The following is a 72,089-nucleotide window of genomic DNA, read 5'->3' on the forward strand; positions in this document are numbered from 1 at the left end:
TAAGACATTAAAAAAAAAAAAAAAATCCAAAGGACTGAGATCACAGCTCAAGTCAGTTTAGTATAGAAATCTTTCACTGAGGTAACTGAATACAATAATAGAAATCGTGGATGGTGTTTCTGTTTGTTTTATACCCTGATTTTTAGCTTGTATGACTTCATCTTTTTGCTCAATAAGGTGCGTGTGGACAGAGGCAGGGTACTTTTGGTGTGCCTTGAGAACTACCTCATTCCCCCATTTTTTTCTCCTTTCTCATCCTTCTCACTACCTCATGTGGCCACCATCTTCCTTGGGACCGCTGCGGGTAGGACATCTTCCCAGGGAGCCATCAGCACTGATTCCATTGACAGTCTGTGGGATGTGGTGTGTGGCAGCAAACACTGGGTCATTTTCAGAATCCTTGAAAATATAACCTGAACCTGTCACCTAGCAGATAAAGGAGATTACTGAGGCAGGCTAACCAACCCTATATCTGTTTTAACACCCCCCAACAGCCCAGGCTAGATTTGAACACAGAAGCAGACTTTTACAAAGGCCTTGTGGAGTACCCTTGATCTCATCTGTTATACTTCAGTGACCATTGTCATTTCTTGGTCATAATGTCAAGGAAAGATATAATTAGATTTATATTTATGTGCTTTTGCAATATAGAGGGTTATTTTCTGTTTATGCTATTACTGCTTTGGGAGTACAAACAAAACTGATGAGCACATTATTATACCTTTATGAGGGCAAGTTATTCAATGCATGCACGCTGGTGACACTTTCAGTACTGTGCTCACGATGCTTATTCTGATCAGAATGGTTTAAATAATACATGAACTCATGCATATACATATGCAGCTCTTCTCTTTCATTAGGTGCCTTGGTAAATTCTCTCAGCTAGTTTCTCCTAAGTACTCACATGTTTTCACAGTGAAAGTCCTTTTTATTTTTCACAGACAGGTTACAAAATCTTGCTGAGATATCATTTTAAATTTGTTTGGCTGTGCAACCTAGTTTAACAAGGCAGATTTGCAGCCTTGCTTTTCCCTATTCTTCCTGGGGGAAAATAAAAAGAAAGAAAAAATAGTTTATGTGAAGTTTCTTAATGTATGAAGAAAAAACATATGAGAGGAGAAGTGGAAAATTGGATTTGGTAATTAGGATTTGTGTTGGACTGCACTGCTCCCAGTTCAGTCCCCTAGAGTTTCTCAATGACCTTGGGCAAGTCATGCTAATCTTCCCAAGCCTCTGTAAAGTGGGTAACAGTTCCTTGTTTTCTTTCCACTATGTCTTTGTCTGTTTCACTCAGGTACAGATTCTTTTTCAGAGTCTTTACATCCATGGTTTCAAACATATTCAGGAATTTTTATACAAACCAAGTTCTGGTAAGGAAAATACTTTCAATTTTATATATTGGTGCTCCAATTCAGGATAATCGTTTTTTAAACAAATATGTTGAAAAATGCATATTTAGAAAGTAAGCTCCCTTCTTCCAGTGATTTTGGATAGAAAAATTCTGTGCTGAGAGCAGGATGGTATCCGTGCTTTAAATAAAGCTGGCACGAGGAATGAATCCATCTCTTTACATCTGCTCTAGCTCTGTTTCTCAGGAGAGCACCTGCTCTCAGTGTCTGCAGTGCTTCCACACTGAACTTAAGTACATGGCTCTGCACTGTGAGAATTTCTCTGTCCTTCCTCCCATCCACTGCCTGATCCTTCTGCTGGAATCAAATCCAAGTGTCTGAAACAAACCAAACACTGCCCCCCACCCCAGCCAAATCAAATTACCATAATTAAATAGAATTTTAAACTATGAATCATATACGAGGACAGGACCTAACCAACCAGAACCCTGGGGCCTGCTAATGGGCTACTGCTGTTCACCACCTGGTGTGAGTGCCCAGCTTCCCCATTTCGAGGTGGTCCAGGCTCATCACTTCCACATATGCTGTTCTGGTCTCAAAAGTCCTCTGGGGTCTGCAGCTGCACGTGGGGGTCATTCACAAAAAGGTTGAAACAAAGCTGGGCTGTTTCTCTGCATTTTGCAATAACCAGCTTGCGCTGCTACTCCTCATCCACAGGTGAGAACAGCACAGGGCACAACATGGGCCTGTGTCCATGGAAGTGTCCCTGGTTCATTAGCTCTGATTGCTACATGGATTACACCCAACCCCCACCTAGTCCTGGCCCCGTCCACCTGGCCAGAGTGGCTTGCAATCACTAATCACCCTGCTCTGAAGAGAAGCGGATGGAGCAGCTCATCTGGGCACGAGTTGCTCATCATGTTTTTAGTGTCTTTTTGTAGTTGTTCCTGTGTCATAAGCCGTGCTTTTCCTCAAGAATTTGCGGCTTCAAAGGTGCAGTGGCTTATGCAAAAAGGGGGACTTATCCCGTGACTAAGGAATTTCTAATCTCTTTGCTGTCACTGCTCACCCTGTTGGAAATTGTACAAAATCTGAAGGAAAAGGTTTAAAACAGATCTATCTTGCAGCTTCCTTGCAAAGTCCATGAGGTTTTCATGCCTTTAAGAGCATCACTGGCACAGAGACTTTGGTTATAAAAATTTCTGTACCCAATATGTGCTCAAGATCCTGTTACACTGATGTACCCCAGGAATAAAATGCAATTCTGTAACCCCTTCTATCAAGATGGTCTGTGAATCCGTGAATACCTTAGGGCTTTGCGTGATGCTCAGAGTGACCCAATGTCTGGCCATTGCGGGGTTCAGTGAATTCAGAAGGGCTGTAGACCAGGAAATGTTCCCTTGGGTGATTTTATATATATATATATATATATATTTTTTTTTTTTTTTTTTTTTTTTTTTTTTTTTAAAATCATGTGTGTTGTCCTGGTGAGGTTCACACAATTATTTACCTGCATGTTAAAGCACTCCAAAGAGCCTTCAATAAAGAATTTCTTGTTTCCAGAAACAGTAAAGGAGCTGGAGAGGAAACAGGAGGAGTTTGTCTGGCATTGTTATGCTAAGCACAGGGAGCCTGCTCTAGCTGTGAGAATTTCAGAGTGGCTTTTGTTCAGGACAACCTGGCAGGGAGAGAGACAAAACTGATCAAAGAAAAAAGGCAGGCAGTTGTTTGTATGGAACTTCTCTTTCTTATCCTTGTTGGCTGTGGGTCTGCTTGGGCCACTATTGAAGCTGACAGCAAGGCTTGAGGAGCAAAAGACCCTAAACAAGAGTAACTGTCTCATACCCTTTTATCTTTGTAACTATTTAGAAAGAGTCTTAAGTAGACGATCATCCTGTGCTATTTTCTAGCTACCTTCCTGCCCTGCCTTTCTGTGCAGGTAATGTTCAGGAAGCTTGTAATGTAACAGGCTCTGCCATCCAGTCTGTAGTTGCTTCATGTCATCCTCTTCAGGCTTTTTTATGTTATAAACATTTCTTTCTAATACCTCAAAGAGAAATACTCTAGTAATTATAGCAGCAATTTCCTTCCTTAGCTTTACTGTTTCTTCTCTCCTGTGCAGATTATTTCATTTAAGCTGATATCCTGAGCAATTATAGTACAGCATCATTTGAGACGTAATCACCTCTGGCTACCTCTTCAGGATCCTTTGGATATAAATGTGTTGATGTCTAAGCATCCCAGTGAAAACATTCCAGTGAGAAAAAAACAATATGAAACCAAATATTTCCCAGAAAACTTGGTCAGGAATAGAGCAGAACAAGTGTTCCCTGTTATGGGAGGGAAGGAATATCAAAAGAAGATATTGCATTGATTTTACGGTCAGAAAGAATAACTGTGATCATCTATTCCCACTGCCTGCAAAACACAGGCCAAGAATTCGGCTGAAGCCAGCACTACTGGCTGTAATGAGCCATATCCAAAACCCTGTGCAGTCACTGGGAAAAATGCTGTTGGCTTTAGTGAGAGCTTTGGATGATGATCAGTGTGAGCAGAAGCCCAGCAGTGCAGCACAGCTGTGGGGAAATCCCTGGAACCTACAGGGCAGTGATGATTTGCCAGTAAACAGGGAGCACCCGTGGCTTCCTGGAGGCAGGACATTGCCTCTCCCAGAATTTCTTCCCTGTCTCTGTGACTGTTCTCACTGGGATGGGAAGGAAACTGGGGGGAAATGGCCAGGGAGTTAACACTTTACCCTGCCTTCCTGCTCCCTCTGGAGCCTCTGGGGCTACTCTCAGCAGCAGTTCCTGTCTCTGCTGAACACCTGCACAGAATAACTTCTCTGTTCCCTGTCGTGTATGATATAACAAAGATAGCTGGAGTCTGGTGTTCTCATCTAATGTTTGGTAAAAAAGAGAGAGTATTTATTTCTTGGTTAGGAATATCTTAAAAGTTGAGAATTTAGAGATGCTTGTATGTGGGTGTAGGTCATTTGCCAAAAAAAAAAAAAAAATCAACGGCAACAAATTGCTCTATCAGGAATGTATTAGATCTATCTGGCTAGTCTTGGGGAAAAATGCAAACAATCTAAAATAAAAAAGTACTCAGAAGTGTTCCTCTGGGGCTCCTTTGAGACTTCAAAGTGCAGTAATTCAGAAATACTGCATTTTGTGACAAAATTGCAGTTTGCATTTTAACAGTGGCAAAACTCAGCATAAATGTATAATCAATGTTTCCCAGTCCTAAAAAAAAAAAAAAAAAAAAAAAAAAAAAAAAAAAAAAAAAAAAGGCAGAATCAGATTCTGAAGGAGATGGTACAACAGGATAATTCCCACTGGTGATGAAAAAACCTCTCTGTACCACAGTTACGACTGCTCTGGTGTGCATGCTCCCAACACTACTCTTTGCAGAAGCAGGGAAGCTAAGTGGAAGCCTGCAGGATTTGGTATTTTGCATAAAAATATTCATTTTCAGACCACAGTTTAATTCTTTCCCCGGTGGCTAATAACTAAAAGTGCTGGCTTGGGTGATATAGAGGCCACTGAGTCCTGCTGCTGTCCCTGATGAATAAACTCATCCAGCCAGGCTGCCAGCTGAGCTCTTCCGCTGAGGCAGCAGCTGCTGCAGTGGTCACTGACAGGCAAAAGCTCTCACTTAGAGAGAGCCCTCACAAGAACATCCTCCCTGCACTGGCCTGGAGCTGTGACAAGGCTCCCTTACAAACAAGCTAAATAAAAGCCTCCTCTCTCCCATCCCCTCCAGTCTCCTCATAGATAAGTGAGAAATATTTAAGAATACTTTTTTTTTTTTTTTTTTTTAACTCTTTTGATTTATGAACTTTCGCCGTAAGACTGTCAAGCAAGTCGACCAAGGCAGAATTTAAAGTCTGAACTTCCCATTGATGAAATTACCTCAAGGACACTCACATCTGAAAATTCTCCATTGCTGGGCAGCAGGACAGCCTGAATACAAGTGTCTAGTACCAATTTAAATGCCTTCAGCATCCTGATTTTCAAATGCCTCTTTTTTCCAGGCAAAAGAGGATGGACCAGATCAGGCCACATATTAAATCTGCTTCTCCTTAGATATACAGCTTGTCTACAGCTGATTGCTTCAATTAACATGCAGCCTCTTGCAGCAGCAAGAGAAAAGACAGGACAGCCCTTTTTGGGTAGAAGGAGTGCCTGCTGCTCTTAGAAGCAGCTTTGTGAGCTCTCACTGGCATTTGGGGGCAGGTTTACTTCTTTCTGATGAGTTTTGAACAAACACCAGTGTGGGGTTATTAGCAGCATCCCTATTAGGTTTCTTACAGTCTTGTTAAACATGCAGGAAAGTGATGCCAGGAAACATTAAGAGGTGTACAGAGGAAAGTTAGTGAAGTATGCTTGGAGGCCCATCCAGATTTTGTCAACAATCATTTCTCTTCTCCAGAGATCATGTTTTTTTGTTTGTCCTGGGCAAGAGCGAGACAATTATTGATACTGCTTGAGCTCTTCGCAACTTTTTCAGTTAGCTGTGGTCAAAATGTCCCAGCACCTGGGACCTTACAGTATTATCTTAGGAGCAGCATTACAGTACAGAGGTGGAGAACTGAAGGTGCTTAAGAGAGTTATTGGAGATCCAATGACAAAAAAAAGTCCCAATAGAAAATGAATTAACATCTCATCTTTAAAATATTTTTTGACATTGCAGGCTTCCCTCTAAGACTCCTCATCCAATCATTTCACTTCTGCTCCCCTGGTGTTAAATTGTCACAGTGTCCAATTCGCGCTGACCTGCGCGACCGCAGGCTAGCTCAGTCTCACTGTGGCAACGTGGTAAGGTCGGAGCGACGGGCTAAGCGCGCCGCTTCCTCTCTGTGGGAACTTGGATCCCACCGTCAGCGACGGGCACGTAGATGACATAAGCGACCTCGGCAACTAATGAAAGGCGGACTCTCCCGAGCAGGATGTAACGTAGGTTTATGAGGCAGAGGAAGCGCGGGGCTCTGCACGCTGCACCTGCTGCCCAGGAGAGACCCTGAGGCCAGGCGTGCGGCAGTTTTTAAGGGGGGGGTGGAAACGGGGGGTGGCGACAACCTGTCAGCCAGTCACAGGAATCGGAGGGTTAACCGGGGGTGTAAACCATGGAACTGGGGACCAACCACAAAATGATGGGAGGGGGTCTCCCGGGCCCCAGCCTATCACTCGACACCCCTCCCGGAGTTTTCTAGAAGCCAGGGAAGGGTCTCCGAGTGACAGACAGGTGACCACGAGGAGAGAAGGGGGGGGGTTGACAGCGACAGGTGCAGGGAAGGGATGAATGACAGAAAACGTCTGGTTTTACAGTAGACAAAACAAACAATGCAGAAGGGAAAACCAATGCAGAACACAGGGGTATACAGTGAACTCAACCATTATAAAAATAACTTAAAAATCTTACAAAAATAACTTAATAACTTAATAGAAACAATTCTCACACCACCACATCTCCCCCTTTTTTGTTTTTTCAAGAGGAGTGGGACTGGAACGGAGGAGGGAGGTCAGTGATGCTGCGTTTGGTACCCCAGTCCATACTCTTCTTCATCCGGATCTTCTCCATCATCTTCTGGGGCCTCTTTCAGCACCTCCTCTAACTTCAGTCCTTCCTCCTCAGAGCTCTCCTCAGTTGGCATGATGACATGGTTGACTGAGGGGGAGTGTGTGGTGGCAGAAATTAAACTAAACAATATCTTTTTAAGTAAACTGAACGCAAGCATAATTAACAACAAAATAAACAAACACAGCAACACAGTCTTTATGATGGATGAAGCCCAGCCGGAGATTCCCCAGTTAGTAAAGAGTCCGCTCAGCCAGTCGTCTGTCAGCATCTCTCGCATCTGTCGGATGGCAGTGTGGACGTCCTCGGCTTTCGATGACAAGTTTGCCAGGGTGGCCCACACGTTTGCTTTTGGTTGTGGGACCAGCCATCCGACGACTGAGAGACACAGGCTGAGCGATATCAGGGCTCCGAGGGGTAGGTGGAATTTCCTCGGAGCGGGGAATCCAGTCTGGGTGGTTGCCATGTTAAAACTAAAAAACACTAAACACAAAGTTATTCAGGGTAGGAACAGTAGGGGAAAGGAAACTCCGCCCAAGGATGTTGCCCTTGTTTCCTCTTCCGCCTCCACGCTGCATCTGCCACCTGCGGACTGATGACTGTTTTGGATCCTGAGCCCTTAGGGACGTAGGGCTTCACCCACTTGGATGGAATCCACCTTGGTCCCGTGGGGGTGGACACGCAAGCGTATCCACGTCCCAACGTGACCAGGTCATGTGGCCCTTCCGTCCTTCCGGACTCAGGATCCCTGACCATGACCGGGGGCCTTTCTCGGATGGAGAACAAGGAGCTCGTCCCGAAGTGCCTTATGATTGGTGGATTGAGACCTTCAAAGGAACAATTAAGAAAGTTGATGGTGAAAAGTGCCCTGGCCAGTCTGACCACTGGTGTTTCTGCTTTGAGGACCCGCTGCTGTTGATGTAAAACTCTCTTGATGGTACCATGGGTCCTCTCGACCATGGCTTGACCTGTGGGGGAGTGGGGGATGCCGGTCTTGTGCTCCACCCCCCATTGCTGCAGGAAGCTGCAGAGCTCCCTGGACTTGTACGCCGGGCCGTTGTCAGTTTTGAGTTCCTTCGGGATGCCCAGGAAGGAGAAAGCGTGGATGAGGTGTTTAATGGCATCCCCTGCCTTCTCCCCTGTGTGGGCAGAAGCGAACACAGCTCCAGAGAATGTGTCAATAGACACATGTATATACTTTTGGCGGCCGAATTCAGGGAAATGAGTGACATCGGTTTGCCACACCTCACAGCTTCTCAGCCCCCGGGGGTTAACCCCCGCATGCAAGGTTGGCACTGCATGCTGGGAGCAGGACGGACACGCGGCCACAATTCCCTTGGCCTGTTCCCGTGTTAGGTGGAAACGGCGAACAAGGCCAGGTGCATTTTGATGGAACAGTTGATGGCTGAGTTTTGCCTGCTCAAAGATGTTCGGCAGGGGGGCCATCTCGGCAGGGGCAGCGAGGGCATCTGCCTTCCTGTTTCCCTCCACGATGAACCCCGGCAATTCAGTGTGTGACCTAGTGTGCATCACAAAAAATGGTTGCTCTCGGTGGGAAACTAACTTGACTAATTTCGAGAGCAATTCATACAATGTAATGTTGGACACCTCTTGAAGGATGGCCTGTTCTGCTCTGGACACCACCCCTGCTACATATGCGGAGTCTGTAACCAAATTGAAAGGTTCGGGAAACCTCTCAAAGGCCCTAACGACTGCGGCCAACTCAGCAACCTGAGGTGATCCTTCCACCTCAGCTACATCAGCCTCCCACTGCTGAGTTTGAGGGTCCTTCCAAGTCAAAACTGACTTGTGGGACCTTCCGGACGCGTCAGTAAAAATGGTTAAGGCTTTGAGTGGCCTTCTGCTGCGAACCTCTTTTAATAATAATACAAATTGGACGTCCTGATTAAAAATTTTGTGGGCAGGCCGATGAATTGAAATTTGCCCAGTAAAGGAATCCAGAGTGAACTGTAAAGCTTCATTCTCTTGAAGCAGGTGTTCCAACATTGACTTTGAAATTTGGCCCGATCTCAACCCGTTTGGGATGTGAATACACACAAAGTCACATCCGGCCAATTCTCTGATCCAGAACCTTGCTTTCCGGATCAGCTCAGCCACCAACTCCTGCGGCCGGGTCATCCTTTTGGACCTCTGATGGCTCAGGAAGACCCACTCTATGATGGAGAGTGGATCTTTCCCGTCTCGGTCCTTTTTCGGGATGTCTTTCCACTGAAAGATCATCCCGTGGAGGTGCGGCAACTTTCCCAGTATGATAAATTTGAAAGGCAGCTCAGGGTCAAATCGATGAGCTTGCCTTGAGGACATAGTGTCCTGTATCCTTTCCAGAGCCTTTTTCGCTTCTGGGGTAAGGGCCCTAGGAGAACTGAGCTCCTCTCCCCCTTTCAATAAATTGAAAAGGGGGGCTAGGTCTTCGGTGGTCAAACCCAGCCAGGGCCTTACCCAATTCAAAGCCCCACACAGCTGGTGGACATCCGCGAGGGAACTTACCTTTGTTTTGATGGCCAATTTCTGCGGAACAATGGTCCGCTTGCCGATTTCCAGCCCGAGGTACTTCCAGGGTGGCATCCATTGAACTTTCTCCTCCTGCAGCTCGAAACCTGCAGCAATCAATGCATTGATTGTCAGGTCAAGTGCATGTGTGAGCACATCGTCAGTCGGGGCGCACACCAGGACATCATCCATATAATGATGGATGATGGCCTGTCCCGCAGCTGCGCGGACAGGGGACAACAAGGAGGCAACATACCACTGGCAGATGACTGGGCTGTTTTTCATCCCCTGAGGGAGTACCCGCCAGTGATAGCGCTTCCTTGGGGCTTCCCGGTTGATGGTGGGAACCGAGAATGCAAAACTTGGGGCATCATCCGGGTGAAGAGGAATTTGGAAAAAGCAATCCTTGATGTCAATGATAGCCAATTTCCAATTTTCGGGGAGCATAGTTGGGGAAGGCATTCCCGGTTGGAGAGATCCCATGTCCTCAATCACATTGTTAATTTGACGGAGGTCCTGGAGGAGGCGCCACTTGCCTTTCCCCGGCTTTTGGATCACAAAAACCGGAGAATTCCAAGGGCTATCTGTTTCCACAATGTGTCCATTTCGTAACTGCTCCTCCACGAGCTCCTCGAGCGCTTTTAATTTTTGTTTAGAAAGCGGCCATTGCTCCACCCAAACTGGATTATCGGTGAGCCAATTAAGTTGTTTGGTGGGACGCTCTTCAATGGTCACTGTGGAAATGTCCACTGAGGGGTCGGGTATGTCAATCTTGACCCCCCATTGAGCCATGAGATCCCTTCCAAGAAAGGGTTCCTTATAATTTAAAACAAAAGGGCGGATATTTGCCAATTGCCCCTTTGGCCCCTTAATTTGTACCACACTCTTTGACTGTCTTGCCAATTGAAGCCCTCCAACACCCTGGACGTGTCCAGCTACGTCCTGCAAAGCCCAATGTGACGGCCAATCTTGGGCTGGCACAATCGTCACATTTGCCCCGGTGTCCAAAAGAGCTGTGATGTTCATTGTTTCCCCGCCCACCATGAACTCGCATTCTACCCGGGGCCTTTCTTCAGTGATGGCTTGCACAGGGCAAGCCACCGGGACCGTTGATGTATCGTTTGGCCCTCGGGCAGGGATGATCTGTGTGATAATTTGACCTTTTGGGAGAAAGGTCAGTGGATGGGTGCATCGCAGCCAGAGAACGAGATTCTCAGGGTTGTTGGTTAAAATCCCTGGGAGAATCTCGATCTCTTGCGGGGTGTACTTACAATCCCCGATGACAACAAGTTCCTTCCCTTGGACTGGCCAGGTGCTTTGTTCCTTTAGGTTTACCAACAGGAAGGTCCAATCCATGCTTTTCAGGTGCAAGGCTTTGGTGAGCTCCAACCTGAAAGGTTCCTCATTCGAAGATGTTATTGGAATATGTTTTGACAGGTCATGGTCAGTTAAAATTGTCTCGTCAGGTGTGTCACGTCCGGTAAGAATGTCTTTTTTGATTTTGGGCAGCGTTTCATTGGCGCTTGTTCTTTCTTTCCCCCCTCCCACTGCCTGGTCCGCCCTATTTGTGTCACCGTGCCGGGCGGACCTGCGCTCCTCCCTCAGTTTAACTGACGGGAGTTATCTCCCGTCCCTCCCATTCTCCCACTTCCCCCGCCTCCCCCTTTTTTCTTTTTCAACAGTTCAATGTCGTCCCTCAGTGGGCAATTATTGGCCCAGTGTCCCGGCTCCTGACAGATGATACACTTGTTTCTTTGGGGAGCATACGGCCTGCGAATGTGTTTTTGCTGGGTGCCAGATATTGCAGCTACTTTAGGTGTTGGTGACTTGGCGTCCCGGTCATTACCCTGCATGTAGGGGACCTTGAGTTGGCACACCCGGAGCATATCCTGGATGGTCGGAGGAGGGTCTAAAGGGAGACTAAGAATTGCAGTCCTGCACAAATTGTTCGCATTTGCGAACACCATCTCCCTTAGGATCCCTTCTCTCACGGCCACTTCTGATGACTTGGACTTCAATTGCTCGGGTGAGCCGCTCCACAAACTTAGTAAAAGCCTCTTTGGTCCCCTGCACGATCTTGTAATATGGAATGATTGGGCCATCTGGCACCATGCTGAAAAAGGCTGTGACCGCATGCTCCCTGATGGTCTGGAGGGCTTTGATTGGGATGCCCGACGCTTGGTCTGTCGGATCTGTCCACCTTCCCTCACCCATGAGGTGTTCCAGGGTGAGGGCATTCCCATTTTCATCAATTGCAGTCTCTGGATCTGTGAGGAGACTCAGCAAGGCCTCCCCTAAGCACCTGTCTCCATGCTGCCTCCCATAGCTTGAACTCTGTGGAGTCCAGGAGGCAGGAGAAGAGCTGCCTAAGGTCAGCTGGGATGACAACAGCAGCTTCGAGATTAGAGCGGAGCAAGCCCCTAAAATAGGGGCTGTCCCGCCCATAATCCCGATGTGCCTTGCAGAGGTCTCTGATGGTGGCCTGAGAAAATGGTGGTGGACTGCTCGAACATTGTGCCCTCCTCGGGAGCCCCTGTAGACAACTGGGGACACTGAGGGAACAGGGGAAGGCTGATGCATCCCTGCAGGCTCAGGCCCTGCCCCGCCCCCTCCGGGCCCAGACCGTGGGAACCAGGAGGGGGAGCGTGGGAACCAGCAGGGGGAGCGTGGGACCGGAAGCCCAGGAGGACAGGTCTTCCGGCAGGGGGCGTGGTTTGGGAACCCGATGATATCATGTGGGCATTCCCATGGGAGGAGTAGCTGGGGAGGAGCTGAGAGTGGAGTTCTTGAAGAGGGAGACATGGGCGGGGTCTTTTGGGGATAGGAAGGGGCCGAGGAGAGAAAGGGGTTGGGCTGATCAAGGGCAGGAAGAAAGGGATTGAAGGAAGGAGGATAGGGGGATGGGGAGGACTGTGCCATGCGGTCTCCTCCATCTTGGGGATAAGGGGTTAGGGGAGCCATTTTGTGATGTGGAATCCTCAGCTAAACTAAATCGAACTCGGGGTCTGTTAACTGGGGAAAATGGGGAAGGTGGGATTCTCAAGCAGCCCAGCCAGGGCTGCCCGAGAAGCCCCTAGCAGTCTGGCTAGGACTGCCCGGGCGGGGGGGATCGGGGGTTCCTTAAGGGGCCTGAGCTGGCAGGCTGAACCCCTGCTGCTCCCTTAAGGACTCCCTTCTGGGGACGAGGAGAAAGGGCAGGGGGACAAGGAGAACTGGGGGCAGTTGTCTTGGGGCTGGCTGTTTCTGCACCTCTTTTTCCTTTTTGTAACAGCAGCTGAAAGCTGCGAAGCCAAATTAAGAAATTTGGAGGCTTGTTTGTCCCCTGAGAGAGCCAAATTATTAATTTTATTAATCACAGCTTGCCAAAATTTGGAGCTGTAAATTTGCTCCGGGGACGTGTGAGGAAAGTGCAGGAACACCCACCTGACAAACCTTTTGAGCTCGCCCTTTGAAATTTTTAACTGGGCGAGTTCAATAACAGAATTAAAACTATAATACAATCCTTTCTGAGCGGCTGAGAGGCTACCACCCATGTCTCTCACAATTCGTTTCTGCCGCTCACCGACTAACACCCAGGCAAAATCAAAATGAAACTTAAAACCGCGGGGTTTAAACTTCCTAAACCGGGGTAATTTTTCCCCAAAACCAGTCCCGGGAGCCGCGATGAAATCAAAATGCAGTGTCCTAAAACTCTCGGGAATCGCCGCCCGCTCGACTACTGCTTTTAACTTAAAATTTAAAACAAAAGAGAAAGTAAAAGAGTTCCGAGGAGGGTTCCCGCGGGGGGAATGAGACAAACCACCACCCCCCCGAGCCGCGTGGCTTGGAATCTCCCGCTTTGGGGAATCCCTTTCCAAAATAGGGTCTTCTTCCCGAAGCACCCTTCCCAAAAGTAAGTGCCCTCACGAAGAGCAACTTTACCCCCTCCTGAACAAGACGAAACCTGGGTTGTCGGTATCAGCTGCCTGAAGTGGACCGGTGGGTTGCTCCGGGTTGACAACTTCTCCCCCGGGAGCGTGGTGAGAGCCGCTCCAGCAGGGGGTAGCAGAGAGTCCAAAGATTTCTTCGGCTGTCCGACAGCCTAAATCCGTGCCGCGTGGTCCGCCTCGTGTCCGGAGGGTGGGGGCCCCCACGCTGGACGCCAGACCGCTGTCACAGTGTCCAATTCGCGCTGACCCGCGCGACCACAGGCTAGCTCAGTCTCACTGTGGCAACGTGGTAAGGTCGGAGCGACAGGCTAAGCGTGTCGTTTCCTCTCTGTGGGAACTTGGATCCCGTGTCAGCGACGGGCACGTAGATGACGTCAGCGACCCCGGCAGCTAATGAAAGGCGGACTCTCCCGAGCAGGATGTAACGTAGGTTTATTGAGGCAGAGGAAGCGCGGGGCTCTGCACACTGCACCTGCTGCCCAGGAGAGACCCTGAGGCCAGGCGTGCGGCAGTTTTTAAGGGGGGGTGGAAACGGGGGGTGGCGACAACCGGTCAGCCAGTCACAGGAATCGGGGGGGTTAACCGGAGGTGTGAACCATGGAACTGGGGACCAACCACAAAATGATGGGAGGGGGTCTCCGGGCCCCAGCCTATCACTCGGCACCCTTCCCGGAGTTTTCTAGAAGCCAGGGAAGGGTCTCTGAGTGACAGACAGGGGACCACGAGGAGAGAAGGGGGGGGGGTTTGACAGTGACAGGTGCCAGGGAAGGGATGAATGACAGAAAACTCTGATTATACAGTAGACAAAACAACCAATGCAGAAGGGGAAAACCAATGCAGAACACAGGGGTATACAGTGACTCAACCATTATAAAAATAACTTTAAATCTTACAAAAAAACTTAATAACTTAATAGAAAACAATTCTCACACCACCACATTAATGGGTGATGTAAATGCCGGAGAAATCCCGGCTAGCCCAGGCTCCCCGGCACACGCCGATTGCGGCCCGGCGGCGGCGGCGAGAGCGGAGCTGCTGGGTCCCGCAGCAGCAGGGCTGCTCCCACACGGCAGCCAGATCGTGTGCTGCGCCCGCGGACCCAGGCAAAGAACAGAGAAAAGGCCCCTCGCTGCATCCCCAGAAGCTCATTCCCCCCCAAAGGATGGCACCGAAAAGCCGAAACTCCGCATGTACAGCGTCATTTTACCCGGGGGAAGGGAACAGGGGGCAGGTACATTATTCCGACCAATCAGGGTCACAATGGGGAGGGCCGAGAGGAGGGACCCACGGTCTGACAGCCTGGGGGGAAGGCAAGGGGAGTGGGAAGGCTCACCCAAGGGGTACCCTGGAAAAGGGGATGACCACGCGGGGCTCAGGATGGACAGAGAAACCGCCTGGAATAGGGGACGGGGCTCTTGCGGGGATTGACATCAGGTGATCAAAGCAACAGGGGAGTGATGGACTCCCGGGAGAGGGAGGAGAAAACCTGGGGGTAAGACCAAAACGTCAGGGGGTTTAACAGGAAACAAACCATTGGGATAATAACTTAATAACTTAACAATTAACTTATCAAAACTGCCACAAGAATGCGGATCCTTGTTCTGTGCAACACAGAACTATTGCCAAGGACGCTCAGGTTTTAAGGAGCTGGATGCCACTCAAACATATGTGGAGTTCACTCTTCTAGTCTGCATCCCTGTTCCTTTGGACTCACTCACAAAGGGCCTCCCCATATTACTTTAACATGGAAGATTCAGAAAACCTCTCTGGCCTCTGGGTCGGAAAATGCCTCCTGCTTTATCCCTGGAAATTCAGGCAGTGACATGTCCAACACTGAACAGTAGAGTCCTTACTTATGTGCACTCAGCACAGAAATATTAAGTACCACTTCTCCCAGCATTCCTGTTCAGAAGGCATTGATGAGGAAGGTGTCTACATTTTCTGAGTGTATAAGGGACTCTGAAATATCTTGTAGCAACACTGCAAAACTCGAGGCGTTATCTGTAACCCCCAATCTAAGCACTAAAAGGGGGCAACGGAGGAAGGACAAAGCACGGGCACAGGTGTAGTGAGAGCACTGTTGGGTGTGTTGCTCTTCTCCTGTTTTCCTTGTCCCACTTCTGTCTCATGGAACAATCACTTCATCTTTTATGCTGAAGAAAAGGAAATATGACACTGTTGATCAGCACTGCTTCTGCAGTTGCAATAAAACGAAATGAGATCCAATGTACTCAGCTGTTACCTGAGCAAGTCAGACTTACTGACCTTCACTGTGACTATTAATGTGCAAAACCCTCTGTCTTCCAGCTGTGAAATCTGTTTCTCCTTTCTGAAGTGAGAACAAAGAAAGGAAAAAAGAAAGGCAGAATTTTATACATGTGATGCCCCTACCTCCTCTTTTTAAACTAATAGTGAGTATTTTACCTCAGTTACAGGCATCACCTAATTTATGTTCCCAAAGGATAAAGAAAGCCTTGCTGTTTGCTCATGCAGTCCTGGTGTCCAAATAACTTCTCACAGACACTAAAAATACCTCTGTATTTTCAGTCAGAACCAGTGTTTAACAATTACAAATCTTTCACGGTTTATCAGCCTGCCAGGTGGGATCTGCCCTGTGCTCACAGCGTACAAACCGTTCTGTGGCAAAAGCCTGCAGTGGGATGAGCAGCATTTGGGCTGGTGGGAGAAGCCACCTGAATGGAGCACTGCTCGCTACCCAACGCCGTCATTCTCTCAGGGAGATGGTAATGAGGCTTGCTGACCATTTCATGAAAATTTCATTTGCTGCACGCTGGTATCCCTGTCAGAAGGAGCTCTGGTGAATCTCGCAGAGGTGGTTTAAGCGATTACAGTCCCCTTCTATGTTCTCCCTCTGTCCACGAGGATTCTCATCCTCGGAGCTGTGGTAGCTGAATAAAAGATGGGCAGGAACCTTGCTTGCAGGAGCTCCAGGTCTAATGTGTTCTATAATAATCTCAGTGAAGGTGACATGCACAGGGAGGGGGTCATGATCACACACCGACTCTGCCACAGTGCTCCAAGTCAAAGGGGAGAGAAAGGGGTTCCCCTTCCCTGAGATGTAAATGAAAATTGCTTCTGAGTCACCAGAAAACCCAGAAACTGAATTATTGGTTTTAAAAGTATTATTACTTTTAACAGCATGCTCTTGTATGTGTCGAGGGAGACTCTGATAAAACAGAAAGGCTCACAGATCCACAAATCTTCAATAAACTCCAAGTGGTAATATTTTAAAAATTTCCTTGAACTCCACTTCCATAGTCAAAATCAGCTTGAGTGGCTCAGGCACCTCAGAACACCTCACCTTGGAACAGCCTACTTCAGTCATCAAATCAGAAGAGTCTGGAAGTCAAAAAGAACAGCAGAACTACAAACAATTATCTTGGCTCTTTCCTTAAATGAAAGTGCTGAGTTAAGTAACAATCAGGGCTTTATCTTCTGTGCTGCATGATCTGTCACAGACAGCTGCATGTTAACTGCCCAGTGCAAGCATTTCAGCTGCTGTCCGGGCTAATGTATGTGAACACATCCAGACTTTTAAACCCAGCCTTGCTGGTATGGCTTAGAAGATGTTTAAAGCTGACTGGGTGCCTAAGAGACTGGGTGCTGAGAGCCTGTTACTGACTCTGGAGCTCCTGCAGAAGCTGTAGCTGGGTGGTCCAAGTTAAACGTGGGTGGCTCATGAGGACCAGCATCCTGTGCAGCTGTCCCTGCTAGTCAGGAGTAGTCTGCTAAAAAAGAAGGCTGACAGCAGGAAACATTCCAGGTGTCTGATCCACATTTGTCACATGACATCTGGGCTCAGCTGGATGAACAGAGGTGACATCTTCAGGGACAGATGATAAGATTACTACCTGTAGTTTTATCTACGAGTCACCCGAACACCTGGGGAACAGCTCCTGAGCCACGGCAGTTTGCAATGCTTCAAGAAAATCAAAGTCCCTGACAGTCTCTGATAGATCATATGGTTGGAAGAGCTAATTGGTATCCAGTGGGGTTAATCACACCTAAACTCCAATAAGATGCCTCTCTTGGGCACTAGTAGCAGTGAAGCTGTGAGGTGTGTGCCTAGCAGTACAAGGCTGCCTGCACATCTACCTAGCCATGAATGTAGTTATCTCCCCAGAAGTGAAATGGAAGTGTCATTTAAGCTCCAACCAATTCCGTACAGAATTATGCCAAAAGTTATGTGTCAAGTTTACAAAATCAAATTAAAAGCATCCATATTGTGCTTTGTTCCTGCTTAACTATGTTGTTAACTGCTTTGGGAAAGCGGTGCAGTGTTGAATATCTTTCTGTAGTAATCACATTTGGATATGAAAATGAGCTACAAAACAGGAAAGTGCTTTTATCCTGATTTCACAGATGGAGAGCTGAAACACTAAAGGCCAAATCTAATAAAGAATTACAGTGCTGCAGAACCTACCTTGCAGTCATCTGGTGCCCATGTGGGATGCTGAACACTATTAGACACCTAGTCCCCATTTAGAGGAGCCTCTGTTTATAGGACAGGCTCATCCTCTCTAAATGGGAGCCAAAAGAGTCAACTTACTGAGAAAGAAGGTGCCTTAAATGACTGCTCTTGTATATCTCTCATCTGAGCTGTCCAGCTTGGAAGTGTTATGAGCAAGAGTAGGTGTTAGACTGCACTTCTTGATTACCTCATCTGGGTTTTCAGGGAATTTTGGCTTGGGGTCACTGCCAATGCCCTCCTCTAGATGAGCGTACCAATGAGGTCCCAGCTCTTACTAGACTTCCCTCAGCTCTTTCAAAAATAAAAGGAGACCTCTCCTTCTTCACAGTGCATTTAGTGTACATTTTAGTGGCCTGCTAAGGCAAGTTTAATCTCCCTTTTCCTTCCTTCCAGCACTGAACTTGTTACCCACATCAGAAATAATTTGAGAGCAAGACAAGCAGCAAGAGGGAGTTTAGCTCTGCAATGTGCTACCTGGGGATAATGCTTGGGGAATATCATGCATTCTGGATATGAACCAGGACCCACTCTGGTGCATCCTGATGAATTCCCCAACTACAGTGGTATGGATACCTTCTCCTTACATGCAATTTCCAAAATAATTTTGTCACAATGATGCAGCTGTAAAGATCTCCTTCTTCAGTCCCTCTGGACAGAGACAGTTCAGATGCTCCTGTGAGATGGCAGATGTGTCTTAATCCATTTAAGCAGGGCCAGGAACTGGATCTGGGAAGTTTGGTCCTTCAATGACTGTTATTTTGTTGCCTCTCCAAGTCTGATAACAAGGAAAGTGCATTGTTTGCATGCAAACTTTTTCCAGATTGCAGTTCTGCCTCCTCCTCTCTGTAGTTGCCTATATCCCATTTTGGATCAGACTTTGAGTAGCTTATTTAGGTACCCAGGCAGAATCTGTGGCAGAGCAGAGCTGAACCCAGCCGCCAAAGTCATGATGTGTCTTTGGCTCTGTCTTTCCCATCTAATTTAAGTGAAGCCTTAGTTTTACTCACTGTTTGCCCAAGCAGAGCTGCTCTTGATTTTAAACTGATGGCCAAATATTAATTGGAGCTAGAGAAAAAAATAGACCAATTATTCTCCATAAGACAAAACCAAAAGTACATTAAGTGGAATCTTTCCACAGAAGATGCTTTAGTTGCTTTTTTCATCTAATGCCACAAATACAATGGCAGCTCCCAGCAGTCACATGTACACAATAACAGCTGTCACTTTTATTGGCTGAAAAAAGCAGGATCAACACCTCAAAAGAAAGACATTTAGCTGGGGAAACCTCTGAAATAAAAAATTCTGCAGGACATTGCAAACCGGTGGACACCCTCTGAGCCTCATTTACCAAGTTCCCCCATCACTGAGACTATGCCCAGCCCACCACTGGGTGAAATATTCCTGGCTGCATGCACAATATCAACATTACAAAGGTCTTGGAGGTAAATACTGCTTGAAATGACAATCCATAGGGCTTTCCAGAAGGGGGACTGATTAAACCAGATGGGGAGAATTTAGCCACAGCAGGCCAGATTCTCAACTAATGTAAATCAGCTTCACTCCACAGATGATTTGCAGCAGCTGGAACCTGTAGCTTCAAAGGATCAAGTTGCAGTCTCCTGAGCAATTGAGTCTGCATAGATTTTTACCAGTAAAATTAACAAGAGCAATGTGTGTTGTGGGAGTGAACTAATCTTTAAATTAACAGAAATTGCTCAGACTTAAATAGTAATTTCTCTAGTTAGAGACTTACCAGGTTTTTCTCTTAACTTCTCAGACCTCACAATATAATCAATACTGAAATAACACATCTGAATGGCCTTGAATGGTAGCAAGCCATAAAAGCTTTTGAAAGCTGTTAAAATTAAAATGTCCCTTTTTAAGTGGAAGGAGTTTTTAAGGACAAGACAGCAGCTGCTTTGAAATGTTTGCAAATTCTTTTCTCCTTGCAATTAGTAGCAAACAATAAAGGCCTCTTTTTAGAGCAGTTCCTTGGCTTTGGCAGCTTTTGTCTTTTCTAAATGATAACAGTTCTGCATATTTGTTTCTGCTTAGGAGGGAACATGTACCCCTGTAAAGCGTGCTGGTTCCACATGCTAGCTGTAGGCACTTTCTTCTGAGAAACCATTTTGAGCCTGGGCCTCTGTAATTAGTATTTTTACTGATACATCATATAAACCTAATAGTGCTGTTCTGCCTAGCTTACCCGAAATTGGTAAGTAGTGAAATCTCTTACTGGCCCAGCTGTTCAGCAGTTGTCTCTCAGTCCCCCATGCCCTGCAGAGCTTTGTGCTCCTACCAGCAATAAGAATTTGCTTTGTGTAAGCGAAGTAGAGGCACAGAGGAAAGGTTTGTTTGGCTGCTTTCAATCGTTTGTTGCTGTGTAAATGGTTTCCAGCAGCTCTGAATGGAAAATCTCCAGTGAATTGGCTTGTATCTCCCTTTGCTGGGGATAACAGGGCTTCAGGTGGCAACTTAGGAATCTGCGGTGTGTTCCAAGCTGTGCACAGACCCCTGTTTACCTGATAAGGTTTAAAGCCAAAATCCTGTTCTTACTGAGCACAGTGCCTCGACTGCTTCAACAAGCTCAGCTCTGAGTTACAGCTGATAGGTGTTAGTAATCTGCAGAGTCCTGAGCTGGGAAATTGTGCTCAGGAACACCTGAGTGGTTTCACATGTGCCTGTTCATGCCTGGCCTAGGAGTCCTTTTCTGAGGAACACGTTGCTGGTTTTGTTCTTTGGGAATAGTGTCCGCCTTCTAGAGATGGTGGGGTGCTCTCAGGAAGGTAAGGCCAGACTTTCCATCTTGAGTTCATGTTGTCTATTGAGCTTTCTTTGTTGGAGTCTTGCTCTTTGGAAGTGAGATTATTGAAACTGGAGAGGTTTCCAGCTGGTCTCTTGAAATGCCTTTCACATTAAAAATTGAGAGGAGTTCTAGCTTCTCCTTTTAGCATTTCTACTTCTTTAAAAAGTGAGGTCAAGAGGAATTTCTGCCTCAGAACTTGGTTGCTGAAGACTACATTTGCAGGTTTTACTTAGAAGCTCCTTCTGTGTTTGGAGATGATGGTAATTTCTAGCAGGAGGAGATTCCTCCTCTCCCAAGTCAGCAATGGTGGGCTTCTAGTCACATGCGTTCAAGTATGTGATTCAGCTGTCAAAATCACGAAACAATTTTACATCTGAGGCTGCATTTTTGTGCTGCTTGGGTCATACGTCCAAGTTTTATTGCTCACCATGAGGGCTAGAGCGCTTCTAGAAGCTGAGATTTTTTGTTGTCCTTTGATTCTAGAACTTGGGACTTTTAATTAAAAGCATCAAGCAGTTAGAGACATGCACTAAAAGCATGAGGTTGCAGCCTTGGTCTTGAGGGAGAAGTAGAATTTTTCAGTGTGTATAAAGGCTACAAAGGTCACCTGTTCAATTTTAACAGGGTTGGGTTGGTTTTGTGGTATGCTTTTTTCTCAGCAAGAATCTCATCTAGGAAATTTGAGGGAAGCAGTGAAATTGAAATGATTTGGAGATGGTCTGAAAACAAAATATGTGAAGAAAAGCATTCATTTTAAGCACTTAGGTGAAGACTGGAAATGCATTTAGCTGTAGAGCTTGAGCAAATACTTAATAAGGACAGAAAAAGGCATAAAGTAGTGTAGTTTGCAAAGAGAGCACAGCAATGAAGAAAATAATGTGTTTCTCCACAAATTAAATTCCTGTTTGTAAGGACATGTGTTGCAAAGCAATTTTAGAGCTGGGTATTCCCAGATAGTCTGTTATTTGAAATATTTGTACCAAAAGTAAGCATCTTTTTAAAGGGAATATTCCAGTTTAAGCAGAGCTTGAGGCAAAGACACAGGTAAAGTCTCCATGCTGTATTATGCAGGTCAGACTTTGTGCTTATTTTGGTGTTAACGTCTATGAACTTGTTTCTGTGTAGTTGTACTGTTGTGCACACCAGAATTTCTTACCTCCTTGGGAAAACTGATCCAAGGAAGTACCCAAGGTTTCATCTGGTTCCAGCCTGTGGTCTGCTAAGTTGTCTTATTTGTACAAGCACAGATGCAGCAAAGAGGTGAATAGGACACATGGGAGGACAAAATAAATGTTCTTGAGTGACTTTAAATATACATTTCTATGTAAATAGCTGTGTTGTTACATTCTGGGTTTTCTTCCTTTTTTTTTTTTTTTTTCTTTTTTTTTTTTTTTTTTTTCTCTGTAATCTGAATTTATAATTCCCAGTATTTTTTAATGTTTTCAGATAAAACTCCGGTATTACCTTAAGGTTTTTCCGTTCAGCAATAAGCTGCTGTTTAGAAGCTTAATTCTAATGAAAGTGGTTTTGTATGGGAATCTCCTTTAAGCCTTGTCGACCAGTCTATTGTCAGCACAATTTAGCTAAGAGGTGGGGAAAAGACTGAACCATTCCGTTTTTTAGGGTTTTGTGAGTGGGATAAATTCACCTTTCAGCTGCTCTGTTGGCACCTCTGCTACCCGTGGGCTGGGTTTGGAGCTTGCTCTGCAGTTCAGACAGAAGCAAGGGTGAGGACTGAGGGTGGAAGCAGCATTCCAAGCCCATTCCAGCTGGCACACCTCAGTGCATGAGCTGTTTTCCAGTGCCCGAGGCACTGTGAGCAGGCTCCATAGCCTTTGTAAAGGCAATCACAATGGAGATTGCAGAGCCCAGAGGGAAGAGGAATGCTCATCTTAACTCCACACCTTACAGGACAGATGGAGTTGCTGGCTCTTAGAGTCATGAAGATAAACCATAAAACAAAGGAAAGAAGGTGTTTTTTGTGGTTTCCCCCCCACCCCCCAGGATAGCTGAGTGTTTTGCTCAGGAGTGTGCTGGATGAGGTGTCCGTTTTATTAAAAAAATGTGCTTCTTTCACTGTTCATTTATCATATAACATAATAACAGGAAATAACAGCACTCCAATGCCAGTTTTCTTCTATTTGAACCTAATTTCATGAATCTCTGCAGAAAGCTAAATATACCTATTCAATTTGCACTTAGAATGATATTGCTGCATTTATAAATAATCTAGTCTTTTCTCCACAACAATGCAGATATTCTTCTTCTGGAATTAAAATCATCCTAATATTTTGCTGTTTTGCAAATCTTTGAGCATTCTCTCAGCTATCAATAACGTTGTTTTTGGTTTTTTTTTTCTGTCTTAGTTGTAGGCCGCTGTCTGGACTTACTCTCAAGGGATCCTTCGTGACCCTGTTCAGCTACAGTACAAGTATCTATTTAATATTTTTCTTTTGGGTTGTGGTGGGGGTTTTTTTTTTTTTGGTTGTCACAAAATTTTTGAGCATTCTTCATAAATCTACCAAATGGCAGTTGTTCTGCCAGCTGATGACTCATCAGCTTTTAGAGATACAAAAGAGAAAGATGAGCTACTTAGGCAGGTGTAAAAGTGTGTAAGGAACAGAGTGGGCAAAATGCTTCCTTAGGGGATATCAAGAGAAGGTGTAAAAGGGATTTTAAGCCCTCAAAATGCAGTTGTTTGTTCTAGCGCTTTTTTTTTTTTTTTTCCTTGAAAAATATTTATCATATAGTTTTGAATATTGCAGGTAGCTCAATAAAATATTCCCATGAAAAATAAGAAAACAAATGTCCTTTAATGTCATATGAACATAATGTGCACAATGGAATTTTACTAACACTTTTTATATATTCCCTTCTTTTCTGCATGCCAGGATTTGCTTCTGTTCTCATTGTTCAATACATAAGTATGGTTACTGAGGTAGAGTAAGTGTAATAAACTATAACCATATCTACTTAAGGTACCACTGGCAATTTTTGCTTTGTCCTATACTAAAAACCAGAAACATGAGCATTGAAGAATTATTGCAATATTCATATACTTATTTAAGGCAAGAATATTCAGCAAAGTCTACTAGAAAAAAGTTAACTGCTATAATGGAAACTTGTGCTCTTATTGTAAGTCCTTCAACATTGGTGCTTCCCTTGTGTTTTCAGCTCCTGGAGTCAGGTGTTTTCGACATTATTTTTCTGAATATATGAATATGTGTGCTTGTGTGTGTATGTTTGCTTTTCCATACTGGTGGAGAAAGCTAGGAAAATATGCTGTAATTCCTAAAGTCTCAGAAGTGAGAAGGTAAAAAGGAATTCAAATGTTTTTGTTTTAAACAGGATTATTTATTTTAGAAATAGCTCCTGATTATTGTTTTAGCCCGTTTATTTTTTTTTTGCCCTGTTAACATTCAGGGTTGGAGATACTTTGGCTGCATGTTGTTTCCAATTACACCTGTCCCATACACAGCAATCTGTCACACTGGCTTTTGATCTAGAGCAATATAACTGAGAGGAAAATTCTGCCTTCAAATGGACTTCATTTTCTTAAATGCTGGCAGCATTTAAAAGTGATCTTCAGCATCTCACTTTGCTTAATATTCAGTTCAATTTGAGGTGTTTGTTTTCATCCACCCCTTTATTTTATTTACTGCTCTCGTGAGCAAAGGAGTGCATATTTCTTTCTCAGCAGAGGAACAAACTGTACTAGTTTCCAAGGTATTTTTGGAGAGAAGCAAGCCATGACTGCTTGCAGGAGTACAGAAGAGACTCTGCTACATCCTTATCTGGGAGTGTTTGTGCTTATTAACTTAAGGTGCATCAGTGACCTGCTTAAGTGAGAAATTTAAAAGGGAGAAGAAAAAGGCCACTGATTCATTCAATGAACAGCTTAGGAATAAGCCCAGCATTGTCCAGTGTTGTTGGCTGGAAGTCATTGTGAATGCAGGCAGGATTTGTTATGAATGGTGTGTTCACTGGACAGGCGTTATAGGGAAGAAAAAGAATAGCATAACAGGAACTACTTACAACTTAGCCCAAGTATGGGGAAAAAACCCTATTTTTGTCCCATCTGGAGAGCTTTGTTTAGTAATTTAACCATCAGCCTTTTGATGTACATTGTGTGCCTCTAGCAAGGTGTTCTAGCATCCTATTTGCCTCCTTTGCTAATGTAGCTACATTTCAGGCTGAATGCTTCAGGAGCCTTTCTGAAATATCCACTAAATCTCTTTCTTGGACAGGATGCTGTAACATCTCTCTCTTTAGTGTATAATACCTAGTTGGAGTGGTTGCTACAAATCTCATTATTTTATAAGCCTTCACTGGCTGTGTGTGGCATTGCTTTAAGTAGGTAATGTTTCAGTAGTTCCTCTCTCTGAGCTTTTTTCCTTCTGCTGGTTACAGCTTCTTTGTACAGTATATAAACAGAGATTATCACCATGTCTTTTTCTTTCCTTATCTGACGCATACAGCAGAAACAGAGGTGTCTGGAGAGCTAAAAATTAACAGAGACATGGGAAAGACTTCCATGAGATGACAGTGAGAGGAGATTAATGCTACTTAATGTAGAGACACGAGGCCATGTTATACCTATGCCAAATAATCAGTGCTACAGAGAAGGCAAATTGTGTGAATTTCGCTTCTCTCTAAGTGAGAGCAAAAGGATTTAATGCAACTGTCAAATTACAGTGGAGTACATGTAAAAATGCAAAGCCATACCTTTGCAAAGAATGAGAGTCAGGGAAGCTCGATGCTATGAGGCAGCAGTGGCTCTGTTCTGCTCGTCTTTACACTGTGTGGAGGGCCTGCTTTATTAAATGCGACGTTGCCACGTGTTGCAAGTCCAATGGGAGTGGAGTAAGTGAGGCAGCAGGGGTGCTGCTGGGTGAGCTGGGAGGGACTTTGTCCTCCTGGAAGGTGGCCTGCAGTAAACGGCTGGATGGCTTGTTGGCATGTACCTGCAGGCATATATGTACCTGCACCCCTACACGAACGAGTAGTGCACACCCCTATCCTCATCAGCTTTGAGGAACTTGATGGCCCAGCCAAAGATTCCATGCTGAATGGGCCAGGGTGCTGTTCCCAAAATGAAACAAATCCATCCCCAGTGCATAACCGTGTTTGGTGTCACAGCCCTGGCAGTACATATCCCGTGATCTGCTCCACAGTGAGGAGGTTGTTTCCCAGTAACTCCAGCAAGACACCTGCTATGTTCAGAAAGCAGGTTTGGGTTAGTCACCTAACCTTGGTGGGCAGGCTTTGAAGTGCTGCTGACTGGCTCTTTCCAGAGGCAGGGACTTTGGTATGGGCGGATGTAACAGCAGGAACACATTGTTTTGATAGTTCTTCAGAAAATGGTAAAAACAGGCATGAAGAAACCACAGATGCCACTTCAGTATTGTTCTCATAGTGCTGCTACAGCCTGGCTCCACTGGAATTTCCTTGATGCATATCTTCTGTCAGGGCAGAGGCGAATTTCCTGGAGAAAGCCATGTTCCTGTAGCTGAAAATCTTTTGATCCTAGAGTTAGCCAGCTTGCCACGTTGCCTTCATGGTTCTGCATGGGTGAGTTGAAAATCTTTTTGGAAATTTGGTGGCGAATGGACTTCTGGCTTTGTTTATGGTGCTGCTTGTAGTCTGCAATTATGTCATAAAAGTCATTAGTGTTGAAAGCTCTGGGGTATCCTGTTAGGTTTTTGCATGGTGAAGAATTAAAAATAAGCTTGTCTTCACGTCCTGCTCTCCATCACTTTTCAGGATTTATATGCTACAGCAGGGGGTCCATGGTACCTAGTGTTTGCATTTCATTGAAGACTCTTGAATGTAGAAACCTACAGAGGCTTAGCTTTGGACATGAGGGGGAGGGATTAGAATTGCATGCAATCTGCAGGGCTTTCTTTCTCACTATTATCTAAATTAACAGTTTACTGTTTTCTTTGTGTCCCTTTTATTGTAGGCTTAAGTACTTAATCTAAAGCTTAAGGGCCTTACTATGAATAAATTGAGAGAAGTCCCTGAGGAAATACAGCTCCAGTTCCACTAAAGGAGCAGTATTTAAGGGACCAAACACCCAGACCTCCCACCGTGCACTTTTCTGTCACAGGGCGTGGCCTGGCCACGTGTGGCTCCCTGCTCCTGGCACACCTGGGTAATTGGAAGGTTGGGAAGCTTGCTGGGGAGAGGTAGCTCTGGTTGGAAAGCCTGGTGGTCTTGGGGGCTCACGGGGAGCTGACTGCACTAGGCTTAATTTAGTTGCCTTTGGCAGTCATGCATGTACAGCTTTCCTAACTTTGTAAATTCCATGTTAAATCCAGAGGGATAACCTCACCCTACTCCAGAGCTGTAGATGCTGTGCATTCTTAAATACTCACCTACAGAGACCCACCAAATGCTGCTTTGCTGCTGAAGGAGAAATATCCCACCTCTTTAATAGGGACTGTGGGCAGAGGACACCAAGGACCTGAAACTCAGGAATGTTATCTTATTACAAACCTTGCATGATTTTATCCATATCAGACCTCAAGGTACCTCATATCAATAGCTTTAAAGAGTGGGGGTTTTAAATTTTTTTTATTTCTGGCTCCTGGTCTTGATGAATAAGCATATTGCCCTGTTTATTTCAACATTACCAGCTATTTTCAGTTTTTGTTAAGGTGCATGAAGATTTCTGAGCTTGGCCAGTCATTAATTATAATTTATTTTAATTACTGCTTGATTCCCTGAGGAAATTAAATACAAACCACATGCAGCTTAGCTACAGAGCTGCCCTGCAAATACACAGAAATTCAGGATGATAAAGCTTTGTGTTTGTGCTTCCTTCCTCTTGTTAGGCTTCTCCTAGCTGAGCTCCAGATATTCATGCGCCAAGCACAGACTCGGGAATATATTAATGGTGACACGGGCAGAATGTGCTTCTGGATCATTGTTCACATGTTGGTGGCACTCATTTACCCGACAGTACCATGTAGTTACTTAAATAACATTGGGTACACCAGCAGTTTTGTAATGTTTGATGTGAGAAATATTTGTAATAGCAGCATAGGTTAATTATCCTGGGGTCATAAGACATATCAAAAAAAATTCCTTACCGGACAGTGCCAAGATGTCATTAGAGGAACCTGTTGGAGAAAAAGTACAATGATAATGCTGATATCAATCAAGTTAGACCCTTGGGAGATTCAGGGGCATGAAGAAAGTCTCCCACATGAGGCCATTTTCCTTTCTCTGTAAATGGTGCTCTAGAACTGTAAGCAAGGGAGGAGGTTTTCATGGTTGTAGGGATTTATCCCTGATGTAGTAAGACTGCTATCAACAATCCTACCTGCTCAATGATGTTTTGTTAGACAGGCTTTGTTGAAAAAAGGCTTTATCTTGTAAAATGTGTCATTATATCTTAGCTTTTTTTTTTTTTTTTTTTTTTTTTTTTTGCTGTGGCTTAGACTGTGTTTTTTGTTTGTTTTCAGTTCAAGTTTTAGAAAATAGCTATGCTTTCTAAAATGTCACACAATCCTCCCTCAGGAAGTATTCTCTTCAGATCATATTGTACTTCAATCTTTCAAATCTATATTGACCTGAAATTTAATGTTATTGGACATTTTAAATTCACTTCATATAATAAAGACCTTTTAGTTCTGGAAGAAAATGTCTATAAAATAGTGAAAGTACTTGATATAAAATAATCCTTCTGTAGTCAGCCTGAGCTTTTCTATAGCAAACAAACTATAAAGTTTGAAGTGATGATGCTCTACATACTATGACTGACAACTGAAAGGTTAGCAAAAAGTGTTTAAATGATTTTTGGGTCAAAATTCTATTTGAGAATGCCCTTAGACCTCTCATTGAAAAAGTGACTGAAAAAGATACAATGTTGAAACAAGGAACAAAAGATGCTGTCATCAAAAGAATATAGACACCTGTTGCCCAAGCCATTTTCATCTTTTTTCCTTCTGGTATTATAATAAAAGGGAAGCATCTCAGATGGCAGGTCACTGTGGCCAGCTCCTAAACTGTGACACCACAAAAGTATCTGGGTCGGTCTGGGAGGGAAAATAAAGTTGCTAAGGATTGGGATTTTATGCTGCTGCTATGGGATCTTTAGTCCAGTGCTGAAGGTATGAAAAGGTGACTGTCGAGTCTATTTTATCAAGCTTTTCCAGCAGTAAGAAGAGGAAAGTACAGAAAGAGGAGTGTTGCTTAGGCAAAACAGTCAGGAATCGTACCACTTATTAGGGAAATGTGATGGAATGGCTATTCTATATGCACAGTGTCTGTATGAGATACTTGGGAAGAGTTATTCAAAGGCGAGGAGTTCACCATTGTTCATGTGTGAAAAGAAACATATGTGGATGTTACCAACACAGATAAGTTTAGAGTACATGTTAGAAGTTTGTGATTTTTGGACAAGTGAGATTTTCTACCAGTCTGTTTCCCCAAAATTACCTAGTTTTAGCGGGCAATTGAAATCTGTGAAAAGTATTATACAGTATGATACCATATGTGAAAGGAGATGATTGCCAAGTGTCCTTGGTTCTGTTTCTGTAAATCTCAAGATCTTTGTGTTAGAGAGTCTAGAGTTCTTTGGATAGTGCTTATCTTTCCTGGCCACTTCTGATTTTTGAGCCTCCTTCCACTGTACTAAGCTCTTTGTGATATATGTCCTAAAGTTAATTCGTGTTAAATGTTATAATATGTAATTCATTCTCTGTAAACTGCAAGTTTTTTTCTAATCGAGTATACAACGGGTTAACTGGGACTGAAACAGCATGGAGAGGGGCAAAAGGAATTCTTTTGCTAAAAGATTGCACGGGAGGGACACGAGAAAACTATGCCAAGAATTACACGAAAAGGGACACGAGGAGACTTCTGCCGGGAATCGTTAGAGGAGAACACAAAAGGACAGAAGAGGGAGATGGAGAACCCAGAGGACCGCATGATTACATCAGAGCAATATCTTATCCGTCCCCGCCTGACATTAACATCTCTACACCGTATCCGGACACAGCAATCACGACATTGTTCTCCAGTGCAAATCCATTCAACCCCACCAGAACCTGAACATGAATATCTAATGAAGCTGCCTCGGAAGAGGGAGTCTTGGAGTCCCGATTTTCCCTCAGCGAACCAGTGTATAAAAATCGACCACCTCAGACCAAAAATGTGAACTGGGGGGGTGACATACTGACAGAGTGTGTTACCGTGTTCACCCAGTGCCAAAACCCCGGGGTTCGACGCTGTCCTTTTAATTGTGGCTATCAGAGACTGTTATTTTGTCTCAAAATAAAATTCTAAATTTTGATTTATTGAATTTGGTCTATCGTATTTATTACACCTTTATTCCAGCGCCCGCTTCCTCTGACAATTTTTCTGTCCCATTGTTGCTTTCCTCTAGCACAAGGGGAGCAAGCTTGCAGTGCTTATCACCTACCTATGGCACAGTGGCACAGGGATCAGCCCTGTACCCAGGGGCTTTTTCTGCTTCTGCAGCTCAAGATAAACTCTGCTGGGAAGCAATGGGATTCCTCAAAACCAAAAGTATGTTTTTTCCAGGCTGGAATCAAGCTTCTCACTGAGACAGCATTTCCTTCAAGCCCTTGAAGGACTCAAAGCTTCACATTTCTGACATTTTTATGTATAAAAGAGTTATTTTTTGTCAGTTTTAATGGTTTTTTATGATTCCCTCTGAGCTCTCCATTGCTGGTAATTACATACCTGCTCTTGCACGCAATAAAAATACAAAAGAGCTTCAAAATTTTTTTTTAACTCTCTTGAATTTCCATCAACAAATTATGTGGATTGTTTTCTCTTTTTTTGACAGTATGTCTCCACCTTAAAATATGTGATGGTGGAGATATTGAAGAAAAATAAATTATTGGCATTTTCTTTAAGTATCCTGAAAATGCATCTCTAGACATGACAGGTTTTCTCTATCAAAACCCTTCCACGGGATTGTCTTGGCTTCATTCAATGAGTTACAAGCACTAATGAGGGCTATTAGGGTCCTGTCTGCAGGGGAGTGAGCAAAGCCCCTCCAGATAGCAGATCAGTGAGGAGGAAATAAGAAGGCAAGAGGAGAATGGCTTTGAATAAGGTTTTACTTACCCAGCTGTGCTCATATTTAATGTTAGAGTTGGGGGAGGCTTTTGTGCATTTGCTGTGCTGTCCTGACAGCACAGACACCTCTGAATGGTGTTTCTCCAGCTCTGGGCCTCTTCTTACAATACCTCCCAATTAGACCCTGTGTGCTCTGTTCTTGGTGGCTTAACTTGTGCAAGTGGAGGACAGGCCTAGGAGTCAAAAGGAAAGGGAAGAAGAAGAAACTATTGCTCTTTTTCCATTCCCTCCCCCGCCCCCCTTTCTTTTCGATTTCCCCCCCTTCTTTTCCTTCTATTTTTCCCATTTTCCCCTGTTGTTTTGGGGTTTTTTTGTTTGGTTGGGTTTTTTTGGTTGTTTTGTGTTTGTTTGTTTTCCTTCAATCTGTAGGCCTTTATCTCTGTTCTGCTCTAGTTTCCAGATAATCTGGGGGAGAATGTAAGATGAGTGCAGGATGGAAAACCTTGTGGGGAATATGTGAGGCTACTTTGAGTGGAGTCAACACAGTCTTTGTGGCATTTTCGCCAAACTGTGCATGGGTGGGGTGGGGGGTTGCCTTAATACTCAGAATTTGGCAGTCAGTCCTATCCTTTTTGTACGTATCCTTAGGAGAAGCAGCTGCAAGGCTGACAGGGATCATGCAAAAGGCCTGGAATTCCAATAAAAAGCAGAAGTGACTGCATGGAAGCCAGTAAGTGCTGCAATAAAAGTACTATTTAACCTGCTGGCCAATACAAAAAGGTTATTTCTACAGCAACTGGTGGAACAATATATTTAGAAATTAAATTAGTCCAAACAAATAGAGAATTTAACCCCATTGTCCTGCCTAAATTCCAGCTTAAGTAATTACATTCTGGCTACCTGCCTTCCCTCTGGAGTTTCTACTGGGTAAGTTACAGTTTACACTGTGTGTGCGTGTGTCTCCATTGTCAGGAACAGTAGTGCGGCATGTCAGTATCTGGGAAATCCTATCAGGCAAAAAAAAAAAAAAAAAAAAAAGGTAAAAACATTTCAGGGGAAGCCAGGAGCCACTGCTCTGTCATAGTTAACTTGTTAGCAGGATTTGTATATGCAGCACTGTAGCTGGCAGTTAGTGCTGCCCAGAATATAAACCAGCAGTGGTTAGACATACACAGCCTGGATCGGCGCCTTCTCTTCTCCACAGCCCTCCTGTGTTAGACTTTCCTGAGCATCCTTCTGAAGTTGAACCTCTATGCCAGAGCCAGGTGGAAGTGGCTGCCTGTATTTTTGATGCCAGTCCATCCTCCTGGTTCGCAGAGTATCAGATGAGCAGTGGCACTGGGGACAGGGAAGGGCCTGGGTAAACCAGCATCCCTTCCCAGTGGTACATGTGCTCCTGCAGACCTTTAGGAGAGAGCCCCCCTTTTCAGCTGAGGCTGCCCCATTTCTGAAGCCCTTCTAGGGAAATGCAGTGAAACACTGAATTCCGATCTAGCTAACCATCTCCTTCTCAGTCTGATACAAACCAGTGGCTTTGATGCCGTTTTGAATGGTTGCAGAAATATCACAGTGATTTAATTCATTGTATTGATTGCAAGCTCATTTGGAGAGGACCTTCCCTGTGAATCTGAAATGTGAAAGCATGATTCAAGTGTAATATACTGGATTATCCATGATTTTCTGTTTTCTTTTCCTGTTCTATTTCAGAGAACCTGGCACACTGTGAGCTGATGAGATGATTAAACTGAAGCCAGCATACAGTGGGCAGGTCAGAGAGTCCTTTTCCCACTCTGCTTTTTGTTGGAGCTGTAAAGAAGGCTCATCTTTCCAAACATAAGGCACTAAGAATACAAGCAGTTAAATTCACTAGTATTTGGATATAGAGCCACCAGGAAAATTCAGAACCATGACCTATTTTAATAGTGGCTTTGGGTTAGCTTTGTCAAAATGCAGGTCACTTGTTAACATAAACTGGATTTGGCAGCTATCTCTTCATGGTACTACTTGTAAAAAGTGAGGACGCGTTTGGCTCCTGCTAAGAGCTGAAATGACCCAAAGGTTGACATGTGCACACCCCACCCCATGAGGAAATTCTGAGAGCATTTGCTACATGTAACAGAGTTAATTGACAGGAATAACAACATCTGAGACAAAGAAACGGCTCCTTTTACCTGGACGAATGTTCTAGAAGCTGCACGAAACACATTCCTTGGGAAAATTAAATAATAGAAATGAACATTGGCAAACAGCTTGTAATGAGGACTGCTTTTGATCAAAAAGATGTTCTGGTGATTAAATACAAAATCTGCAAATTTTTTAAGTTGTTTTTATTTATTTATTGAAGGAAAACATTTACAGCAGGATAAACAGAAACATATTTAGCAGCTTTAAGCTCTTAACATTCTCTTAAACGATGCAGATTCCACCATTTCTCCACTTTGTTGGGGAAAATAATTTGAATGTGCATGATAGATGAACTGCATTGAAAATATCAATTTTTATCAGTTCTAACCCTTGATCTTAATTAACTTCATATCTGTTTCCCCAGAAACCAGCAATACAATCAATAAGATGCTACAGCTAGCTGCTTGTATCAAAGAAGACTGCAGCAAAAAGAACAATTTAATTTCTTTGCTTCTGGCCAGTTTGTGGCTATAGCAGCAAGAGGGCTGTGTTGCCCTCAAAGGCCTCTCTGGCCTTGGTGGAGGGCCTGATCCCTGCTAGAGAAAAGGACGTCATGTAGTGAAATTCTCTCTGCTGCACATATGGGTGAGAAAGGTGCCACACTTATTTCTCTTTCTTCTCATCCATTGACAGTAGTTCTGATGGGGACAATGGAAGGAACCACTTCCAATGCTTTTCATACAGAGAGGAGGTTAGTATCTAACAGCTGTTCCATGGGAGAAACTTGTGTGGCTTATCCTGTGTCCCCAGGAAAAGGACAAGGCAAAATGAAGGGTACAGCGGCAGTGTCCTTGGGAACACATCTGGGTAATGTTCTCCAGAAGCCTGAGCACTTGCACAGGCAGCACTCTCTCCCTTTTGCCAAACCCTGTTCCACAGTGGTTAGATCCTGTGCTAAACTCTTGGAGGGCCAGAAGCAGTCAATCCTTGGCATTCAACTCCTCCAGCAACCCTTGTAAGCTGAGTGTGTTGCTATGCCATGTAATTTTCAGCCTTCAGAGGAACCCACTCAAAGTCTGTTAGTGGGCACTCTGGTGGACCTTGTCGTTGTTCAAGTCTAAGGTAGCAGAAATGTATTTGAGCCTAAGCTGAGCAGTGGTTAGGCAATGTATCCTTGTTTTCTGAAAAACGGTTTCTCAGCAAGGTTATGTAGAAAGGAGCCATGCTCTGTTCTGGTATGAAAGGCTTATGGGGCTTAGCATGTTGTTGTGATGGAATGCAGGATAAAACAAATGCAGAGACATAATTGTGTCATTTAGTGACAGGCTCTGAAATACATTTACTAAGTGGGATTGGCCTAGAGAGCGGATAACAATTTTTACAGTAAGATTTCTGTTCAAGGACCCTTGTATGTGACACACTCTTGCCAGTCAAGGCCCCAGTTCCTCTGTTCCAGTGTGAACCAGCACCCAGGGGACAGAAATGCTCATCCTGACTGACTTATCCAGGTCCTGTCTTGCAGCTGCTGCACTTAACATTCCAACCTCCTGCTCAGCCTCCTGCACAGCATCAGACAGCTGTGGCCACGCAAGGCTCCAAACTCATTAGGCTCCCATCTACTCCACTGTGGCAGATTTTTTTAATCCAATTTCAGTCACATACCTGGTGTGACTGTGCCATGCGTAATTTTGTCTATCTATATTTTAATACACTTTTAAAATAAAGCATAACAAGCAGTTGACATGCTTTATGCATTTTAAATGCCTTGAAATACTCCATGTTTAGAGGTAGGTCGTGCCTCCTTGGGACAGAAAGAATGTTTTACTACTCAGGGAGTTAACAATTGGCTCAGTCAAGCACAAAAGAGGGCTGCCTCCAACCTGTCAGACGTATGGATGTTTCCAAAGAGGAGAGTAGTTAATAGTCTGATGAGAAATGTCAAATACTTCTATGAAGAAGGATAGGGAAATGAGACTGAAACTCAATGAATCCTCAAGGAAACTCCCTCCTAGAAGTGCAAAACCAAACCTGATTTCCCAGACCAATAGTGGCTGTAACTTCTGTGACTAAGTCAGAGGTAAGGCATTAATAGTGAACTGCAACCACTGCTGCTGGAAGTCAGAGAATGTCCAGTAACCTGAAAAGCTGACACCATAAGAGCCTTTTTTCCTAGAAAAAATACACATGCTTCATAATGCATGTGGTCTTTATATGCTTTGAATTTTTGTAAATTAACGCTTATGTTTGAAGTCATTTTAATCTGACTTGTGCTCTGAGGGGTTTCAAGAGTTTTAGCATCAAGGCATCCTATTTCTGTTAGAGGTAGATCTTTACTGGCATTGGGATGCTGGTTGTTTTTTTTGATTTGTTTTCTTTCCAACAGCAATTCTCCTAAATTTCTCCAAGGTAAACAAACAGTAACCAGCCCAATATATAGGGTGACTTGGGTTGCAGGGTGTGGATGGAAGAAATGTCCAATAGGTACAGCTGTTATCCGAGTCAGGACCCTGCTGTGCTGAAATGTAACAGTGGAAGAAGCCTGAGTGTTCTGAGGGAGTCTGACACCGAAAGGTATTGGGTTTGATCACATTTGTGTAAAAAAGACCAAAAACAACAGGGGGGAAAATAAAAAATCTAATTTCTCCCCTAAATACATAAACAAACACTTGGCTACAAGCTCTGTGCTTTGTTGCCCTGGATGCTGGTGACAGTGCCCTGCAGTTTGGGATATGTGATCATGGCCACCTGTATCTTTCACAATACTGTTCCAAATTTAAGTCTCATTTTTGTAAAATATTTTATTACGATTAATTGTGGGAGGAGTGGAGTCAGACATGCAGTTACAGTGGCACAGAGGGTGCAGACAGATTTTAAGATGTGTGTTGTAATTACCACCAGAGTACCAGCAGGAAACACTGTCAGTAATGCATTTAACAATTCAGCTCTACTGTGGTGGTGATAGTTTGCCCACCACTAACAAGAGCTACCTCATTTTTTCAAAAGCTGTGAGAAGGCTCAATGTTTGGAATATGCATTTGAAGAGGGATGCAATAAATTTCCCAGAAAACTTGGGAAATTTTTTTTTTCCACTTCGTGTATTTTCCCTTAAAGTATTCCCCTGTGTGTTTTTATTTTAGCTTAAATGAAAGCTTAAAAACATTTGTATATGTTCGTGTTTCTCTGTGTGCATGAGTCTACTTATTAGATTCCTTTTATTCCATGTCATGGAGTTAGACATAAGAAGTTCATGTGTGTCCATTAACGTATTAGAGGTGGGGCTGCTAACAGTTTCTATAATTAAAGTATTGTAGCACTTATTATTAAGAGAAACTGAAAATAATTGTTATAGCTCTTCAAAACATTAATTTTTGGGAGCAGATTTTTCTATAACAGGATTCATCTAAATATATTTTACACATATATATAAAACTTTTAACAAGAATGTTTGGTTTTTTAAAACTAAAATATGATAAAGCGGCTTTGTTTTTTATTAAAAAAGGAAAGTTGAGTGAATCATAGAAAGACTACTATTCTCTCTGAGTGAGGCATTGAGACTCGAATGGAGTATAGAGTTGCTGTTAGGAATGTTCTTATAATGTCTAAAAAACTACAAGCCCTTGAAAATATCTGGTTTGCCGGAGTTCAACAAAGTTCATAAATTTGATCACTAAGTTTTCAAAAGCTTCTGTTTGGATAGGGCATGGTTTACCACAGGACTGAAAAAATCTGTCTTGTAATTATATATATGTGTTAGTGCTAAAAACAAAAAAGGAAGAATGTTATTTCCCTTTTCCAAGAAGAAAAGCCCCTACTGGGGCTTTTTTCTGCTGGTCACAGGAGTGAGAGCTGGAATCTGCTGAGGAGGCAGGCATGTGCTGGTGACAACATGAAACAAGGGGAAAGAACAAAACCTAGAAGTGTAGAGGTGGTGGAAGAAAAAGAAGGGGAAAAAAGTCTGAAAGCTGTGAGCTGAAAGTTGTAAAACAGGGATGGTTCAATCTCCTCATCTGGAGAGATGTGAGAAATGGCGGGAAGATAAATTGAATGATCTTTGTGAAGTACTCACATAGGCTAATGATAAGCAGCACAGACACACCGAGGAGGATATCAATAATTCTGTCCTCAGAATCACATTTGTAAATGTGCAGTAAATAGGGCCTGGGGCAATACCTTGAAAAACAGGCAGAAAACAAAATATTGAATTGTTGCTCATTTAGTGAGTGCAGTCCATTCTAGGCACAAAAAGAGGAAAAATGTGGAAAAATATGCTTGAATCATCAAAGGTTATATCATAATCAACACAGGAAAGGGAAACTGAACTGGGGCAGATTTAGCAGACTTAATTATTTCCTTTCTGCAACTAAGAGAGTTTCTTTATAATCTTAATACAGTCCTTTTAGTATTTTTGTGTTTATGAAGCTGTAGATATGTAGCACACAATATTATCTCATGAAGCTTGAAAAAGCACAGGAAAGCAACAGGGCCTAAAGAAAAGATTTCTCTTTAAGTAGCACAAAAACAATTTCACTATTAGAATGAGATTGGAGATATGTAATTGCATGCTATCTGGCATGGGTGTACTTATAACTGTGATATAGATGTCCTAATCTTGATTTTCATGCCCATCCAGCACTCTCTAGCTCACTCTTCTACTATGAATTTAAAAGCAGCTCTAACGTGCTGGAAGGAATGAGGCAGAATATTCATGCCAATTGGGATATTTTCTCCTGCTAAGATGTGTTTTGTTTATTGGAAAACATGGAGTTGAAAGGGCCCCTTCTCCAGAAGCAGTGTTTGCGGTTCCACAGGTATATTGACTTAGCAGCACTTCATTGCCTGGCTGAATGAGCTGGATTCCTCTGAATAAGCACATGAAACGTGTACCTGGTGTTCTCATTAAAGCCGAGGGCCATTCATCTCTCTAATTGCAGCAATGCCCTCCAGCATAATTTCATCCCAAATGTACCATTCTTCTTCTGCCTGAACAAGTGACTTAAAAACCATCTGGAGCCTTGCCAAGCACGAACAGAAAAAATTTACTGGCTGTGATATCACACCAGGATACTACAAGATGAAAAATGGAAGAGGTCAGGCAAGGTGGTGGAATTCTTCTGTCAGGCTTCCAGAAGTATTGACATGTAGTGCCTGAACATTAGCGGTCATATTATCTAATATTTCCCACAAACTAATGGGAGTTGTTGCTTAATAAGATTTTCTAAAATGCTGTGCTAACCTTTGGGGCTGCCGAGCTTCTTTTTCTTGAGGAAGAAAAGGCAAGAGAATTAGGCCTGGGAGCAGAATGTGCAATCAGGAGAAGGCTGCAGCATGCAGTCAGTGGAGCTCTCTGGGCACATATGGTGAGCCTCAGGGAACGGGTTCTTTTTAAACCAGCCAAGCCAGTGAGCAGAAATCAGGATTGTTTGGGCTGGGTTTACAGACTCAGCGTACTCTCCAGACTTGGAATTTATTTGGCCTTTGTAGGACATAACACAACAGTCTCGAAAGGAAAAGACTGGTGTTTCTTGATCCTTTGCAGGTTGTGTTCATCACTGTCAACAATATTTTACATGTCTGATTGATTCATTTTAGCCCTGGGCTACCTGCAATAGATTATTCACTGCTGAAGATGAACTAACACTAAATATCATTTATTGGCCTAAGGACATGTACTAAGATGCTGTTTTTCCTTTTCAACGGGCAAGAATCACTCCATTAGCTTCAACATTTATCTCATGTGTTCTCTGAAGTGAGGATTTTCCTTCTGTGGTCTACCAAGCTATTAGAAACAGTGCATAAAACATTAGAAAGGAGATTACTAGAACTAAAGAGCTTTAAGGCCTTAGTGAGAGAAACTGCATTTTATGATATATGAACCTGATGTCTCTCTGTCATGTGCTTTTTGCCTCAACTGTTTATGCACTACTGCACCAACATGTGAAAGAGCTGATCTGAGGCACAAATCCTAAAAGAGTGATAACATCTACCACTGCTTGATTTTACTGAAAACTGGGAAATTTTTACCCTTTGGGCAATGAGTTTTTTACTGATGACACCTACCTTTAAAATGCTGAAAATGCCAAAATCCAAATACAGTATGTTTTCATGCAATTTAGTGAGTTGTATTAAAACAATAGAAAAAGAACCCTTGGTCCTTTTTTTTTTTTTTTTTTTTTTTTTTTTTGGTATGTGTGAAAACTGCCAAATGGATCATATACCACCAGCAGCCAGATCCTCTCTCTCTTAGAAATCAGTTTGTGCTTCATGGCACCATGTAACATGACAGACGGGACCAGACATAGATGAATACAAACCCAGGTGCATCTTCCTAAGAGCTCCTCTCCCTCTTCCTATCCTTTTTTCCCTCCTTGTTTTCATTCCTTAAGAGCTGAAGCTTGAAAAATAGTTTTCAAACCAGGCTTCCTTTTCCTGAATACATGGAAAATCCGTTGTTTGCACTGATCAACCTTATGTACATGGGAAATATGATTTGGTTTTCTTGTTGCTAAGACATGGAGATCTGATGACTCAAAAAACCCCATTTAAATGGGGGGGGGGGGGGGGGGGGGGGGGGTGTGTGCTAAATTTCACTCTGTTTCTGGATTACTGTGTGTCCCCAGTACCCAGAGAGATAGAGCTGGTGTAATTTCAAGTGTCCTTAGGCAATTAGACAGCAGGATGCCACCCTACATGTATTAGTAGTGGCAAAGATTTTAATTAGCACTTACTCAATAGGTATTAGTGGATACTGTATAACTGTACTCAAGACCCAGGTTGCAGTCTTATACTCTCTGTACTGTGAAGTTTTCATAGTGCAATAGTGAATTTTTTTATCTTTGGGCAAATTTCAAGCAAGCTCAAGGTAAACTTTAGTGTCTTTTAATGGAATCTATGACTACATATGTGCCTGTAAAAATGTGAGGTAGAAACAATGCAAGACATTCATCATAAATAGAATATCTTTCCTTAAACTCTTTCAGAGCTCCCATCTTCTGCTCAGAGACAAAGCTTCAAGTCAAAGCAGGGCCAAAGCATTGCATGAGTCAAACATCGGGCCAGCTGGGACCAGAGAATGATTTACAGCTGGCACAAAGTGCTCACATTGACTTTGTTGATACCAACCCTGCCCCATTCCTCAGTGAATATGTTGCTGCCCCTATTTCCACCATGATGCCTGGGGGAGTATTGTGTCTTTATCTTGTTGATAAAACAATTGTTTTACTGGTGATTCCCCCTTGACTTGATTTGTCATCACTGTCCCTCTCAAAGGAGGGGTGAAGAAAGATGTTGATGTTTGTTTGTTCTTTCCTCCTCCTCACCACAAAAGAACTTGTTGCTGGATTCCACTTAGGATAATCTGGTGCCATTCCCTTATGTCCAAGAATAACTGTTAAATAGCATGTACCACTTTTTTCTGGAGAGACAATATGTTTGTAATTTCCTTTTTCTCTGCTAAAATACAAGATAACTGTGTTCTTACCTTTGTGGTCTTGTATGATCTCCTGCTCTGCAGGAACAGAGATCACATGTGTGTGAGAGAAAAAGCAATTGTTTATTTATGTAATGGAAGCAAATGCAGGCAATGTAAAGGGCAGCACCTTTCTGAAAGATATGCAGTCTCTCCTGTTTCTTTTGGGGTACTGGCAAGTCTGACCAGTTACTTGGAGAGTCAGGAGTCGGAAATGCACCACCAGAGTGAAAGTTCAGAATATGAGTAATTAAGGAAGTGCTTATCCCTGTTCTCATTTTATCACTCTTCTGTTTCAGTGCTGTTTGTTTCCTTTCCACGAAGACAACAGCAGCTCTGAGAGCTGATAAAACAAAGATTGTCACAGTCCCAAGCCAAGGTATCTTGTTTTGGGGCTGTGTCAGCCTGACCTTCTCACTTCTCCTGCGGTTATATGATAATTTTTCGTAGTCTGGACTGGCCACGTTTCCTAAGAAGGAATTGGGATTGCTCATTGTGGTTGTGCCTGTGTTTGGATACCAATATTAAATATATTTAAAAGGTCTTTTGTGGGCAGACATGAGCTCATTCTGCCTGTGCTCCAAGCCCACATATTAGTCTGTTGATGTAGGGAAAGTGTTGTAATGCATTAATTGGGTTTATATTGCGTTTCATGGGATTTGTAATGTTTTCCCTTTCCCCTTGGAAACTATATCACCTTGTTTGTTCTGCTCAGCTGTGCCCATCCCCCACACTGGAATGTAACCCAACTCTGTTCCACTCCCACCTTATCCCTGATGGGTAGTGGCTTATCCCTGCCTCTGGGCCCGTCCTCCCTGGGGAAAAAGCCCCGGAGACGGGTGGAGTCTGGGGCTTTCTGGCACCGGTGTCCACGAGGAAAGAACTCCAGAGGCAGGAGCTGGACTCCAGAATAAAGAGGTGATATTCCCCCGGTGAGAGCAGGCTCTTTCCTTTTGCCATCGGTGGTGGTCTGGTCTCATAAAGAAACTCCACAATTGGCACCTAATCGTGCGGCTCGAAGCCACAAGGGGCTCCCAGAAAGCTGGAAGAACCACTTGGAGAGCACGTGGCCGAGGAATCTCACGCAGGTAGGTGAGTCACGAAACATAGCCCACCCACGCAAAGATGCAGACCCGTCAGGCTTGGCGTTCGCTGTGGAGTCTCCAAAACACAGGATTCTACAGGCTAGGGCTGCAGTTTTCTCCTTTGGACTCAAAAAACCCATTGGAGTGCTGCAAAAAAGCCCCCAACTGGCAGGCTGCTCCCAGAGGGAGTGACCACATGTTTGTGGAAAGCTGACCCTGGGATCCGAGACTGGAAGCTCTTTTTGCACCAAAAAGGGTCAGTGTCAGGCAAACGGAGTGATTGGGAAAAGAAAGGAAAGATTTGTCTGAACACTGGATTTTTGGTGAGTACCACTTTGGGTTTTCCAAGGGGAAATCTTTTTAAGAGGCAGTGATCCTCAGGGAAAAGGGTTTTTTTCCTTTCAGGGAAGGTTTTTCCTTTCAGAGTAAACCTTCAGCAGGGTGCTTTAATAGCACGTTCCTTTTGGCAGCGGGGGGGGGGGGGGGGGGGGGGGGGGGGGGGCGGTGGAAAAGGTAACTCTTTCCCCTTTTGGCTTTTTTTTTTCTCTCCAGCAAGGGTTTTTTTAGCTTTTGGTTTCCCAGCCACAGTTAAAGGGGACACAGAAACTTAAAATCTGAGCCAAAAATGTGTGCTAGGCTGTCTGTGTCTCAAAAAAGAATCTATTGTCAAATTTTAAGTGCCTTGGATGATGGGGAGACCCATTGTCCAAAGAAATACTTGAAAAAATTAATTCACTATATATTTTCTCAATTTTCAGATGTATCATTAGAGCAAATAAGCTTCCCGGAATTTTTGGGAAGCTGTTGCAAATAAAATAGTTGAATCTGGCTCCTCTAATAATAAAGAAAATGCAAATTTTTCCTTTTATGGCTTAAACATTAAGTTTTCATTGCAAAAGCAAAATGAAAAGAAAAAAAAAGCCAGTTCTTTGTGGATTTTCCCCAATTTGAACCTTTGCAGGCAGTCTGAGTGCTCAAACCTCCCATCTCAGTGGTCCCCAGGTGGGGGGGGTCACAAGATGGAGGGGATTCCTTTGTCCAAAATGGCCGAAGCCATGTGCTCCCGAGCCACGAGGAGTCTCTTCCTTTGTCTGTCCCTCCTTTCCGTAATCCCTTCCTCTCCCCAGACCCCTTCTTTCCCTTTGGTGCCGCTCCTCTGACTCTGCCCCCTACCCTCAAACCTCTGCCCTCCGACTCTGCCCCTTGTGACTCAAGCCTCCAGCCCCTCCCTGCCCCTGGTTCTCATGGTCTCCCCACCCACAGTCCCTGTTCCCACACCCCGAGGGGCACGGGGGAAACCAGGAACCCAGAAGCAGGAAGTGATCCTGGCTTTTCTGCCACCCCTTTCACATATCAACAGTCAAAGAGAGGGGGGGTGCTGTCCACAGTAATTGGGACCCTTTTCCCCAACAAGCGATTCAGGGTTTATGCAAAGCTCAGGCCAAATTTTAGATATGGAAGAGAATACTTTGCAGCCGTTTAAAAGCAAATTTAGCAAGGCATACTACAGTTCCCTTCGACCTCCAAAAAGATTTACTTCCGGAGCTTTGGCAAAATCCTGAAACGGCTGTTGAAAATAAAAATTTGCCAATTCGATTAGAACATCTATGTGGTGATAGTGAATGGGTCTCAGCCCTCAAGCAGGCTGAGAAAATTCCTTTAGCTGTTTTTGAGCGCATTAAAGATTCTGCTTCCAAAGCATTCTTTTCAATCCAGCCCAATGGGCCTTTCCAGCCTTACAGTAAAATAAAGCAGCTTCCATCAGAACCTTTAGTAACATTTGTGGAGCGATTAACCAGAGCTATCAAGTTACGGGTTAAGAACGAAGGAGCCCAAGAACAGGTCCTGAAGGAGATGGCTCTGGCCAATGCAAACGAACAGTGCAAGGCAGTTACCCTCAGCCTCCCCATGGAACTGGCTCCAACTTTACATGACATGCTCCAGGTGCGTGCCAGGAAGATTCCCTTCATAACGGCTCATCAAAGCCACAGTTCTGAGTTGAGCTGCCACAAAAAACTGCTCCTGTAGACACCGTGCCTCCTGTATCTGTGCCACGGCCATCACCCAAGAGAAGAACAACGTGCCTCCTGTGTGATCAGGCTGAACATTGGGCATCTCAGTGCCCTTTAAAGAGGCAATTTTTGGACTTTCAGGACAATGGGGGCGGGAGGTCTCAAGGGTCCAAAGGGAATTTTTAAAAAAAAAATAGAAAATGCAAATGTTAAATTAAATAAACCTGCTTTAACCAGTTTTGCCTTTCAGCAAAAGTTGCTGGATATGATAGTAAAGGATCCAGCGACCAGAGAAACAAGAAGTCCTCATGATCTGGCCACCTGGGGTTGTGGGCACACCTATGTGTCTACTCCCCCAGATCTCAAGTGGGTGCCAGCTGAGTGGGTGAAACCTTTCATCCCTAAAACTACAAAGCCACCTGCAGAGGCCCCCACAAGTGGCCAGTGCTGCCTGGAGGAGGAGAAAGCGCTGAACCTTCTCCTTCTAATTATCATCTTCCCTTAACAGTATTTTTCTGAACAGTTTATCTGCACTAGATGTCATTTTTTTCTTCTCCAGCTTTAAAGGTACTCAAGGTCCAAACTCTGAACATCTTCCATGAACTGAGCCTTCCTCCTTCTCAATTTAATAAGAAAAGGGGAAATGTTGTAATGCATTAATTGGGTTTATATTGTGTTTCATGGGATTTGTAATGTTTTCCCTTTCCCCTTGGAAACTGTATCACGTGGTCTGTCCCTGCTCGGCTGTGCCCATCCCCCACACTGGAATGTAACCCAACTCTGTTCCACTCCCACCTTATCCCTGATTGGGCAGTGGCTTGTCCCTGCCTCTAGGCCGGTCCCCCCGGGGAAAAAGCCCCAGGACAGGCGGAGCCTGGGGCTTTCTGGCACCGGTGTCCATGGGGAAAGCCACGGGGAAAGAACTCCAGAGGCAGGAGCTGGACTCCAGAATAAAGCGGTGATATCCCCCCGGTGAGAGAGCAGGCTCTTTCCTTTTGCCATCGGCAGTCTTCTGGTCTCATAAAGAAACAGCACTGGAAAGAGTTTGTCATCTCAGGCTGGTCCCATATCAGCTGTGGCTACAAGGTCTCAGATTGGTGTGAAGAGCAGGTTAAGTCACCAGCTGCACAAGCTTAGCCTTAAGCGCTCAGGATCAGATCCTTCAGTATGGAAGCTCTCCCTGTATGGAGGGAGTGACTGTGGATTACCTCCACCTTTGTCTTGTCCCATTTCCAACCTGAGATACTTGTGTGCTACCAGTCCTCAGATCCCTTCTGAAAAGGGATCTTTCTCCTCAGTCAGAGAACAGCCTTAGCCTGAGGTGCCCTTGAGTTCAGCCCAACAATCTCAAATACTGAAGTCACTAGCTGCAGTTTGAGAGTTGTTTCTGATCTTCTCAAATTGACTCATTGTTGATAATGATTTATCATGTTAGTTTTGGTGAGATATTTTTGATGATTTATAGTACAGATGAGAAAATATTAATCTTTGTTTATATACAGGCATTTATATACAAGGCATTGGAGTGCTGGTTTTGTAGCCTATTGGATATAGAAATTTTTAAGAAAATATCAATAAGTAGCTAAGAGGTAGTGCCTTCTAACCCACTAGAAAATTAAATTCATTTGAGATCTGATTGGTGTAATGTATTATTGTATTACACCTCATTGTTCTATGTTTAAAGGAAAAGAGAATAAGAGGCCTGTGCCTAGCTCATGAGTCTGGATCAGATACTTCTAGGGTTGAGAAAGGCAGAAAAGGATCTAGAAGGCCTTGAAAGAATTTTTACAGAGAAGGAAAAGAAATCCAAGCATTCCATGTCTAGTCTCATATACTTTTGATAGAAGGGATACTGATTAAATTTTTATTGCTGTAGCCTATACTGCACTGTTTTCAATATGTTTCTGCACATAGTCTTGCATATGATTTCCACTAAAACTTGTATATAAATGAGAATGTTCATCCCCTCCATCCCTTTCTCCTTTGTCTTGGATTATGTAACCTAAAAATTTGTATTCTATTTCATCTGTTGAAAGCTGTTTTTTGGGAGATGTTTTATCCTTTTTACTCCAGGGGGGAGGGGGGAAGATGCCTTCTGATAATGGCCCAGCTGTTAAAACCAGGTGGGGCAGTGTTTCTTATCTCTTTCACCACCCCTCCATCCTCCAGGGGAACATTTTCTGATAATGGGCCATTAGGGCCCACCAATGACACGACACATTCCATCATCCCATTGTGAGATACTCCACACAGTGTGGGAGGAGCAAGCTGTTCCTAGCTAGATAAAAACTGGGACTGAAGGACACAAGGTATCAGGGGTGTTTGTTTGTTTGTCTGGGGGTTTTTTTGTGTTGTTGGTTGGTTGGTTGGTTGGTTTTTTTGTGGTTTGGTTGGTTGGTTGGTTGGTTGGTTTTTTTTTCCCCACTGGATTCCCAGAAGAAGACCGAACCCATCTTTTGGACTGCTTCCAACAACTTGACCACCAGGGTGCCAGGTCATATCCCTGACCCTGTCAGGGTTTTTTCCAGGATTTTTTTTGTTTTCTACCTTGCTGGTTTTTTTGTACTACTACATTTGTATTTTTTCCTTTTTTTTTTTTTTTTTTTTTTTTTTTTTTTAATATTCCTAGTAAAGAACTGTTCCTCCTATTCCCATCTCTTTGCCTGAAAGCCTCTAATTGCAAAATTATAATAATTTGGAGGGAAGGGGGTTTACATTCTCCATTCCAAAGGAGGCTCTAGCTTGCCTTTGCAGACAACCAGGACATCCTTTTAGATCCATCTTTAGATATCCATCAGGAATGCTTAGTAACTTTGTATTTTGACTTTTCTGAAAGTGTCCTTCAAGAAAGCACGTGCCCCTCTGAGGCATCCTGACAACAGCTGAATCATGTTCTGCCTCACGTTGCACTGAATCATTGTTCATTTTATAAAGTTATTTAAAATACCAATAAACCTCTAAACCAACCCAAAACAGGTCTGTCAAGCAGGGGATATGCCCAAGAATACGAAACTGAAGCACTGACCAAACTGGTTTTGTGTGATAATTGGGAACAAACCCCACCCACTGTTCTTCTCATACATTTGTTACATGCAGAGTCTCTGTCTAATAGGTTTCTTTAGAATCAATATTTATAACACAAATTCATGTGTTGCTTTCTAGTCCTTGACAAGATGACAAAAGCATTCAAAATAAAGCATTAAGGAATGCAAAGTGTCGGTGACTTTTCAAATCCATAAGATTCCTTGGTAAAGCATTTGATACTTTGGGACCTGCTGGATTTACAAATACCAAGCATTTGTCTGACATCCCAATTGTACAATTCCAATTGTGTTTGCCAGCAAACTTGTGGAACATTCCTATTCCCCAAAAAGATATTTATGAAAGAGAATTTAAACCAGGTTGAGACAGCTGAAATTTGGAGTACTCAGTGCATAATATAAAGGCTGCAAACTCAAGGCTGTTTATTACAGTATTTCTGTTGGCTGATACTTAAACAGTTCCTTAAATTGTTCTTACAGATGACTCTGGTAATAAGATATCACAGAAAGAAGATGCTGTAAGAACTGGGGCAGACCAAAGGAGAATATACAGTTCTAGTATGATAGTCAAGATTTGTCTCCAGAATGCACAAATTACTTCAGAGAATCCATTAACATTATCTATGTGCATCCTACTTGAAATGTACCATGATTATAAATCCAGCAAAACATTAAGGCTTGAAGTATTCTTTCCTGTTGGATATTAAACTGGACTCTCACTCCTTGGAAAATCTCTGTGCTCTAAATAGCACACTGTCTCCATGGCAATGTGCAGTTCAGTTTTTAACTTTTCAGCACATAAAAATGGTAATTTATTTGTTTTAAGAACTCCTGCAGTTGTCACAGCTATGAAAGCCTCAGGGTTGGGCATTTTCTAAGAGCAACCAAGCCACCAGGTTAAAGACTGGGTTAACTGCCAGGAAGTGCCCGACCTGAAGGTCATTGTTGCCTAATTATATTATTATTTCCTGTCAGCTCAGCTTATGAAGTGGCACTCAAAGCATTAGGCAGTCAGCACACTCAGAGCATTCACAGAAATTTTGTTTCTTTTGTTCTTGACGTTAAGGACTTCTTTGTAAGTGAATGCAGCCTGTGATGAAGTAGAGGCATAATAAATCTTGTGCCCAGGGTGCCTGACTTTCATAGCTGCTATGGTTACAACCTTTTTTTTCCATATTTAATTTGTGATAAGGGTACACATTGTCATCTCCTTGAGGGAGCAAGGCAATAAGTTTGTGTTTTCAGCATTCTTTCTGTATTGTTTAATCCTTTGATGGCTTGGCTGTCTGTTGTAAAAATCATTGGCCTTGAGACTGTCAGAACCCTGCCTGGTGAAGTGCTAAGCATTTTGGTTTCAATCCAACAGAGCACTCAGGCAGATGTTCAGCTTCAAGTATGCAGGTAATTTTACTGGAGACTAGAAAAAAAAAAAAATCTCGTCCTAACCTCAGAGCCTTTTATGATTTTCCTGACTAGAATTGGAGAATTCAGTGCCTATGGGATTCAACCTATGGACCAGCAATTCCTCAATCCTGAGCTCTGAAAAGAACTTGAAGGAAATTCAGCTTTTGATATTTTGGCTAGTAATGGGGTTGTCAACCTTTACATATAAATCTTTTAATACAAGAGAATTTAGGGTGCTGCCGTGACACATACTGCCATGGAGCCAAGGAAGTGAGAATGCTTATTGCAAATTTAAGATTTAAGTATTAAGTATTTAAGATGTACAAATGGTGGGTAAGAGGGTGAGTTCCTTTCACATTATGATGACCTGCATCAGCACAACGCTCCTTCCCATCTCTCCTCAACTTCACTGAGATGATGCCCACTAATATGTCTGGGCCATAACTATGCATTTGTTCAAACTAAGTGCAAAGAGCTTGAATCATGCTTTTTTGTCTTCATAAATCCTTGGACAGTGCAGTACCCTGACTTACTTTCAAAGCATTTAAAATTTTGTAGATTATATTACAAGGTACTGTTAAGGGATGTTTGGAACAGAGATGGGAAAGTAATTATTTTGTCACTGATTCCTACACGTTTCTATGTATGGGATTCTCCAGCTGTGATTCACAGAACAGTACAAGACCTCTTCTCTTGTGGGCATAGTTTGCTTGGAAAGTTAAGATGTGGGACACTGAGATTAGGAGGGGACTGGTAGTAGTGTTGACTATTGGTACCAATAGCACCAACCATAAATAAACAGATTACAGAATAAGCACTGAGGGACAAGTCAGGTCCATGGGGCTCAGTGATTCCCCATCCACTGCCATTGTGTCATGCACTGGTTTTTTATTCTCCTGCAGGCATTCCATCCTCAAAAACCAGGACCATACACCTTTGGGAGATATCACAACAGAATTTTGAACAAACTGAACCTGAAAATGTTTCTTGCTCAGCTAAACAGAATGATATGGTGGCCTTGGTAAATGACACACTCGGCAGGCTGGCACTGGGAAAAATGCAAATGCATAATCAGAAGGTGTTTAAAAATGTGAGAAAAAATTATGGAGAAACAGCTCCAAATGCTTACTCATCTCCTTCAAATCTTCATGCTGGATAACAGGGGTATATATGTGCTATAAAGAAAGGTACCTCCCAGAGAGTAAGTATACTTTTATTTTTGTAAGTAACCTTATTGGAGACACAATATAGAGACTTCTGGATTTGGAGGTAGACTGGGCATCATAACAGAGCAGAACAAGGATTCATGTTTATTCCAATACTTGCTCATAATGTAGATCCTAGTATGGGTAAAGACAGAGGAGGACTCAGTTCAATCTTGAGCCTTATTACTTACATATTTCCTCCTAGGCACACACTGTAAAACCTTCTCGTAAGGCTGGGAGAGGGATTTGCAGTCCATTCGCAATAAAGGAACAACTGCTCAAAGACAATACATTTCCTAAATCATTTTTTTACTGTATTTGTAGGGGAAAATCGTAAAAATCCTAGAATAAAATAACTGATCATGGATTCTCTGGAAATGATAGAGGGACTGTGAGTTCTACTAGTTTGTTTGCTTTTTAAGCAGTGATGTTGTCACTAAGTACCCTGACACCAAACATCTTGACTAATATTCTTCCTGCTTTGTCAGCTTGTTCTACTAAAATACTTAGGGAAACTGGGGCCTTCCCTTTCTGTTCTCAAAGGTTATATTTTTCACTTTAGTTGCACCTACGTTTGTTATAATGCTATGAACAAGTCTGAAGAGCTTGCAAAGACATTTAAAATTATACAAGTCACTCTCTTGCCTCCAAAGAGATCAGAATCTGGCATTTAATCCATTGGAACATTATAAACCATCCAGAATCTCTCTGAATACACACTCTCTAATGTCTTTCATTTCTAAGTAAAGAGAAGTAAAAGGACATATATGAAAACATGCATTGAAAGGACCACGATATGGCAGGAACACTCAGAAAAATCCAGAAAGAGGTTGTTCTCTGGATTTAAAAGTTTGTGGGTAGATCATATTAAGAAATGGGCATGAACAGAATAGAGATAGAGTTGGAGCTACATCAACATGGAAAAATGTTTGGAACACTTTTTTATGGAAAGATAACATTCCTGTACTTCCAGTCCTCAGTGGTCATGAACAAAAATTGTATTTCTGTAGAGATGGCCATCACTTACAATTTAAGAAAAATTGCCAGGAAACTTGCAGCACTGGAGGGTTCATCATGTTCCCCCACACCCACTCTGATAGCTTTGTGCCTTGTGGTCATAATTAAATCTCATCTATAGAATGGTAGAGGTATGGAGTCCATTTCTAGTTATCTGTCACTGTTTATCATAGCACTTGGAGGAACAAACTGTCTTCTTTCCTCCTTGGCCTACACTGCAGTATACTTTGTATTCACCAACCAGAGAAGCACTTGAGATGAGCCCATGCCATGATGTCAGTCAGGACCTGGGAAACTTGCCAGAAAAACCTGTCTTTGTGTTAGGCTAGTTAACTCTTGGCATATTTGTAATTGTTCCTATTAGTTAGGTGCACTTGCTAGGAGCAGCACTAAAAAGATGGTAGCAGGGAACCAGATAAAAAGGAACTTTAGGGACCCTCCTGTGTTTGAAAAAGCAATAAAAAAGTATTAACCAGGACTACACCAAACTTGGCAGGGCACTCAGAAGAGTCCAACCTGTAGTGTTCAGCATCACTTCAAGTTAGTGCTATGTGCGAGATTGACCAGCTGGCAGGGATTGTGAGTGTCACCCTCCCTTGCCTCCTCAGCGCTCTGTGTGGTGCCAGATAGCATATGCTGGAACATCATGGGATTCCCCAGCAAGACGTGCCCTCAAGTTCTAGGCAACTGTTAGTGATAGTTGTAAAAAAGCATTACTATCAGTTTAGTGTCCTGACCTGGCACAAATTTAATGGCAGATGCTGGTGGCCCCTCCAGTCAGGAATAGCTGTTTGCTCTGGACAAATTTACTGGAAAAGAGGGAGCATTAAATTCATTTCCTACGATGTGTGTGAATCCATTCCAATCCCCATAAAGCAAGAGGGAAATTGGCTATGAACCTGGTAAATCAACATTTCAGCTTACAAAGACACCAAAATGACCGTAAATCATTATGATGACTCTTTGCCCTTCATAATTACAGTTGTGATTCAAACCTCAGCGAAATCAAAAGCAGGGCATACATTGATTTCAGTGTGCTCTGTATAGGATCAAAGATAAAATAATCTTGTGAATATCCACAAAGCAAAATGTATAATACGCCCCAAGAGCTTTCTCCTGAAACATTAATGCACGCGAGCCACTCCCCTCACATGGACAGTTCCCCTATATGAAGATATTCTGCTGCAAACTCTACCCACCTCTACAGCAGCAGCCCAGATACTGTTTCTTGAATCTCATCTTTAGCTATTTGTTTTTAGCTTGAAAAGTAATGCAATTATTAACAGAGAATACAGCAGAAATGAGGCAATTCATGAATTACTTCTTTCTCTGAATGTTACCTAGAAATTTATAACTTAAGGCACTGCAGCCAGAGAACTGAAATTAACTGCCCACTTGTGTGAGTCACTGAACATATTTCCACAAAAGCAAAACATATTCATCTTTCACTCATTACAACATATTTTTTCTGGAGGTATATGTGTCCCTGCTTAGGCCTTGCTCAGTGCTGAGCCTACCTTTACAAGCATATTATGCTCAGTAACTTGCTGCTGACATCCCCAAAGGCATGTTTTCATGGATTTTTTTTTTTTTTTTTTCCCCCAAAGCCTGACCAAAATGTTGCATGACTGTCTTTTGTTACATGTTCAGCAGGGTCAGAATCCCAGCAGGTGCAACACTGACATCAGAAATGCCAATAAAATTGAAATGTAGGAATAAAATATTCTTGTAGGAGGAGTCAGTCCTAGCATAAGGTTCTTTTACATATTCATTTGAAAATGATAACTCACCACACACAGAGAATATAATGTGGCTTTCATGAACCATGAAAGTAGGAGTAACCACAGAGAGGTCTGTTATTGCCCTGCAGGCAGATAAGGATCTAGGAGAACACTTACAGTAAATCCTCTCCTGTCTTTAGTGGGTGGCATTTCTTTAAAAATCTCTGCTTTGTTTCTCGTCCATTTCCTCCAAGATACAGCTCATATTTTATAGCTCAGGAATAGCAGATTATGATTAAATTTGTATATAGTGATTTTTAAATCTAAGATATTTTTAAAAAGGGGGAAAAAAAACCAGCCAACAAACAAACAAACAACACAAAAAAAACCAGAAGTACAGAAAGCATAGTATTTATTTTCTTCCTCTGCTCCTGTTTCATGACTCAGATTTGTAATTCTCAATCACTTCCATCAGCAAAAGACTGATGGCTATGCCGTGGTGTGTTACAGGTAGATAAGAGATGCACGGTTGTAATTGTGTCTAAGATGTCAGGATTTTAAGGAGTCACAGAGATTAAATTTCACCTCTTATACAGTGGCTTGACTGCTACACAACTTGATGCTTAGATTACTTGCATATGCAGTAGATATGTACCAAAATTTTTGCAATAGAATTAAACTCTGAAAAGTTTACCTCTGAGAGATCTGCCTCGCCCATTCAAACCCTACACTAATTAGGCTTAAGCCAGCTCTCGTGGTTTGAGAATGAAATATGTTCATTGAAATAATTTTCCTCAAGTCAGTGTTTTATTTCTTGGTGTCTCCAATTAGTATTTTTTCAAAAAGTAAAAAAAAGAGTTTTAGTAAATGAATCTTTTCCACTGAAGCATGTATGCTTATGATAAATAATTTCACATTGTTCAGATAGAACTGAGGTTCATGGTAAAGCATTCTGTATATAGATTTTTGTAACAGAATTTGGAGCTCTTTGTACAAGCTACAGATAGTAAAAATACAACATAATCACCTTATTTGCTTTTTTATTTTACCAAAAATTGTTCCTTGATTCCTGGGTTGTTTTGTTGTTGTTGTTGTTGTTGTTGTTGTTTTTGTTTCGGTTGGTTTTGGTTTGTTTTGGTTTTGTTTTTGTTTTGGTTCCAGTCTTACTCATGCAGTTCCTGTGGTCAGTCCCACATCTTGCAAATGATGAAAAAATGAGGAGAAGCAATGACAGAGCTGGCAACATCTCTGAGGCCTCAAAAGTGAATCCATAGCACATCTGGGGCATCCTGCTCTGCCAAAACTTTTAGAAGCACTTCTGTCCCACGGCAGAGTATTTGGGCTCAGCAAAGATACATTGAGTGGAATCTGGGAGAGGAATATTGAGTTTCTACTGATTTCAAAGGAGCCCACCTTTCAAGTAGGTGAAAGATGGAAGGACCTGTAGTTCTCCTGGGTCATGCCAAAATGATACTGCCCAAAACCTACTTCTGGGGAGGAATAGTGAAGCTGTTGGGGAAGCAGGGTCTTACAGTGCTATGTTTCATGTAACTCCTGTCCCATGAGTTCTATAAATGTCATTACAAAGTTATGTGATTAAATCCTCCTGCAAAGGCTTCAAAACTTACTAATTTTATGCCATCTTCTTGAGTCTTCTGTGGTTTACCTGGGTGTTTACAGATAATGGGAGAAAGGCTGCTTCAGTAAGTCACCCAAGCCTTATGAAGTGTTAGAGCACAAGTAGAGCAGCCACAACCCTGCTGTGACAAATCAAACCTAATGAGTGAACAAAAGTATTACAGATATGTTCCAAACTGGGGTAAATCATAGTAAGAGCTGCCCATCTTATACAGTAGTGCTCTCTCCCTGTTTCCAGGTTCTGGATTTCTTTAATGAAAATGGCCTAACTGTGGTCTTCCAGTACCCACAGGCAGCCTACAAGAAAGATGGAAAGAGACTTTTGACAAGGGCTTGTAGTGACAGGACAAGGGAGAATGGATTAAAAGTGGAAAAGAGTAGGTTTAGATTACATATTAGGAGAAATTCTTTACTGTAAGAGTGGTGGGGCCCTGGCAGAGGCTGTCCGGAGAAGTTGTGGATGGCCCATCCCTGGAAGTGTTCAGGGCCAGGTTGGACAGGGCTCTGAACAACCTAATGTAGTAGAAGATGTCCTTGTCCATGGCAGGGAAATTGGAAGTAGATGATCTTTAAGGTCCCTCCCAACCCAAACCATTCTATGATTCTATGAAAAAAAAATACTTTGTTTTAATGACCTAAGGTCAGATTGTGCCATCAGTTTATAAGTGGATTTGACTGTGGCCACTTTAACCTTCATTAGTAATAGGAAAGGCAGATTTAGCCTGATTTTAATAATTCTTAAAATTCATGAACAGGGAGGAAAAAGGTTTCTGCTGTAGGTCAGTGAAAATTAGTGACATCCTTGATCCAAGGCACAGATTAAGGAGCACTACCCTAAAAGCTCTCCCTTTGAGAGGAAAAAGGAAACAAGCTAACAAAAATATTCTTGATGTTTTTGAAGTTCAAAACCTCACTGCTGTAGAAAGCTTTTAACTTTCTCTTTTGTTGCCAAATGCCAGCAGGCAGCCATAGCTATCAATTCCTTTGCATCCTATACAGTTGCATTTAGGTATAATGAGAGGAGAGTGGCAGTTAAGGAGTTTGTTATCCCCTGAGACACTTCAATGGGAGTACAGGCCTCCCCTGATTGTGTTTCATCCTTAATTGCTTCTGAAATTACTTTGATGTGTGTAAAACTATCTGTTTCATGTGTCATGGAATCATATTCTTGCTCAATGTATTGCTTCTTATTTTTGGACATAGAGCAGTGAAATTTTGCATAGAGAGTTATCTTGCCAAAATGTAAAAAAAAAAAAAAAAAAAAAAAAAAAAAAAAAAAAAAAAAAAAAAAAAAAAAAAAAAAAATTCTTTTAAAATTCCTGGGGAATACGTTTTTTTGCAGTTAGCAGCATACAACTGAACTGCCACAGTGAAACAACTAAATAACTGTGCTGTCATGGCTCTACTGATGGGTGAAAGAAAATAATCTAAGACCTCTGCCTTGTTATTCCTCAACAGACTTCTTTTAAACTAAAAATAGTTCATTTGAAATTATTACAGTTGTTGAGGTATGATGCAAATAGACCTGTTTTGGGGAATGAAACAGTTAAAATGACTTGTGAGTTGTCAACACAGTACACCAAAGCTTGCAGGTGATGAATCACTGGGCACAGCCCCAGGCTTTCAGTACTTTCGGTACAGCAGGGTTTTTTCTGGGTGTAGGCTGTAGTCAGGGGGGGAATCAGGACTAATTCCAGATGGTCTCCTTTCTGGACACCTGCAGTCCTGTTGTGTTAATTCCTGATATGGGAGCAGGGAGTCTGGCGTGGCTCAGGTGAGGCACCAGTACACTGTTGTGCTCCTGCACCTTGAATGATGTATTCTGCACAGCCTCTCTCCTGGTGAATCACCGTGCTGTAGGAGCACTTATATCAGTGCCAAATGTAGAATCCCCACAGGGACGAGAACAGCATGGGAGTAATACCTAATTAAAACTGCAATGAAGTAGGTCAGCTAATATTTCACAAACAACAGCAAGTGTTCTGATTGTTAATAGTTCAGAGCCCCCGTATTTACTCTGGGGAAAAAAAAAAAAAAAAGTTGCCTAGAAATGTAATGAAAGCACAAGCTGAAAACACTTGCCACAGTGGATTACAATTGTAAATATTCAAGACCTCCAATGAGAGCTGTACCTTAACTCCTGCCAATACCATCAGCAGTGGATTAATGCTGTTATTCCCCTCTTTCCTCAGGATTGCAGGAGGATTGCCAAAAGAGGGTTAAGTAGCTCCGGGTGAAAGGGCAGATGAGAAAGTCCTGCTTCCAGCCACAAAAACTAAAGCCATAGTAAGGAAAGGTAATCCCACTCTCAGATACCACAACTGCCTGTAATGTTATAGGACTGCTTTCAGAAGTCCCAGATTCAGACTTCAGCCAAATCTCCTGGGTCTTACTGGCCTGCAAATGTAAGTGAGATCTGATCCTTTCCTCTGAAATTCATCACCTTTTTGACTTAGGGTGGAAGGAACGGGAAAAAGTAGCAGCACTTTCAATGAAGTTCAGTGACTGATGAAAATTTGCAATAATAGTATTCAAAACATTAATATTTTTAAAATCTCAAACAAACATTCACATTGATTAATTGTGTGTTATAATTAGTTAAACAAAGAAATGTCTAGCGGCTTTCTCTGTGGTAGAGGATCCCAATAAGCTGAAACACATCACTTTGCATTTGACCATCATTTCCCAAAAGCCTTGCAACTTATCCAAAAGGATTTCACACAGGAAGCAAGTTCGTTCACCTACAGCTGCTACTGTGAGCCCATGTTTCAGAGAAGAGCCCTATTTGAGCAGAGCACAATTCTTTGATGTGAAAAAAATACCCAAATTTTATTTTCATTTATAAGTAATAACAAATCAGTCTAGGACAAAACACCATAACATAATTTTTATACATCTTTATTCATAGGAAGGAGATGAGAAGCTTATGGAGTCTTAGTTAACCTCTGCCTTTTTAGCTGGGTAAGTAGGTACCAATTTTGCTGAGTTGTTGCATGTAAGAGCAGCTCCTTCAGGCATTTTGAAGGACCTCCTCAACTTTGCTTCACAGGAGGTTTTTAAGCCTCTCTGCAACCTGCTTTTGTTATAATACGAGCTTTGGGAGCCTCATCAGCATATCAGCCTGATTTTCTGGTTGGTTTTAGGGTTTTTTTGAAAGAAAAAAACCCAAAACAAATGAACAGATAAAAAAGAGATGTCTTTGATACCTTGAAGAAGTATGGATTTTGGCCTCCCTACTGCTTTGCACTTGGTTGCTCAGCTCAAATGATGCAGATTCCCTTTAGAAGGAAAGGGGAATTGAGACTCAAAGAAGCCATGACATGCTGGAATTAATTTCATTCTCAAGGGGAAGGGATCCTGCATTGTCCACACCTTACCCTGCTGATGAGGCAGCCCTTGGATGGCGACTGAAGGTCCTAGCAGGTGTCCTGAGGGTGTGTTCTAAGTTAAGAGCAGTAAAACAATCTGTGCTGTGTGGAGGGGTGATGTAATGTTTCCCCTCCTCCCGGGATGAGCTGTAGATTTTCGTAGTGCTGAGCTGATGGGCTGTTCTCTAGACTTGGTGGAATGAGTGGCACTTTATTACATTAGGTGATATAATTGAAGTAAATGTGGCATGAGTCATCCAAGTGGTTATGTATGCAGAGAAGGAAGATTTTAAAATTAAGGCTGTGAAGGAAAGACCTACAATGAATGAAGAAGATTTCTAGCATTGCCTCTTTTTTTTATAAGGAGAAGTCCTTAGCAGGAAAAAGGGAATTTTGCTAAAAATCATTCAAAGGCTTTTCCCTCCCCAAGTTTGTTCATTCTCCATTCATGCAATATGTAGGGTATGAAAATAAGGAAATTCCTAATGAAAGAGGGGAAAGCAATGACTTTAGAGTTGGGTTAGATTACCTATCAGAGGCAGAAGCTGATCCTGCCCACACATGTAGAAACTGAGTTGTTATCACTGTCGGAAAGCACAGGTTATTTCTCCAGGACTGGCAGAATTCCTTTAGTTGTGGTGGATGGGCTCTGACCCTGAAAAATTCATACAAGTTTGCATAGATGGCATCAGAGGCTGGATCCAATGCCACAGAGAACTTACCCTGAAAAAAATTTCTCTGAAACGTGACTAAGACAAAACAGGACTCACATGCCAAGTAGCTCAGTGCAAGCAGCAGTCCAGGCAGGTGCTAGAGTACAGCATCACCAGCATGTAGGAACTTTTGATTGCTCGTATAAATACAGCACCAGCTCCTGCAGGGTCTCAGGGTTGGAGTGCTTCTATTCAGTTAAAATGACCCACATTTAAAGTGAACAGGATGGAGCTTTTCACACACTAATGAGAAGAAATCGCCTTGGCCAATCACAGTGTGCCAGCCATCATGTCTGCTTTATAAATGAGATTAATGGCTCAATTTGCAGTAAATGCTTCAGCAAGGAGAAACTTATTTTGTTATACTAATTGTGTCACATATGTGCCTCCAAACACCAACTGTGCGGAGCTGGATTTCCCTGTGGCGCGCAGGACGACTGGGCTCTGTGGGTTTATTGATGCCATTGCCCTGATTTCTGTGTTGCTACTGATCATTTTGATCTCTGTGTTCAATGCTGCAGCATAAATGCTGGTGATGGCAAAAATTATTGTGTAGTATAATCCTGCCCATTAGTGAAAGGACGAGAGTCTGTCTCTAATGTAAGCTGTTCAAACATAATTTCCCCACTATCATGAATAAAACTCATTATTTACTTAGGCTTTCAATTAGTTTTTAACTGTAGTGAAATGATGAATAATTGCCAGGGCCTCTAATTTGCTCGATAGGTACTGTGATTTTAATGGCTTTTTACAAAACTTAAATGTTGTCTACTTATAAGACATACCATCTTATTTTAATGGAGTAAATGAATTTAGAGTTTCATGAAATTAATCATTACACCTACTTTTGCATTTGTTCCCATGTTACTAACAGGTTTGTTAATGTAAGTGTGAGAAAACAGGATTTGCTGACAATGGGCCAACATTCACAGCGGGTGTAAATTAACCTTGCCGCACTGAAATCTGCAACTTGCTTTACACCAGCTAAATATCTGCCTCAGTTTGTTCATTATTCATCCTGTTATTCTGGTTTTGATATTGGATAAAATTGTCCTCCCATTTTTCATGCATTTACACCACTGTAGTTTTGAGGTCAGTGGAATTACTCAGAACTCACTACGGGCTAGTAAGAGAATTGCATCTAAGGATACCATGAAGGGACTTTCTTACCAATGGCAAATTTTATAGTCCCTCCCCCCAACTTTTGTATACAAATATATTTGGTGAGAAAAGTTGTGTAGGTCTGAATAGTTTGTTTGGCTGTGGAATTATCTTTACAAGTTTGTTTCCATGCTTCATGCCTCGTTAAATGTGCTTCTGATTTCAGCTGAAACTATTAGCAGTTGCTGTATACAGAGCCTCTCTGTGAGCTCTATACCATTTACAGTAAGAAAGGACAGTGTTTATTTAATTTAGTATCTTCACAAAATACTGAAATGAGGAGTACTGTCCCATTGTCTGGGGAGTATTTGCATTTCCAAAGTGGTCTATGAAAAATCCAAAGTAGACACTCATGCCTTTGAAGCCTACAAAGCAAAACACAGTATAAGAGCAGCCTCTTTGTTGCTCATCCTGAAAAACACTGAAATATTATGTCAGGTTCTTTATTGAAAGTTAGCATGCCCCTCAGCTTCATCCTACCCTCCTAAGCTCAGCCTCGTGACAGCAGTAAAAATGATTAGTTTGTGCTCTATTATATTTAGGTGACAGTCTTGGACAATAAACCGCATGTTACTGAGTTCAGGGGCTTTCACCAAGCATGATGTATGGCCTGCAGATGGCCCTGAAGATGAGGCAGGGACAATTCCCTTCTGCAGGATGGTTTATGCCTGAAGCACAACTGTAAGGGTGTACCTGGCTGCGCTCCTCCTGCCCATGTCACACACAACCACAGAGCAGTGCCGTGGAAAACATGGACCACTCTTGGGGGGCTGCAGTGTGTGCTCTCTGCAGCCTCATGGTGTTAATCTCTGCAGCAAAGAGGTTATGGACTTTGGGGATCTGGTGAGCTTCTGTGTGCGTAAAACTCTGGTTATGATACGTAGCACATTGCCTTACTTTATAGAAGAGCCTTCCAGTCTGGAATATTACACTCTCAAATTTGTAATACTCTGCTGTGCATGGTTACTAGGTTTCTCTTGCTTAGGAATCCTCCACGAAGGAAGAGCAAACTATATATATATATGAACACCCAAACTCTGACAGTGTCAGCGTGGCATCAGGTGAAAATGTTTCACAGAGATATACTGCAAGTGACTTCTTACAGTAAAGGCTTCTGACTGAAAGGTTTTCCTTGTCAGGGGGGATATGTTTGTGTTCTGACCTAACAGCTCTCTGGTGGTGGAGGGAGGTCTCAGAATATAAAGAGAACTTTAAAAACTCATATGATACAGTGATTGCCAGCTTGTGTAAAAGAGGGATTCAACAATGTGGAAGAAAGGATTTACTAAAGGGGTTTGGATAAGTTCCTCCTACTATTCTACCTCAGTGGTTCCCATCTCTGGGTTCTGTGTCATGGTGTGAAAAGACCTGCATCACCAGGTCAGCATATGGATTTTTGTTCCAATGCTTCAGTCTCTCACATTAATGGTGAGGAGATGGAGATAAAACATGATGCTGTGCTGAGCTGAGAAGGGTGTATTTAGTGCTCTGTATGCTGCTTTATGCAATGGATTTTTTTCTACCATGTTACCCTATCCTGGGAGAAGTGATTTAATTGCAGCATGGTTGCAATTAACTCCAGAAAGTAGGCTGGACAAGGCTAATCTTGTTAACACCATACTACTGGAAGGGGCTAGTTAATATCATTCTAAAAACAACATAAGACCTAAGCTATTTGATTAAAAGAGTTTGTCTATTTTATATTATTACTGCATGGGAAATATCAAGTTGTACCTCTTTTTAAAAATGATGGCTTGACAACAGTGTCCCTTTTTATTTGCACAGAAATACAGATACACAGCATAAACAAATACAACAGGTTTGCAGTTCTGCAAAATTCTCTGATCCTTGTGTTCTTTTGTAGAATATCAGGGGAGAAAAGAACCAAAACCCAAGTGAATTGATCATGCCTTTACTCTCAGAATAATTTCTGCTAAGCATTGTTATTTTTCCTACCAGGTTTTCAGCCAAAGCTGGCATGCTTCTTTCTGTTAATTTCTGTGGTTTACTCTCCTATTTCCTACACATTTTTTAGCTGCTGGGTGGATGCTATTATGGCGCATCCAACCTTTGGTATAAATAATTTATTCTGAAGGTTCAGTACGTTATAACGTGCATGAAACATCTTGCATTTATTTTTAATGCTTTTGCTTTCCTGAGAGCTTTCTACATCCAAAGCTACCGCCAGAGAAAACTGTCAATCTTCAAGCAGAAGGGAGAAACTTTTAGACCATATCATTCTATTTTTCTAGCTATAAATCATATGCTTCTGGTGAAGAGTGGAGCAAACGGTTATTATTTACCATTTTGAATAACCTGGCTTGGATGATGTGAAAAATGTCTGTTTGCATTTGGTGTGAAGTCTCTGTAAGCAACTCCCTGTGCTCACAAGCTTGCAAGTTGTGTGCTGGTCCCCTGTGGGAAGCCAGTGAAATTATGGGAATATTGAAGGGCAGTTGGACGACTGATAGATGTGAGTGTTAAAAACATAAAAAGAGGTGTAGCTGGGACAGCAGTAGCCAGGAGTGCCTTGGAACTAGAGCACAACCAGGGGATGGACCCACTCCGTATGACAGATGGAAAGACAGCTCAGTTCAGTGGGGAAAGGTGTTAGCTGATTCCTGCAAGGAGTAGGGAGAATGGTAGTAGGAATGACATTTTAAATATTTTAAGCATTACCTAATGAAAACATTAGTGGTGGAGGGAGGCTGTTCAGTTTTTTGGGGTTTTTTTGTGGGCAGGGGGTGGGGTGGAGAGAGTGCGGTGTGGGGGGTTGTCAGGATTTTTGTAGATCTTAGAAGTTTGTTTGACATAGCATTCTTGTATTTATGCTGATTTAGCCATAAAATGGTATTATGATTTAAAATTAAGGCATTTTGCCTTACGTGAAGGTGTATAAAACATTAAATTAATATCTACCTTGGCTGCAGATAACACAGATAATGGCACAGGGGTGCAAGAAACACTGTCTCTAGTGGCTTTCACTGAAACTGGAGCCTGCTGCTTCTCAGATTTTCTGTTCGTTGTGCTAGGCTGCGACGTAGTCCTGTGACTTGCAGAGCTTCTCAGAAAAGAGGACTGGTAATAGAGCGAATAATGTCCAAGGGAGATTGAAAGAGGATGTGAAAACTTCAGGAGTGAAATCAATGGACAGATTCAACAATGATAAAAGGAAATGTTCTGTGCATGCTTTTTGCATGTACGGGGATTTAACTATTCATTGGCCTTTTAAGAGGCTTGTGCAATATGACGCAGTGAAATTGGAACCAGTGACTGCAGCAATTTACCACAGACTCTTGAACCATTTGCACACCCAAGTCTCCAATAACAACATTATAGGGGCACTTCATGGCTGAAAATCAGTCCTGAGACATGAAAAGTGCTGTGACAGCAACTGTTACAAGGCACATCGTAATTCAGTGGCTGGAAGGTGAAGTTGAGCTAATTCAGTTTCTGCATAAGAGGCAGCTTTCCAGGCACAAGGAAAGAGCAGAAACAAAGGAGATTCTCCATAGGAACAGGATAATTAAGTGCTGAGATAGTTTACCTGATGAGTGGACACAAGGACTCTTTCAAATTAATTCCAAAGAGTATTTTAGTCTGGTCTGACTTTCTAGATTAGTGAGGAAGATAAAGTTTTCAGTTTCAGTATCAGTGTATTTTGTTTCTCTGTTCAGCTAGTTACCATATCTTGTACCTCTGCAATTGTCTGCAGGCCTTAAAGAGCGTGGTTTCATTTTTTTTCATTTTTTTCCTCCTCCTTAAATGCAGAAAGAGGGAGAGGCAATCAGAGCTGGAAAGAGACCAGAACTCAAAATGTGAATGGTTATGGATGAGTGCTGTTCAGTCCATTCTCTGTTTCATAATTCTTAGCTACCTGAGAATGATGATATTTCTCTCACATGCTCAAGATCAAATTCTAATCTATTTTAATGAGAGGTTTTGTCTCAGTGAATGGGCTGTGCTTTTTAGCAGATCAAACTCTATAATGCAATGATCTTTTCTGGTCTTAGCATTAACCAGTATAGTTCAGTCTCTACCAAATACTCCTGTGCTTGTGTGGTTAAATTGCATTGGCTTGTACTAATACATTTCATGAAAATGCCAGTGCTGAGCAATATTATGAGCTAATGGAGGTGCATTGAAATGAAATTGAATTGAAATGAAATTAAAGTGTTACACCCACTTAAATTAGTTGGGAATTTGGTCTGCATCATATGATATCTAACATAGTATTGAAAAAACTAAAAACCCCTACAGCAAGTGCTATCGGATCTCAACTGTGTTCCCTCCAAAACAGCAAAATTAAGTACTGTACCATGACTCCCTAAAAAAAACCTAAATTCTGACACAGAACACAAATATATCATGACTTCTGTATCTGTTTCTATCAATAGTGTTCTTGCCTTGGCTTGATTGAACCAGCAAATTAAAGCTGCTTTTTTTTTTTTTTTTTTTTTTTTAACCTTTCAGTGGATGAGGTCTAATTCGTACTTTTATTGCTTTGTTTCTACATTAACTTTAGTTAATTTACTCTAGACTTGTACTGGACTGAGTGGAAACAGAATGAAGTCTATAGACTTAGGCTTGATTTTTAGATTTTGTTGTTGCTCACAAGAAATCAGGCAAAATTAAGTAGAGAATGATATTAGAAAATTTGGAATTACTTTCAAGGTTTTTTGTGTTTTGTTTTGGTTTTTTTTTAAGTATTGTTTACAGGAGATCAATCTTTTCATTACCCTGTGCTTTCATCCCAGTGATAGAAATGGATAACAGTAAGCCCAATAGCACTGGCTATTGCCTCCTCTGCAGCATGTGGATGCCATTAAATGTGCTGATTCTAATATGTGAGGCTTTTATTCACAGCCTTCATGCTTCTCTAAGTGTATCAGTACTTTCTAAATATGCCATATGCCTTACCACTTGGGAAACCATTTCCCTGTGCCTGTCCCATTTGTAGAAGTTGACACAAGCAGCAAGTGCCACTAGCAGTCTAAGACTAAAATGAACTATTCTGGTAGGCCTTTGCTTTCTGTGTTTTTGCTGTGCTTTACTTGCCTCTGGCAAGTTACAAATGAGAGTAAGAAACATGACTTTTTGAGAGAAAACAAGCTACAGCCTTATAAGAAAAGGACAAATAAATAATCTGGGTAAACATTCTTTGCCATGCAGAGGCACTACACTTACAATCCTGCACAAGCTGTTTGTGGCACAACATGGGCCTGATTTTTCCTTTGCCATGCTGCAATTACTTCACTGAAGTCCATGGGCCTGTTTTTGCAGAACATAAGTCTCCAAGTCTGCCTGTGAGATGCCTGCCAGCTTTGATTTGGGAGCTGCTTAGACATCAGAGCATGCCCAGTAGCTGTCAGTGAACACTCATGCCTAAAAACTCTGTCACTGTGGCAGAACTTATATTCTGTCAGTGTCATACAGTGTGTGAGCTCTACTGGCGCCATGATCAAGTGTAACTATGGAGGTAGACATTGATAAACCCAAGCTACTCCTTTACAATCCATGCCTGGATGGATATCGAAACTGTTATGGATAACAAAAGATGATATGAGCAGCCATACACAGTGGTACAGCCAAACCTGCCGGGTAGGTGCTGGCTCAGGTAGGATTGAGCTTCTGGAAAGGAGCCCTTTTAGGAAATAATTTATATTCCACAGGCTTGCCTGCATGACCAGTGTTTGAAGTGCAGAAGTTGTGAACACATTTCAGGAACAACCAGGAAGCAAAGAGTTTTTGAAGGAATCTGGCTTTGTATCACACAAGAGGTAAGTTCCTTCTGACATAAGAGAAATCTAGATCCTAGAGAAATCCCTGGAGGAAGCTGTGGTTAAATCAGCAGAATTACATGCAGATAAAAATTGCTTAGCCAGCTGCACACCATTCCTAGAGCAGCACTGGCCTGGTCCTTGAAGTCTATTGCCCGACCTGCTGTGTGCCGGAGTTCCAATTGTCAGATTAATGGTAGTTTCTACAGCAGTGAGGCTCCTGTATCACTGCTTCAAAGGCAGGTGTAGTTTCCTTTCACTGCTTTTTTGGAAGAGGCGATACACATACATGTTGACTGAACTTTATTGGCCCTCTGTACTGCTCATAAATCGCTTCTGAGGCTGTACAGGGTGGCATAAGCTCAGACTGTCCCAATCTAGCTGTGGGCCTAAGTACAGTGCTGAGGTCCATCCCAGGGGGATTGCCATACACCTCATGGTATCTATGCCCCCAACGATGAAGATGTTTTTTACCCTGAAATCCTGGTGAACACACAGGGTTTTACCCTGTGTATCCTTAGCTGGGCAGGGATGGAAACTGGCTCTGCAAGCATCCTAAAATGAGCAACCAGACCCCAAAAGAGGCCTTGCTCAGAAGCAGATTGTGCTTTAGTGTCTGTTCTCCAGTCAACAGAGCTGCAGCACTCTGTGGATGAGGTGCAGAACAGCCCCATGCCCTGTGCTCAGCACTGCCGGGCTAGACAGGACAGAAACCTCCGGACATTTTTTCTATTCACTTGTCATTTAACAGGATGTGAGCCAGCTGGCATCTCTCGTCTGTGGCCTTGTCAGCAAGGATCTTGCTCCATCCTGAATCTATTATGGCCCATTTTCTCTTGACTGCATGTTCAGTTTGCTGCTCCTGTTGCTGTGCCCTCAGCAACCAGCCCTTCTCTGATGTTCTGGATAAACTTTTCCTCCGTCCGTACCCCAGTGAAGGGAGTGTCTGTATCATTCCAATGGCCTTGATGGTAGCAGGCTTCATTTATCATAATAAACCCATGTAAAACAATTTTAAGTCTTGTACTTCTCCTGTGTTATGTTATTATTTGAGCTGCTGCCTCTTATTCCTTCTTTGAAGTCTTACACACAACCACTTTTGCCTCTCTGAAACTGCTGTCCCTTAAGTTTTCTGATGTCCCTTCTTAAACTAGTGAAACATAAGTGGGCAAGAAAGGGTTTTGTCCCAATATCTGTTTCAAAGAATCCAATCTTGCAGTAAAAGAAACTGAGCTCTGTTTACAAAAGACCCAGATCAAAAACCTCTGATTGCTTCTAGAACAAGGATCTCATGATTTTGTTAGCAATGAGGGTGTTTGATTCAGTGAGTATCTAAAGTTTTTGGTCATCAGCTATCTCTCCATAGCTTGCTTTCATTCAGCCTTGGAACAGAAATTCCCCAGACACCAGATGATTCATGGACACCTGTAGACAGCTGGAAGACTGACTTAGCACTGCCGTCATTTGCTGTTAGGTCCATGATCATCTGTGTGTGTAAATTCTACAAGTGTAAAGAGCAGAGCAACCTAAAGACAGGCTTTAGCAATATGAGAGCAATAAGAAAGTCATTTATTCCTGGGAACCTCTACCATTAGGCTGCACCAATGCATCCCCAGCCCCTTATTTAAAGCAGGTGGTGCATGCTCCAGGCATTAGGCGGGGATCCTGGATTGTCAGTCACAGTCGTGTCCTCACCTGGAGTGTGAGGATCCATGTAATGAGGACCAGGCTCCTGACCCAGCCAGCCAAGCCTCAGTGCCAAGAGCTGGGAGGCAATGAGGCAGCAGCCAGAGCTGTCTGCCCTTTGTCTCTCTTACAGCTAACAGCTTTTATGCCTGAGGAAGGAATGAGAAAGCACTTTATTTAAATAGTGGTGTTATATAGCCTGGTGTGTGTACGTGCTTTCCCAAATGTGGGGAGGGCAGCTTAGGGGGGAAGATGTTTTCACCTCTGGCGAAAATAACTGCTTGTATGTCAATAAGCTTAACAAAATTGTTAACTAAAACAGAATCCAGTCTATATAGAAGACTAACTGCTGGTACTTAAAAAAAAATGTAGCCCTTCAGCAGCCCATCTCATGTACACATGTCTTTGAGGCACAAGAGAGGTAAAGCAATTCCCATCTTGCCCTGCTTCATTGCATTAGGGGACCTTGAAAACAGGAAATGGCTTCTAGAAATGTGGAGCTCTCCAAAAGACAGACTTTCCCATTAATGTCAAAGAAATGATTTCTTGTTTCATAATAAACCTCCTCTGCATAATTCTTCCACTATACATCCCACAAAAATTTCACCTGCATGGAACGAAAAGTAAAAGGGGAGAGGGGGGGGAAAAAGTCAGAAGGGACAGAGGAGGGGGAAAAAAACAAAACAAACAAAAATAATCAGATTGCTTGTAGACTAGGAAACTTAAAATGAGGTACCCTGCCCTAGAAGAAGAAATGGTTGACAACCGCATCATATTAGTTTAGCAGTGTGGATGAGAGAGGGTGTGCTGTATTATGTTCTCTACTTCATATTCCATTTTCTCCCTCTGCTGGCAGTCGGAGACAGTGAAGTTGTAGCTAAGAGAAAACAACAGAACTCTCAAAAGGCTGAAGCATTCAGGAATCTCAAAACTCTGCAGAATATGCTGAGAAATTAGGTCGTACCATACTTGAGTCCAATTAGCGCTGGAAATGGCTGACAGTCATCCCCTGTACAGAACAGAATAATTCCTAGAGAAGATAAGCCCAGCTAAATGCAACCCTCTTTCTTTTCAAAAGACAGCGGATGGTCTCACATGTTCTTGTTACAGTAAATATGGGCTGCATAATCAAATCTGGAAGTTATTTTTATGTGTATATATATATATTTATATATATTTTATATATATATATTAAAATATATATATTTTTAAAGAACAAATTCAGATCTGTAATTTTAGAAATAGTATTTCTTGTCTTTAGGTTACAATGATGTACTGTGTACTTCTATAGGTTACTGATTGTTTGCTTTGTTTTTGTTTATTTTTTCATTTATTTCCTTTGAAAATATTTTTATAACATACAGACTTAGGGGAAAACCTTGATAAAGCAGCTGTAAGAAAAAGATTCTGTACTATGTATTTTTTAAAAAAGGATTAATTTTGTTCTATGGAAGTTCTTTGAAATAATTGTTTTTTACATAAATTAAAGCTTACTGGCAGTACATATTTATTAATAATACTGCCCTATAGGAGAAAATAAGAGTTACAGGCTTACTTAAAAGGAATAGCTAGCAAGTAAGAATATAATCTTTGCCTATAATGCAGATACTACCTTCTGCTCCGTAGGACTGGGGTATTAACCTTGCAAATAATGTTATACTAATGACTACAAACCATAAACTATAAATCTTATAAATACATATCGACCTGGCATGGAAATGTTTATATATTCCCTGTAGCAAGACAGAATCACTAGTATTGAATTAATAGCATTAAGCTTTTTTAACTGTTCTTTGAGACATTGTAGTAAATATTAGAGCCATTTTATGATTTAATAAATGGAGATAGAAAAGAGTTTGTTTAACAGCCCAGAAGTGCAGATTTCTAATCCTCCTTTTATTGATACACGTATTAAAGATGGGTGTAGGTTTTTTTTTTTTTTTTTCCTCTTGAAGGGACGCATTTAAAGCAATAGCTGATGCGGTTTAGAGAAGTAAAGTGCATTTAGTAGGTATTTAGCTAGGGGAAAATGCTGGCAGATGCTAAGAAAAATTCAAGTTAAACAAAGACATCTGTGAGCAGTGGCAGTGCTGTGCTAATAATTCTGTAGTCAGCAGTAAAGGAGACCTGACACAGGTTGGGGCTGGGATGTAAGGAAGATTTTACAGAAGTTTTGTAGCTCAGCTGACAGAGCCAGACAAAAGCACAGGAAGTTTATAAATAGGGAAAGCTTTAAAACATATAGCATTAATAGTGGTAGAAAGCCTAGGAATAAGAACATCTTGAGTTTTTTCATATTTTCTCACCACTGTTCAGTTGTCTGCCCAACTCTGGAACATCTCAATGGCTGGTGCTTCTCCAGCACAGGCTGCTTTCCTGCCACATGCAGTTGGTCTGTGGAGATGGACAGAGATGTTCTTCTCTGTTGCCCTAGAGCTGCAGAGTGCATTCTACTCATTTGTTAATTCTCCTGCCCTGGTAGACATGAAAGCAGAGGTCCAGCTCCTTCACATTATTAACTGTCCCACACACAGAATGTGAATATCTTGTTTGTTTATTTTGGATGAAGAAGCACCTTTACTGTAACAATTAAACCTTATGCATACAAACGTGGTGCAAGCAATTGATGGGCAAATGTTCACACAGAGATTTAATACCTTTGCATTATTACAGCTGTGCCATAACCATAATTAATTCCCTTTACTCTTTTAGAGAATCTGCTGTGGCCTCAGCTTGCCCACAACAGCACAGGCTGGAAAGTTTGTGAAGATACCTCCTCTCTGTTTTTAATGTGTGCAGTAGCTACATTAAATCTGCATTTTTCCCCTAGCCTAGGTGGAAAGATCAGTTAAAAAATAATTGCCACTTCCTTTTCTCCCACTGCAATTGCATACAATGAAACCATGTGTAAGATACATGGCTCCTTCCCTGACCCTCTAAAAACACCAAACCAGTGTTCCTGTCGCCCAACTGTAGCATCTTCCTGACTTTAATCTTCAGATTTCTTTTTTGTGTCCTTTTTAAGATGAACAGGTAAAACATTGCCATACAATGAGAAATACTACATGCACACTCTGATTCATCGATTGATTATTGCTTTCTCTGGGAACCTCACATAAAGCTTGATGATGATTTGACAAGTGGGGGACTTTCAGAAGGGGAATTCAGAGTGGACATGCAAGGCAATAGGATATTGTTATGGGTGGATGCATAAATCCTACTCATTGAGGAATGTGATAGTGACTAAGAAAAGCCTCTTAAATTGTGAATGGGTCCTGGGCACATTTCCACAAAACTTAGAGGGAGGGTTCCTAATAGAGTATTTTGGAAAGAGGTGGTTGGATATGCTCTGAATTGTGACTTCTGGACAAAACACTAAAATAAGGTTTTGTTAATGGATCAGCCATGTCCCCTGAAAGAAGGATTTCTTTAAGTGCTTTAATACCTTATGTAGCACAGAGAAGTTATTTGCTTTTATGTAGATAATTTAATTAAATATTACTAAGTTATTTGTAAACCACTAATATTTATGTAGTATGTATTTTTAGTCTTTCTTGTCAAGGGAGTAGGTGTTTTATTCCTATTAAAATTCACCGTAAATGAGTCCCAGCCTGCTTTGAAACAGGTGAAACACTTTGGACTGGATCTTGATTTGGGTTTGTAACAGTGACCTTTTCTTTGCAGGTGATACATCTGTTGGCTTTGGTGATGTTCCCCTTTCACAACAGAAGACAAAGCCTGATTATTCAGCAAAGACAGAGTGTGAGCTCAGAAAACTAAACAGGGAGAAAATCAGAACTTTTAAGTCAATGTGGTATGTCTAAATTCAGCTTTTTCCTTTCAATTCGCTTCTGTAGCTCTTGTGGAGTGTGTTGCAACAGACTGAGTTGTTTTCACTCTTAATCAAGCTGCAAGTGGAAATGGTGTGCTAAATAGGTTCTGAAGTTTGTCTCTAATTTGTGTTTAGCAGTTAGCAGTGGTTACTACTGCCATCCCCAAAATACTGCTGTTGCAATTAACGCCATTTTCTTACGTGTGCTAGAAAATATATGCTGCAAATAGTAAGATTTGAAGAGTCTACTGAAGTAATAAGACCAGGCCAAAAGGATGTCAAATACTTTCCGTTTCCATTGACCTCTGGGATTTGGAACTCAATGATTTTCAACGTCAGGCCTTTAGAAGGGATTTCTTTTTCTTTCCGTTATGCTCTCAGAGATGTGGGAGTTTGTGCTTCTTTCCCCCCTCCACTCTTTCCTCCCAGAACTTTATGGAGGAACAATTTTGACTTCCTTGGTCATAAAAACAGTTCCTTCATTCTATGCCTTGTGGTCAAATGTAGCTTCATATGTCAGACAGCTGATTGCAAGGATTTCCTTCACTAAAATTACGTCAGCAAGAATGATATGTCCTGCAGCATCCTGCAGTGTGAAAAATGTGTAAATGACAACAGCAAGAAGTGCAGTTAAACAGGAAGTAACAGGAATTCAACAAAACAAGTAAGAAAGCAATTTGGGAACATCTTGAGACAGTTTTTATATGGCTTTTAGATAAATGGGCAAAAATAACTTGTAAAGAAACATCTCAACTGATCAAAAAGACCTTTCACTTCTGTGTGTATATTTTTGAGGGTCATATAAATGTGGTAAAGAAACACTTTGACAGCAAAATCAAGAGGAAAATGTAGCCATACCTACTGAGATATGTGTGTATGACTGGTAGATCCAATATGTATTTGCCATTAAAAGGAAATATATCTGTACATATTGCTGCTAAGCCCATAACAGTGTTTTTAATCTTCCTCCTACTATGTGGATGGTGTCATCTTCCTTCCCTAAATATTATTCTTACTGGAGCAAAAGCCACATAGCACAAAATCTCAATATATGGAAGATTTGAGTGCATGAGATAAGCACTGATTTTTTCAAAACATTTTTATTATTTTTACTTTTGAATATTAAAAACATTGAACTAATTCTTTATTTCCCCCAATGTCTATACGACATCTATGCACTATAACCTTCTACATATGTGGTCAAGTAGATGAGCAGCTAACTTTGGTAATTGTCCAGTTTTTCCAGACAAAATGAGGCTTTGCTCGTGCATTGAAGATGTCTGCTCCTGTAGATGGTTCTGAATTCTTTTTAGGCACTTGAAAAAAATGGGCCACTAATTCACAAGTGGAATTTTTGTTTTTAGCATAGCTCACTGTGCTAGCACCAAAGAATTTAGTTGCTGAAAGGCCAAAAAATATGGTAAGGGCTGAAATCCAGGATTAAATGTTGTCCTTTTTTTATGTCTACTTGTGTTGCTCTATGTTAAAGGTGTCCTTTCATGGATTGTGATGCACTCTATGTTCATGCTGACCCAGCAATTCATCTATTGTGCATGTCTGACAGCCCAGTCCTAAAGTATTTTTTTTAACATGTCGCAGCATGGAAAGGCACAATAATGTGCATTTTATATTTTTTAACTGCGTGGTCCTATTGAGCATGTAGAATGTTGTAGCAGGAGGATTTCATGTAAATAACAAGTAAAAGAAAGAGAAAAATGTGTCACCTTGCCATGTACACCTACTTGCAAAGTAGAAGAGTTCTCCCTTGCTTTCCTGGTGCTAGCTGGTCAAGACCTTTATAGGACACAGGCTGTTGTTTCATATTTTAGTGCACGGTATTCAGTGTGGCCTTATTCATGTGTAAAGGAAGATGTGTCACAACTGGCCTTAACAAACCAACAAATGGTGTGATGTGAGACAACTTGCAAGTGGAGGAAGGGAGGGATGGGAATGATGGGAGTGAAACACCATGAAATTATTTAAATGTTCCCTGTACAAACAATGAGAAATTATAGGAATTATCATTGGTAAGATTCGCCTCGGCTGTGAAGAGTTTAACTTGTACTTTAATTCAGTTCGACCTCTTTTTCTTTTTCTCCTCTGTCAGCTCTAGCGTG

The 72,089-nt window shown here is 42.4% G+C and overlaps 1 long non-coding RNA gene across 1 annotated transcript; it reads left to right on the forward strand.

Annotated features, from left to right (window-relative positions):
* Window positions 1–20,506: 20,506 nt before the first annotated feature.
* LOC120750752 (uncharacterized) lies at window positions 20,507–33,531 on the forward strand. The gene is made up of 4 exons (XR_005700136.2): window positions 20,507–20,644; window positions 31,369–31,450; window positions 32,428–32,488; window positions 33,269–33,531. It is a non-coding gene; the product is annotated as an uncharacterized LOC120750752 (long non-coding RNA).
* Window positions 33,532–72,089: the final 38,558 nt, after the last annotated feature.

The sequence above is a fragment of the Hirundo rustica genome, chromosome 3 (genome assembly GCF_015227805.2).
Source record: "Hirundo rustica isolate bHirRus1 chromosome 3, bHirRus1.pri.v3, whole genome shotgun sequence".
NCBI lineage: Eukaryota > Metazoa > Chordata > Aves > Passeriformes > Hirundinidae > Hirundo > Hirundo rustica.